The sequence below is a fragment of the Phaenicophaeus curvirostris genome, chromosome 5 (assembly GCF_032191515.1).
Source record: "Phaenicophaeus curvirostris isolate KB17595 chromosome 5, BPBGC_Pcur_1.0, whole genome shotgun sequence".
In the NCBI taxonomy this organism is placed as follows: Eukaryota; Metazoa; Chordata; class Aves; order Cuculiformes; family Cuculidae; genus Phaenicophaeus; species Phaenicophaeus curvirostris.
Genome location: NC_091396.1, coordinates 64,717,686 through 64,785,630, shown reverse-complemented (window position 1 = coordinate 64,785,630; position 67,945 = coordinate 64,717,686). Strand labels below are relative to the sequence as shown.

The following is a 67,945-nucleotide window of genomic DNA, read 5'->3' as shown; positions in this document are numbered from 1 at the left end:
GGCCCCGCACCGCCTCCTACCGGCACACACCCGCAACGGCACCGACAGCCCGCGCCGCACCGACCCCTGCTGGACACCGCGCTCCTGCCTGACAACCACGGAACCACTGAATCACCACGCTGGAACACACCCACCGGATCATCGACTCCAACCGTTCCCGTCAAACACTAAACCACGGCCCTCAGCACCTCGGCCACCCGTGCCTTAAACACCTCCAGGGAAGGGGACTCAACACCCTCCCTGGGCAGCCTCTGACAGGGACCAATGACCCTTTCCGTGAAACATTTTTTCCTAACGTTCAGCCTAAATCTCCCCTGGCAGAGCTTGAGGCCATTCCCTCTCGTCCTGTCCCCTGTCACTTGGGAGAAGAGCCCAGCTCCCTCCTCTCCACAACCTCCTTTCAGGTAGAGTCATGGTCAACGGCTCAAAGTCCAGATAGAGAACTGTGACAAGTGGTGTCACTCAGGGGTCCGTACTGGGACTGGTGCTGTTTAATATCATCATCAACGATATTGACAGCGGGATTGAGAGCACCCTCAGCAAGGTGGCAGATGACACCAAGCTGAGTGGTGTAGTTGCCACACCAGAAGGATGGGACGTCATCCAGAGGGACCTGGACAGGCTGGGGAAGTGGGGCTGTGAGAACCTCATGAGGTTTAACAAGGCCAAGTGCAAGGTCCTTCGCCTGGGTCGAGGCAATCCCCGATTTCAGTACACGATGGCAGATAATGTGATTGAGAGGTGCCCTGCAGAGAAGGACTTGGGGTGCTGGCTGATGAGAGCCAGCAATGTGCCCTCGCAGCACAGAAGGCCAACCATGTCCTGGGCTGCATCAAAAGAAGCGAGGCCAGCAGGTCGAGGGAAGTGATTCTGCCCCTCTATTCCTCTCTCGTGAGACCTCATCTGGAATGCTGTGTCCATTTCTGCATTCCTCAACGTAAGAAGGATATGGAACGGTTGGAACGGGTCCAGAGGAGGCTACAAAGATGGTCAGAGGGCTGGAGCACCTCCCATACGAGGACAGGCTGAGAGAGTTGGGGTTGTTCAGTCTGGAGCAGAGAAGGCTCCGAGGAGATCTTACTGTGACTTAAAGGGGCCTACAGGAAAGCCGGAGAGGGACTGTTCCTAAAGGCTTGTGGTGATAGGACAAAGGGGAACGGGTATGAACTGGAGAGGGGGTGATTTAGACTAGACATTAGGAAGAATTTCTTCACCGTGACGGTGGTGAGACACTAGAACGGGTTGCCAAGGGTAGTTGTGGCTGCCCCATCCCTGGAGGTGTTCAAGGCCAGGTTGGATGGGGCCTTGGGCAGCCTGATCTAGTGGGATGTCCCTGCCCAGGGCAGGGGAGTGGGAACTATGTCCCAGCCTGACGGGCCTGCGGTGGTCAGGAGATGCATCACAGCCGTCTTGAAGGTATAGATGGACGAGCTACTGCCTACCAGGATGAGTTGTCTCTGCATCCCAAGGAAGGCACTTCAGGATCCCCATGACACAGAGACAACGTGCACGGCTGGGGAGGGGGACGAACTATTCCCACCGGCTCAACGTGGGAGCGCAGAGAGCTGGGGGAAGCGGTGAAAGCAGAGGCCAGTGCCCCATTTCCTTCTGGAAATGCTCCTCGGCTCTGCGGCAGCTGAGCAGCCGGCACCCTATGCCCACGGCCCCTGGGAGAGTGATGCACAGACACGCAGAGACGCAGCCTTTGTTCAAACACACCATTTATTGGCAACTTTGTACAGTGCAAATATCCCGGAGGGAATGGGTTCTCTCCAAGAGACGGGGACGGTCGCCGTGTAGGGGAAACGGGAGTCTGTGGCACAAGCCTCCTCGCAAGGGGCTCTTCAGCTGCATCGGGACCTACTGCCCCGAGTGCGCTTTTGCTCTGGAGGAGAGGTGTGGCAGCAACTCCCCGAGTGCTCACGTGCAAACCCCAGTCAAGGGTCCTTCCCTCTTGTAAGGGTCATTACTTTATCTTTCTTTGTCCTCCTCACTTGTCCTTTGGCTCTCTTTGGCCACCTTCCCTTTTTGGAGAAGGACACTTGCAATAGGACAGTTTGTAACTTGGATGGGAAACACAGTTGAGAAAGCCCATCTTCTTCTGTATCTGCTTCTGCCTTTGACAACACCGTTCCTCGTGGTTCTTAGCACAGTCTTTCTCCTGTGGTGTGTCAAGTGCCAGTCAGGCGCTTGCTTAAACTCGCACCAATACAATACACCGTCTACCTCTCCAGATCAAGTGTGAGGATGTCGCCTGCTGTCAACTGTGAGACCAACACTCAGGCTCTGTGCATGGAGACCTCTTTCAATGTCCCCTCCCCACCAGCCTTACGAGTTGATATTGCAGCTGTTTGAAATCACGCAACGCCTCGGCATAGGCCGCTGGATCCTGTGTGAGGGGTTGGAAGAGATTGAGTGGCTCGGCCTTTCTGAAGGATGGCGGCAACCTTATCTCCTCGGGCACGTTCTCATTGCCAAGGAAGAAGTGTTTGAGGCACTTCTCCTTCAGGCAGCAGAGCATGTATTGCATGAGGTCTCGCAGCCGCAGTAGCAAATAGTTGCTGTGCCAATCTGAGAGGGGGATTGTGGTCAGGAGGTGCATGACAGCTGTCTTGAAGGCATAGATGGAAAAGCTTGTGCCCTTCAGGCCGTGGGCACAGTAGTGAAGGCATTTAAGGTGGACACGTCCGGCTGGGATCTGCCTGGCCACGTACTCGAAGAACTTCGCCTCGGCCGCAGCGTAGGTCACTGGCCACGTAGTGCTTGGGGTGGAGGTGTCGTCTGGAGCCTGGCTACTTAGGAAGATGTCCGAGTCTCCGTGCCGCACCCCAAAGATCAACTCAATGAAGAAGGCTTTTCCAGAGGCACTTGTCAGCTCCAGACTGCAGGACTGGCTGGAGGGCAGCGTCTTCATGCTGTAGCGACACAACTGAGGCACATCCCTCCAGGCTGACATCGTGAGGTTCTGGAACCAGTGGGCAGTTTTGTGCACATCTAGGTAGCAGCCTGTGCAGAGGGTGTGTAGGAGGCTGGGGTCCTGATTTTTTGTGATGTCCATCTGAGAATGGTGGAGGAAGCAGATCATCTTCTCCTCCATCTGCTGCCCTGTGCAGGTGCACTCCAGCTCCACGCGGATGCGGGGGTCTCCTGCTGGCATCTCCCTTGCGGTGCCAAGCTCCAGGTTGAAGGTGTGGCCGCGAGGTGCCTTCAGGGGCAGGAGCAGCTGGTGGACAGCATCACCATCACAGGGAAACCAGCCTTCGAAGGAAGTGCCCACACTGATGGCTTGTTGCAGCACAGGGTAGAAACTCTCCCACAACTGCTTTCTGATGACCGAGAGGAGTTCATCCACCAGATCCTCCACCATCAGGCGACTGTACGTCACATACTGCACTGGCCTGCAAGAGCGCCTTTCAAAAATCCCGACCCGATCCCTCTCTTCATCAGAACCTTCTTCTCCACTTCCTTCCTCCTCCACCTCCTCTTTCTCCTCCACCGGCTCCAAGTTCCAGACCAGATCCCTCTCATCATCAGGACCTTCCCCTTCACTTTCTTCCTTCTCCTTCACCTTCAACATGTTGCAGCCAGCCCTTTCCTCAGTGCTGCTGCTGTCTGCCGCACGGCTCCTTTTCCTCAAGCACCAGCAGAGGCCCAAGAGCAGGACCAGGCCTCCAGCAATCACCCAGAGGTGCCACTGCTGCAAGGCAGTAGAGTGCTGTGCTACCCTGGCAACGTCCCACTGCTTCTGTGTCTTCGGCTCCAGGGACCTCTGCTCTATCTCCTGCCATAGCCGAGCCATCTCCTTCTCCAGAAACTGGGCACGCTGTGCCATGTGCTCACGCGTGGCCTCATCCAGCTCATCCCCAGCCAGGGGCAGCTTCTGGATGAGGGTTAGGAACACACGGACGAGGAATGAAGTGGCAGCCATGGCCTGCAGGAGGAAGGAGAAGAGGGGTTCAGAGGGGCTGGGCTGGAGGGAGCTGGTGGCAGGGGAGAGAGACCTTTGGGGCAGGCAGGAGTGGGGACGAGGCAGCTGGGAGGCAGCGATGCCTTTGAACCGCGCCCTGCCCAAGGTGCTCCTGCAAGCGGCTGGGGCCTCGGTGCTGGGGCAGAACCGACCCTCCCTGGGAGCCACGTTTCCGCCCCAGCCCTCGTCCAGCCCAGCCTCCCGCCACGTGTGCACTCACCACCCTCCCACGCCGCACTGCCCAGGGCTGCCTGCCGGTGCCTCTATAACCTGCCCCGTGCTCTCTCGTCCTTTGTGATGTCACAGGCACCGGAGCGCACCACGGGCACCGGAGCACACCGCGGGCACCGGAGCACACCACGGGCTCACCCCCAGCCAGCCCCACCCCCAGCTCAGCGACTTTCAGCTGTCCCTTCCCTGCTCCTGCTGGCCACACCATTTCTGACCCACGCCAGGATGCTCTTGGCCGTCTTGGCCACTGGAACCCCTGCTGCCTCATGCTCAGCCACTGTTGACCTGCACCACCAGGTGCTTTTCCACCAGGCAGCTTTCCAGCGGCTTTCCCTGGAGCGATTCATGGGGCAGTTGGGACTGAAGTGCTGCCCCCGCTATTCTGCCTTTTTGAACCCCATAGAATCGACCTCGGACCATAATCCACCCTGTCCACATCCCACTGGAGAGGCTTCTTGCCCTCAAGCACGTCAACACTCCTACCCAATTTTGTGTCATCTGCGGAGTTACCTAGGGAGCACTGAATCCCCTCATCCAGATGAACAATAAAGATCTGAAACAAGACTGGCCCCAACACTGAGCCCTGGACAATACCGCTTGTGACCGGCCACCAAAGGATTTAATTCCCTTCCCAACCACACCCTGGGCTCCACCATCCAGTCAGTGTTTTACCCCCCAAAGTGCACACCTAAGCCATGAGCTGCCAGCTCCTCTAGGAGAAGGCAGTGGCAAACGGTGTCAAAGGCTTTACTGAAGTGCAGGTAGAAAACATCCACAGCTTCTTCCTCAAGCACTGAGCGGGTCAGCTGGTCATAGAAGGAGACCAGACAGGTGAAGCAGGACAGTCCTTTCATGAACCCGTGCTGGCTGAGCCCGATCCCCTGCTTGTCGTGCACGTGCTTGGTGAGCGCAGTCAAGGGGACTGCAGCAGGATGCAGGGTGGCAATCAAAACGTCTGCAGCAAATCAAGTCTCCTGCGCACCAGGGCTGACTCTGTCTCCTTCTGATGCCACACCCGGCTTCTCAAACCTTACCCTGTGTGATATTGTAATAATTGTAACAGGACTAATAATCCACAATCATGGCCTTGTAATGCCACTATTGTATAATAAACTGTACTGTGACGATACCGGGTCAGAACGCTTGGACAGCAGGTTCCATTAACTGTTTCACGAAACATGCGTGATTCCAGGAAGGACGTTGGTTGGAAATAACAACTTGTCCACCGTTCTCTGCCAGCATTTTGGGGACATGTCATTTTAATCCGCTCGTCAGACAGCGGCTGTAATTTGTGGCAGGGAGAGACTTTACCCATTCAATTGCTCAGCCACTTGTTCGATCTGCGCTTTCTGCTCTCTGAATTCAGCTTGCCAAACATCTCTTGCAGCCTGTAACTCCTCTTGGGGCAGTCAAAGCACGTGAAGAGGGGCTACAGGGATCACAACCTTTTCTGGAGTAAGTTCTAGCCCTGACAGAAGTAACCAGCCCTCCGCCCCCTGGCATGAGGCTTTCCCACTGTCTCTGACCCCCCTAAAGCCTCGTCTCCTGCCCCAAGGGTGAGGGCAGATTCCAGATTGAGGAAGGCACGTGGAAAAAGAACTGCAAAAGCTCTAGCAGGAGAGTGAAGTTTCTTCCAATGACTTTATGAAACGACTCTGCTTAACACTGCTTTTTTGGCAGCAGCCGGCAGCGGGACGGTGAGTTCTGGGCTGGGGGGACTTTGTGAGGCGGCGGGAGCTTCCCTGAGCCGAGAAAGTCCCAGAAAAACCCAGGCGGGGGCGGGGCTCCTGCCACCCCCACAGGCCGGTCCCGCGGGGCCTGACGGGAGGGGGCGGTCCCGGCGGCCACCGCGAGAGATTTAAACAGTCCCCTGGGAGCCCCGCGAGGAGCAGTGGGGTAGTTCGAGCAGGCAGGGTGCTGGGAGGACCTGGAGACTAGACAGAAGACACCGAGGATGACGGTGGCCACCCGGCAGAAGGTTAAAGCTGCTCCGTGTGCTGCAGCAGGCAGGGTGGATGCTGCCGCCCAGCCAGAGCCACAGGGGGTGCAGCAGCTCCCCAGCCCCTGGGCTGCAGGCAGGGCCCCCTCCCACAGCGGCTTGTGCCTCTGGTCCTGGCTCCACTTGGGAAAGCTGCACCCGAGTGGGGAACTCCTTCGCATGGTGGAGGAGTTAAGGGAGGAGGTAAGGAGGCTGAGGACCATCAGGGAGTGTGAGAGGGAGATAGACCAGTGGAGCAGGGCCCTCTCACTAACTCAGCAGCCTGCTGGGGCTGGTGTGTCCAAACACCATCCCCCTGCAAACTGCAAGGTTGGGGGAACAAGAGATGGGGAATGGCAGCAAGTTCCTGCCAGAGGAAGGAAAGCTGCTCCCCTCACCCAGACAGCAAAACCCCAGATCCCCCTGGTGAACAAGTACCAGGTGCTGCAGGTGGAATCCAACCCTGAGAATGAGGGTGATGGCTCCCACAGCCTAGAATCCTTCCCTAGGTCACACCATCCTCAGAAAAAGATAAAAACATCCTCCATTAAGAAGAAGAGGAGGGTGATTGTTGTAGGGGACTCCCTCCTAAAAGGAACGGAGGGACCCACTTGCAGACCGGACCCGCTCCACAGAGAGGTCTGCTGCTTACTGGGGGCATCAGTGAAGGAGGTAGCTCAAAAACTTCCTTCCCTGGTCCACGAGACAGACTACTATCCTCTGATACTAGTCCAAACTGGTAACGATGGTCTAGTAAACAAAAAGGCCAGAACCATCAAGAATGACTTCAGGGCCATTGGGAAAATGATGGAGGGCTCTGGGGCACAAATAGTATTCTGCTCCATCCAAAGGCTAAATAGAGAGGAGCAGGAAGACAGGAAGAAGAATTTGATTAATGCCTGGCTCCGAGCCTGGTGTGAGGAGAGGGGCTTTGGCTTCTTTGATTGTGGGGTGGCTCACACACCCCCAGGCTTTCTTGCTAAGGATGGGACACGTGGGTCTCCTAGGGGAACTAAAGCCCTTGCTAGAAACCTAGCTAAGCTCATAAATCAAGCTTTGAACTAGATATGAAGGGGGAGGGTGTTGAGCCCAGGCTAGACAGGAACGAGCCTGGAAGTGGGGCAATGGTGATTTGGAGAGGGTGTGCTGGTGAGGACCACCAGTACCTCACCACACAGAAAGTGGGGGAGAACACACCTCGGGGTGCTAAGGGAGATACGGGCACTCTGGAGCTAGCTACTCCAGTTACCGGGCAATTGGGAATGAAATCTGTTCCCTCTAAGAGGGCTGAAGGCTCGGCAGCTCAGCTGAAGTGCATTTACACCAATGCACACAGCATGGGGAATAAGAAGGAAGAGCTGGAAGCTGTCGTAGGGCAAGGAGCCTATGATGTCGTTGCCATCACAGAAGCGTGGTGGGACGACTCATATAACTGGAGTGCAGCTATGGTGGGTACAAACTCTTCAGGCGGGATAGGAAGGGTAGGAGAGGAGGCGGGGTAGCCCTCTTTGTAAGGGAGGACTTGGACACAGTTGAGATGGATTGTGGCCATCAGGAGGTTGAGTGCCTCTGGGTCAAAATCAGAGGAGCCCACCAGAAGGTAGATTTTGTGATGGGAGTCTGTTACAGACCACCCAGCCAAGGAGAAGCAGCTGATGAGCTCTTCTATAAACAACTGGGGTTAATCTCTAGATCGATGCCTCTTGTTCTTGTGGGAGACTTCAATCTGCCTGATATCTGCTGGAAGTACAATAGAGCAGAAAGGAAGCAGCCTAGGAGGTTCCTGGAGTGCGTGGAAGACAACTTCCTCGCACAGCTGGGGAATGAACCAACAAGGGAGGGTGCCCTCCTGGACCTGCTGTTTGTGAACAGAGAAGGCCTTGTGGGGGATGTGGCAGTAGGTGGATGCCTAGGACAAAGTGATCATGAGATGATAGGGTTTTCTGTTCTAGGTGAAAGGAAGAGGGTTGTTAGTAGGATGGTAGCATTAAATTTCCAGAGGGCAGACTTTGAACTCTTTAGAAGGCTGGTTGGCAAAGTCTCATGGGAGACACTACTTAAGGGCAAGGGAGCCCATGAGGTCTGGGAGCTCTTCCAAAAGGAAACCCTAGCAGCTCAGGAGAAAGCCATCCCCATGTTCCGGAAAAAAAGCCGGCAGGGGAGAATACCAGCTTGGTTGAACAGAGAGATCTTGAGTGATATCAAGAAGAAGAGAAATGTTTATGGGCTCTGGAAGAGGGGACAGGCCTCTTGGGGGGACTACAGGAGGGAAGTGAGATTGTGTAGAGAAAAAATCAGAAGGGCTAAGGCTCAACTAGAAATCAGATTGGTAAAGTCTGTGAAAGATAACAAAAAATCCTTCTATAAATATATAAATAATAAAAGGAGGACTAGAGAGACCATACAGTCCCTATTGGATGCAGAAGGAACAACAGTGACAGGGGATGAGGAAAAGGCTGAGGTACTTAATGCCTTCTTTGCCTCAGTCTTTAATTGTAAAGAAAGTCATTCCATCTGTGCACAAACCCAGGAGCTAGAGGAGCAAAATGAGGCTCCCATGATCCAAGAGGAGGTGGTCAGAGCCTTGCTAGCCCAACTAGACACCCACAAGTCTATGGGGCCGGACGGGATTCAGCCAAGGGTATTGAAGGAGCTGGGGGATGTGCTGGGCAAACCCCTTTCCATCATCTTCCAACAGTCCTGGCTGACTGGGGAAGTCCCACTGGACTGGAGGCTGGCTGATGTTGTGCCCATCTACAAGAAGGGTCACGGGGAGGATCCAGGGAACTACAGGCCTGTCAGTCTGACCTCAGTGCCAGGGAAAGTCATGGAGCAGGTGATCTTGAGTGCAATCATGAAGCACATGCAAGAGAACCAGGTGATCAGGCCCAGTCAACATGGGTTCACAAAAGGCAGGTCTTGCCAAACTAACCTGATCGCCTTCTATGACAAAGTGACTCGGCTACTGGATGAGGGAAAGGCTGTGGATGGATCTTCCTGGACTTCAGTAAAGCCTTTGACACAGTTTCTCACAGCATTCTGCTTGAGAAACTGTCACTTCTGGCCTGGACAGGCGCACACTCTCCTGGGTGGAAAAATGGTTGGCTGGAGGGCCCAGAGAGTGGTGGGAAATGGTGTGAAATCCAGCTGGAGGCCAGTGACAAGTGGGGTTCCCCAGGGCTCAGTGCTGGGTCCAGCCCTGTTCAATGTCTTTATCAATGACCTGGGTGAAGGCATCGAGTGCACCCTTAGCAAGTTTGCGGATGACACTAAGCTGGGTGGAAGTGTGGATCTGCTGGAGGGTAGGGAGGCTCTGCAAAGGGATCTGAACAGGCTGGACCACTGGGCAGAGTCCAGTGGCATGAGGTTTAACAAGGCCAAATGCCGGGTCCTGCACTTGGGGCACAACAACCCTGTGCAGTGCTACAGACTGGGAGAAGTCTGTCTAGAAAGCTGCCTGGAGGAGAGGGACCTGGGGGTGTTGGTTGACAGCGACTAAACATGAGCCAGCAGTGTGCCCAGGTGACCAAGAAGGCGAATGGCATCTTGGCTTGGATCAGAAACGGTGTGACCAGCAGGGCCAGGGAGGTTATCCTCCCTCTGTACTCGGCACTGGTGAGACCGCTCCTTGAATCCTGTGTTCAGTTCTGGGCCCCTCACCACAAGAAGGATGTTGAGGCTCTGGAACGAGTCCAGAGAAGAGCCATTTAACAGAGACGGGCACATTTAACAGACGGGCAGATGAAGTACTGAGGGATCTGGTTTAGTAGTGGACAGGTACAGTTGGATTCAATGATCGCAAAGGTCTTTTCCAACCAAGCAATTCTGTGAAGTCTTTTCTATTTTTTCCTCTCTCTCTCCTAGCACATATTGGATGCTTCATAATTTCCTTTATTTATTTTTAAGCTTAGAAGTACTTTTTACACTCCCATATTTTCAGAATAAATTGACTTCTGAGCTCAAGAGCTGCACATGGGATTCATGGACCTCTCTTGCCAAAACTATTTTCATTTCTATTTCAATGCCATCTCATTCATCTTCCACTGAAGATGCCCTTTCTCTTGGCTTATCGGTCCGAGCATCAGAAGATGTAATACCAGCAGTGCACCACGACAACCACAGAACTCCTGGATAATCCAGTTACCAAAAGCTGGCGCCAGTGCTTCATCAGTTGTGCTAGGAGTGACCTGGTTAGACCCATGAAGACAGTCTTAAAGAGTACAAAAGTTTCCACTCTGATCAAGCTTCTCAAATGTATTAGGTACCCGAGTAGAGCATGAGACAGATTTTAACCATTTCTAAGGGAAAACATTCCTTTTGCATGCTGCCATGTCCAGGTAGGAACATGGGATGCTAAGCAAGAGGCTCCCCAAAGCACAAGACCTCCACCCTGGTATGAGTTCAAGATGCACAGCTTCTTCTAGCAGTGCTGCAAGGCCAACAATGAGCTGGATCTTAGTCCTGCTGAAGTCCCGGACATCGTGGTCTGAGATGGCATTCTGAAATCTCAGCACAAACATAAACCAGAGAGCAGACTAGTTTAACAACAATCAAGTTTCTGCTTCAATAGCACACCCTGCATCCAAGAACACCCCCACCAGTAGGAGTTTCACTGTCTCTTCACTTCCATGAGCTCTTCTAACCTCCTCTACACTGCTGCTCATCCCATTTCTCCAGGGTACACCTCTCACCAACAGCTTCTACCCAGTACCACCTGCTCATAGAGACTACACTGATTGCCAATGAATTGGACAAGCAAGAACGGGAAAGGATGGGTATCTAGGAATAGAATATCTAGAAGAATAACCAGTCAACCAGGAAAAAATGTGCCCTTGGAACAAAGACATCTTCCTGCAAAGGGACAAGCAACTCGGTCAATGTAACTAATATTACCACATTGATCCTTGAATCATCCACTAAATGATGACATGAACAGAAGCAGGTCTGAGATCCTGGTAGAACATCAACAGCTCCCATTTAACTCACTGAAACATGGACATTCCTCACCACCTCACCTGCAATTACGAGCAAATCCAGGCTCATGAACCACCCTGTCGAGCAGACTGTCCCACCACAGGCCAGGAAATCCTAAAACACCCTAGTGCTCTGGACACATCAGTAGGACTCAGGACACAAAGGGAATCATAGAATCACTAGGTTGGTAAGGACCCACCGGATCATCAAGTCCAACCATTCTTATCAATCACTAAACCACGGCCCTCAGCACCTCGTCCACCTGTGCCTTAAACACCTCCAGGGAAGGTGACTCAACCCCCTCCCTGGGCAGCCTGTTCCAGTGCCCAGTGACCCTTTCTGTAAAGAATTTTTTCCTAATGTCCAGCCCAACCCTCCCATGGTGGAGCTTGAGGACATTCCCTCTTGTCCTGTCCCCTGTCACTTGGGAGAAGAGCCCAGCACCCTCCTCTCCACAACCTCCTTTCAGGTAGTTGTAGAGAGCAATGAGGTCTCCCCTCAGCCTCCTCTTCTCAAGGCTAAACACCCCCAGCTCTCTCAGCCACTCCTCATAAGACATGTTCTCCAGGCCCCTCACCAGCTTCGTTGACCCATCTCCTCTCCCTAAACACTTGCTCCCCATCTGGGCTGCTTTTTCTTCTCTTGCCTGCCTTGTTTCTTGGCAAGCAAAGAGTTAATGACTTTTGCACTCAGACAGACTCTCCTTTGTACTCAGCAGTAATACCATCCTTACACAGCCTGTATTCATACCAGACCAAAGGTCTTCGTCTGGGGACTGTGCGTGAAATGAAAGATCGTGCTCTTTGAATATGCTTTGTGACACAAACAAATAGAAGACAAAGCAAAGCAAATGCACAGCCCTGACTTCTGCAGCAGTGCTGGCTTAGGAAGGCATTGCTCCTGGTGATTTCCACCTCCTAGAAGGTGGAGACACCGCAGAAACACAGCCCTAGCATCCACTGTCTGGTCCCATCAGAAATCACTGGATTTGATGGTGAAAGGATTTGGAGCAAGTCTATAACTTTCCTTCTGCTTGGCAAGGACTACTTCTTGTCCTTACATTTTAGAAGCGAGTTTAATAGTCAGGTACTGTTAATCCTGGACACTCAAGCAAATTTGATTGTGACTAATTGGCTAACTGAGGACCTATAGATAATACCCTCATTCTTAAGCTGAAAGAGGGTAGACTGAGATAAGATTTTATGAAGAAACGTTTTGCTGTGAGGGTGGGGAGGCCCTGGCCCAGGTTGTCCAGAGCAGTGGTGGCTGCCCCATCCCTGGAGGTGTTGAAGGCCAGGTTGGATGGGGCTTGGAGCCCCTGATCCAGTGGGAGGTGTCCCTGCCTATGCAGGGGGTGGAACTGCATGGGCTTTGAGGTCCCTTCCAACCCAAACCATTCTGTGATTCTATGATTTGGAGACTTGTTGCTTGACACAGACGTTGTTCCCTGTACAACTGCACTGTTGGGATGTTTCACTTTGCCCAAGGAACCACCAGAGCTTTCCATCAAAGAAAAAAAAAATAAAACAAAAGTCAGACAACTTTGGGTCACCCTCCCTGCAATCTCATCCCTGGAGGGGTTTAAAAGCTGGGCAGGTGAGGTGCTCAGGGATCCGGTTTAGTAGTGAACAGATATAGTTGGACTCAACGATCTCAAAGGTCTTTCCCAATGCGGCAATTCTATGATTCTATCCCCACCCTTGGGTAAATGAACCCGTGCTGACAGCCACAAGGAGCCTCACATCCTTATGAAAAAGTTTGCACCCCAGTGGCTTTGGATGATGCCTGACCTGCTTTACACCTTCCTTACCCAGACGCAGCACTATTAATTACAGAAAAAGCACTGTTGCTTCCTAGGAGTGCCACACGATCGATTTTACTGATACTCATGGGATTTACTGGTATAGAAGAAAGACCAAGAATTGTTCTCTTTGTGCAGAAAACCATTTATTTGGCCATCCAAAGTATTTATGAGGTATCTGCAACATTATTTAGGATATCTGTATTTAACATTTCTCCTTCACATCATCACTTATGCTTTTTCTGATCCTGTGAGTGAGCTCTCCAGTACTGTTATTGCTGATCCTGAGCTTAAAATGCAATTTTTTTGTTTTCCTGTGTTTTCCATTCTCAAGATTAGGAACCAAGATCTCTGTTCTGCACATATAAACACAACACATGGATATGAAAACACCAAGCACAAGCAGAAGGCTGTGAATGTAATAAATGATAGCAAAGCCATGGGGATATTTCTGTCAGAGTAACTGATGTTAGGGAGCAAATACAGTTTTATGTTTCTTGCAGCTAATTAATTGAAGATACAAGAATACTCTGTGAAGGGTAGAAAGGACTTTGAGGAAAGACCTCTATTGGTGTGTCACTCTTGAATGTCATGTCTGGAACGTGGATGGGAAAAAGTGTTGCAAGGGTGACAGAAGAGCATGGAACCCCATGATAAAGGCTGTTCTCCCCCAATACCTTTCCTTGCAGCAGCCCTTGCTTTCCCCAGAGCAGAAGGGATGGACCCAAACAGTACAGTTGACACGACAGAAGGCCAGGATGTCATCCAGAGGGATTTGGACAAGAAGGAGAAGTGGGTCAACGAGAACCTCATGAGGTTCAACAAGGCCAACTGCAAGGTCCTGCACCTGTGTCAGAGCAGCCCCTGGCATCCATATAGGCTGGGGAATGACGTGATTGAGAGCAGCCCTGAGGAGAAGGACTTCGGGTGCTGGGAGAGGAGAAGCTCAACATGAGCCAGCAGCGTGCACTCCTCTGCTGTGAGGCCAGGCTGAGAAAAGTTGGGTTGTTCAGCCTGAAGAAGAGAAGGCTCCAGGGAGAACCCTAGAGCAGCTTCCAGCATTGAAAGGGGCTCCAGGAAAATTAGGGACAGATGGCTTAGGAAAGTCTGTTGTAACAGGAGAAGCAGCAATGGAGGCATTGAAGGCCAGGCTGGATGGGGCTTAGAAAAACCTGATCTAGAGGGAGGTGTCCCTGCCCATGGCAGGGGCTGGAGCTAGATGACCTGTACAGGTCCTTTCCAACCCAAAGCACCCTATGATTCTATGACCTCCACCAGCGTAGCATGGGCCTCCACAACACAGCCACCAGCAGTGAACGTGCCAATTGTGTGGGCACGATTGGCAACTGCAGTGGCTCTGATCCACTCCCACCACCACGGCTCTGCTCCAGCCTCACAAAAGCACCACAGTAGCTCAGAAAGCTGCAACACAAACAGCCCAAGAAAGCGGTGTTTTGTTCTGCCAGAAAGACAGAGAGCTGGGATTAGGATTGCTCATGGAAGCTAAATGCTCGTTCCCTCCTTGTACTCAGATGAGTGTAAGTTTCTCACTCCACATTGTGCAGGGAAGCAACATCTGCAGCTGAAGGGAAGTGCAGACAGGCATTTTCACAGCAAGTATTTCATAGAACATTGTGGTTGGAAATTACCTTTGAAATCACCGAGTCCAACTGTACATGTCCACTACTAAACCAGATCCCTCAGCAACTCATCTACCCGTCTGTAAAACACCTCCAGGGATGGGGACTCCACCATCTCCCTGAGAAGCCTCTGCCATGGCCTGAGAAACCTTTCTGTGCAGAATTTTTTTTCCTGATGTTCAATCTGAACATACCCCGGTGAATCCTGTCCCCTGTCACGTGGGCGAAGAGACCAGCACCCACCTCACCACAACTTTCTTTCAGGCAGTTGCAGATGGTGATGAGGTCGCCCCTCAGCCTCCTTTTCTCCAGGATGAACAGCCCCAGGTCCCTCAGCCACCTCTCAGAATGCTTGTTTCTCCAGCCCTTCCCCAGCTCCGTTCCCTTCTCTGAACGTGTTCCAGCCCCTCAATGTCCTTCTTGGAGTGAGGGGCCCAAAACTGAACCCAGGATTCAAGGTGCAGCCTCATCAGTGCCAAGTACAAAGCCAGAATTATTTCCATCTCTTCCCCACAGGCATCACTGCTGCACAGGGTCCGAATTGCTGCTTGGCCCCACAGCAGGGGAGGGAAGTTATTTGTCTGCTGAGATAGGGGAAAGCATCTTAATTAACAACAGCATTGCAAGTAGTGAAGTGGGAGAGCAGAGAAGCAGAAAGCCCAGCACACAGTCCATCTGGCTGCCAGGTTAACATAAACTGAAAAAAAAAAAAAAACCCAAGAAGCTTGGAAACTCCTTTCAAGCAGGAAACTGGAACCAGGAAATAACATACAAAAGCTTAAATGAGCCTTGTAATCAGCATTAGGAACTGCAGCAATTTAAACTGGCAGTGGTGTGCCCTGTCCTGAGAGAAGGTGCCTCTGGCTCCGTCTCTAGAAAGATCCAGACTGGAAAAGTATTCAGGTCCCAAGAACCTCAGCTCAGCCTGCCAAGTGCAGATTTTACCACAGTAATCCATCAAAAATAGAGCAAAAATGTCTAAACTAAAGATCTCAGCACTGTTTAGTAACAGCATCACTGTGTTTCAATGCCAGCAATTTGGTCAAATCATATTTCCTTCACGATCGCTATGGTGGTGGACAACACAGCCTCACATCTCTAAAAAACATCACCGAGGTGCCAGCAGTCAAAGAGAGCTGGATTTTACAGATTTAAGTGATCTAAAAATAGCAGCACCTTGGAGATTCGTGCAGCCTGGAAAACAGGTCCTCACCAGCATAACCCAACTGGTTTCAGAGCAACCCAGAGGAAGGAGGACCTACAGGTTAATCACAAAATGTTCCTCTGCTCCATGTTTAGGCAAGGTGGATTGTAGTGATAGGATGGAAGGTAATGCCTTTAATTTAGAAGAGAGAAAGTTTAAGTTAGACATTAGGAAGAAATTCTTCATGATAAGGGCAGGGGAGCCCCTGGCCCAGGTTGCCCAGAGCAGTGGTGGCTGCCCCATCCCTGAAGGTGAAATTGGAAGGGGGGAACATTTAGATTAGACATTGGGAAGAAATTCTTCACAATTAGGGTGGGGAGGCCCTAGCCCAGGGAAACTGTGACTGCCCCATCCCTGGAGGTGTTCAAGGCCAGGTGGGATGGGGCTTTGGGCAACCTGGTCCAGTGGGAGGTGTCCCTGCCTGCGGCAGGGGGTGGAACTGGTTGGCCTTGAGGTCCCTTTCATCTCAAAACATTCAATACTTATATAATTCTATGAAACTGAGGTTTTGGTGGTTGTTGGTGGTTGGACTTTCCAGTCATGTTACAGTTGGATCTTCAAAATCAGGGATGATAGCAGAGTGGAAGTAAAAGTTCAGCAGCTGCAAAGCATCACAGGTGAATCAATGCACCTGCAAAAGTGGAAAGAGATGGAGTGGCAGCTTGAGTGGACCACACAGACTTTTGAAGTCCCCCATGGTCAGGAGGGATGAGGATTGGTACAAGGGTGGGAAATCTACCTGGCAGCACTGCCATCCTGCAAGATACTGCTTTTGAAGCAGTTTACCATGCTGTCCCCACCAAGACCTTGCATCCTTCAGCTCAGTCTTTAGTGGTCCCTACTCCAAAACCACACATCTTAGTTTTTCAAATCTGACTTTAGAAGCAACAAAGGTTGATCACCACAGTTCTAATACCTGGAAGACTTCATTACTTTAGTCTCTTAAGACTTATAGAGCCAGAATCACATTTTGTGACATGTAAGTGCCCACACATGGAGATCTACTCAAGTTGACACCAGGAATATCATTGAAACATTTGGGTTGGTCCTTCTGGGGACTTCTCTGGTGCTGAACCTGATGGCTCATTTCCAAAGTCCTGTCTGGTGTGCCACACCAGGAGCAACACAGGGCAGAAAGTCCAACAAAGAACATTAAAATGTGACAAAATATATAGAATCATAGAATAGTTAGGGTTGGAAGGGACACCGTAAACATCATCTAGTTCCAACAACCCTGCCATGAGCAGGGACATCCCACTAGATCAGGTTACCCAAGGCCCCATCCAACCTGGCCTCGAGCACCTCCAGGGATGAGGCAGTCACAACATCCCTTGGCAACCTGTTCCAGTGTCTCACCACTCATGGTGAGGAAATTCTTCCTAATGTGTGGTCTATATCTACACTTCTTCAGTTTATACCCATTCCCCTTTGTCTTATCCCTACAAACCTCTCCAGCTTTCTCATAGGCTCCTTTCAGGACTCTATAAGATCTCCTCAGAGCCTTCTCTTCTCCAGGCTGAACAAGCTCAACTCTCTCAGCCTGTCCTCACAGGGAAGGTGCTCCAGCCCTCAGATCATCTTTGTGGCCTCCTCTGGACCCATTCTAAGAGTTCGTCTCCTTTTTGTGCTATACAGCCACAAATGGGTGTTTGGTTATTAAAGTTCTTTTACCAAGTATTAACCTTGGCATACACCTTCTTTAATACATAACTAGCGGCTTCTCTCATTTAATAATTGTATTAAAATAGAAACTGTGTCAACCACAGATTAACTTCGAAAGCCTCAATGGGCTAAAAATAATGAACTAATCTACATTTACCAAAAGAACAGATTTCAGATGATTATTACCCTTTCAGGATGCAAGGTGGGGGAAAGTTTGATCTTTAATTTTTAACTTTAAATGCAATGAATTTCCACTTAAACCAAGGCCTGCAAGCAACATGACTAAAGCATCCAAAACTCCATCTACCAGAACTGTGCGCAAGGTCTGGGGTTTGTAGAAACCCCAGCCCAGCAGTGATTTGACAAGCAAGGTCAAAGTTCACCGAGTCCAGGATACACACAGTCAAAGCGGGGATAAACACTGCCTGCACACACAAAAAAAGTCTTTATCTGTGTGCCTAGACCTTCAAGATAATCAGCTAAACAAAAAGTGGTCCTGAGAGAAGCTAAGTCCCCAGGCAAGGGCTGGCTGCTGGGTTTCACCTGGTGTTCTGAGCAAGGTAATACTTTTGCCCATCATTGCAGGGGAGTTAATGGAGAAGCAAAAAGTAATTAAGCCATCAGAAGGCACTGCAGACACTGTCGGCTCCCAGGTGTTTGGTTGGGAGGGGATTTCTACAGCATATGTGAAGTCCTAGTTAAAATTCTCATGTTTTCTGGATGGGATCCCAATCCTGCACAGTTACTGCAGGCTTAGGAGGAGGTTGGAGGAGAGCACGGTGAGGAGACCATGGTGAATAAGCAAACCCCCCGCTGCAAAGCGTGAAGCTTTAACTGGAGGTAGGAGTTCAGCGATGCTCTTTGTCAGATCACAGCCAAGAAATCATAGAATCACAGAACGATTTGGGTTGGAAGGGACCTTAAAGCCCATCCAGTTCCACACCCTGCCATCACCCACCTCCCCAGCTGCTCAAAAAAGCAAGGAGAAACATGGTCCATATCCCAAAACAGCCCCAGCAGATCCCAACAGGGGCTTCAGAGCCTGTCAAGAGCTTATCCGGAAAACCACAGGCGGGGACACACCGATACGCAGCCAGCACTGGGTGATGCTCTGCCTCCAGGCCATTTTCTGCCACCCTGGGATTAATGAACGGCACAACCTGGTTGCACATCGGCTACTGACCCCGGTGCTGCCTTTTCTGTGGGAAGCACATATGGAAAAAGCACAAGTTTCCCTTCAAGGCATATAAAATCATCTGCTTCACAAGCTGCAAAACCAACATAAGCCCTCGGGGCAGAAATACATTTTCCAAACTCACAATTCTCCACTAATCCTAGTAACAAGAATCCACTATCAATAAAGCATCAACCTGGAGTTTCCTCAGCACAATCCTAGAATCAGAGACTCATGGAGCGGCTTGGGTTGGAAGGGATCTCAGAGCCCATCCAGTTCCACCCCCTGCCGTGGGCAGGGACACCTCCCACTGGATCAGGGGCTCCAAGCCCCATCCAGCCTGGCCTTGAACATCTCCAGGGATGGGGCAGCCACAGCTTCCCTGGACAACGTGTTCAGTGTCTCACCACTCTCATTATGAAGAAATTCCTCCTAACGTCTAGTTTAAATCTGCCCCCCTCCAGTTTATACCCATTGCCCCTTATCCCATCACTACAAGCCTTTGTGAACAGTCCCTCCCCAGCTTGCTTGTAGACCCACTTCAGGTACTGGAAGGTCACTATAATGTCTCCTCAGAGTCTTCTCTTCTCCAGGCTGAATAACCCCAACTCTCTCATCCTGTCCTCATATGGGAGGTGCTCCAGCCCTCACATCGCCCTTGTAGCCTCCTCTGGACCCATTCCAACAGTTCCATCTCCTTCTTATGTTGAGGGTTCCAGAACTGGACACAGGACTCCAGGGGAAGTCACAAGAGAGGAATAGAGGGTCAGAATCCCCTCCCTTGCCCTGCTGGCCACGCTGCTTTGGATGCAGCCCAGGACATGGTTGGTTTCTGAGCTGCAAGAGCACGTTGCCGGCTCATTTCAAGCTTCTCACTCCCAGCACCCCCAACACCTTCTCCTCAGGGCTGCTCACAGTCACATCATCCCCAGCCTGTACTGAAACCACAGATCACCGTGACCCAGGCGCAGGACCTTGTACTTGGTCTTGTTGAACCTCATGAGGTTCTCACAACAAGTGTATCGCCCACCAATATTATTGAAGACGTAACGCTGAGCATTTGGAGCAAGAAAGTGTTGTTCTAAATGAACTGGCCTTGTACGAACAAGCTATTTGAGGAGAGCAGCAGCTCTGCAAGCCCTATCAGCACTGCGAGCATCAGTGCCGTTAGAGGGTGTAAATATACAGTGAACTCATAATAACATATTACACATTGCTCAGCAAGCTGCTGTCTGGAATACAGTGGAAATCTGCTCAGGGGGAAGACAGCAATTTGATTTTTAAGTTTGTTTAAAGCAGTTCTAACATTAAACAAGTAAACATTTGTAACTGAATAAGTAGTTTTCAGTTTAGTCAAGGAGCATTCAGTGGATGTTGGTATAAATATTCAGTTATGGAAATTATTTGATTGAAATAGGGTTTACACGCCATAAATAAACATTGCCGGCGATGAACACACGCTCCCAACAAGCGGGGCGAATTAGAGAGCCACTGATGCCTAATGCCAGCCTTTGAAAATGGTTTATTTAGAAGCACTTCTGCTCACCGCACAGCCAGCGAAATCCCATCTGCCTGGGGTTTTCTAGATGTTCATCTCCCTGCGGTATTAAATCCTCAGAGCAGATGCGCAGCTGCACGAGGGTCCTGCACCCCTGTGCCCGTGGGAGCTCCTCCAGGCACTGGGATGGAGCAGATTTCTCTGAAGACCATGCCGAAGGAGCAAATAAAACTGTAAACCAGGACCCTGGGATATGTGAGCATCGTTGTGGAGCAACAGAGTTGGCCTGTGGAAATTAGGGGTGAGAAATCTTAGAATTATAGAATCATGGAATGGGTTGGGTTGGAAGAGACCTCAAAGCCCATCCAGTTCCACCTCCTGCCATGAGCAGGGACACCTCCCACTGGATCAGGGTCTTCAAAGCCCCATCCAACCTGGCCTTGAACACCTCCAGGGATGGGGCAGCCACCACTGCTCTGGGCTGTGGGTTTTACCAAAATCCGCTGTGGTTTTGGTGCTTGTGGAGCAGGCTGGATGCAGGCATGAAAGAGATCATAGAATCATAGAATCACCAGATCGGAAGAGACCCACCGGATCATCCAGTCCAACCATTCCTATCAAACACTAAACCATGCCCCTCAGCACCTCGTCCACCCATGCCTTAAACACCTCCAGGGAAGGGGACTCAACCCCCTCCCTGCGCAGCCTCTGCCAGTGCCCAATGACGCTTTCCATGAAAAATTTTTTCCTACTGTCCAGCCTGAACCTTCCCTGGTGGAGCTTGAGGCCATTCCCTCTTGTCCTGTCCCCTGTCACTTGGGAGAAGAGCCCAGCTCCCTCCTCTCCACAACCTCCTTTCAGGTAGTTGTAGAGAGCAATGAGGTCACCCCTCAGCCTCCTCTTCTCCAGGCTAAACACCCCCAGCTCTCTCAGCCGTTCCTCAGAAGGCCTGTTCTCCAGCCCCCTCACCAGCTTCGTTGCTCTTCTCTGGACTCGCTCCAGAGCCTCAACATCCTTAATGTGGTGAGGGGCCCACAACTGAACACAGGATTCGAGGAGCGGTCTCCCCAGTGCCGAGTACAGAGGGAGAATAACCTCCCTGGACCTGCTGGTCACGCCGTTCCTGATCCAAGCCAAGATGCCATTGGCCTTCTTGGCCACCTGGACCCCTTCTCCCTCAAGCAGCGAGCATCCTCCCAGCACTCAGTTTAACCTGTAACCATCTGAAGCGACATACAGTTTGAGTCTTCAACCCTTCCTCCAATTCAAGGGGGGTTGTGGTGGCAGCCCAGGTGGGGACAGCTCTGCACAACCTTGGAGAGCAGCAGGTGAGCTCAACGTCACCTTGGAGCAAGTCAGGGGTGACTCGAGCAGGGACCAACAGCACTTTGCTGGTTTGGGCGTGTGCTTAGCCTTTCTCTCCAAAGGGACAGCGAGGGTCTGACCAGGGAGGGGAGAGGGGAAGACGGGGGGAAGGGGAAAGGAGGGGAGGGAAAAGGGGGGAAAAGGAAGGGAACTAGGAGAGGGAAAAGGAAGGGAAAAGGAGGGGGAAAAGGAGGGGGAGAAGGAGGGGGAGAAGGAGGGGGAGAAGGAGGGGGAGAAGGAGGGGGAAAGGGGAAAGAGAAGGAGGAAAAGAGAGGGGAAGAGGGGGAGAGGGAAGAAAGAGGGGGAAGGGGGAAAACAGGGAGAGAAAAGGAGAGGAGAAAACAGGGGGGAGAAAAAGGAGGGAAGAAACTGGGGAGGAAAAGGGGGGAGGAAAAGGGGGGAGGAAAAGCGGGGAGGCAAGAAGTGGGGGAGGGAAAAAGGGGGGGAAAAGAAATTTCGGTTCTGACATCACCCGTGACACAGTCGCACAGGATCCAGGGAGCACCAAGGAGGGGGGCAGAGCCATCCCGCCATCCTGCGCAAGGATTCAGATCCCAGAGGTTTCTCAAAAGCAAGCAAGGTCAGGATTCCTGCAGGACAAACTCCCTGGTGCCAGGGCTTACGGAGAAAAGTCCCTAATTTCTGGCCACAGAAGCCCAGCACCATTTCTCCCCAAGCTCCCTCAGCAGCGATGAATCCACGGGTGGACTGTGCCATCTAGCTTCTACGCTCCGACATGGCCGGCTGCGCTGGGCCTCCTTGCTCACCCTGCTCACACAAACCCTGTGTCCAGGGTGGCAGAAACCCCTAGACCTTGGAACTGGAAATGTGTGCCCTTCCTCCTCCAGCAGAGAGGGCAGGGTGGGTGGATGAAGAGTGCAGGTAAGACCCTGCCCAGAGTCACTCTTGGAGAAAGCCTGCCTGGCCTTTCCTCCTGAGCATCACCAAATGCCATCATCGGGATCATACAGCAGGTTGGAAGGGACCTCAAAGCCCATCCAGCCCCACCCCTGCCATGGGCAGGGACACCTCCCACGGGCAGGGACACCTCCCACTGGATCAGGGGCTCCAAGCCCCATCCAGCCTGGCCTTGAACACCTCCAGGGATGGGGCAGCCACCCCTGCTCTGGGCAACCTGGGCCAGTGCTTCACCACCCTCATTGTGAAGAATTTCCTCCTTATGTCCAGTCTAAATCTGCCCCCTCCAGTTTATCCCCATTGCCCTTCGCCCTATCACCACAAGCCTTTGTGAACAGTCCCTCCCCAGCTTGCTTGTAGCCACCTTCAGGTGCTGGAAAGTCGCTATAAGGTCTCCTTGGAGCTTTCTCTTCCCCAGGCTGAACAACCCCAACTCTCTCAGTCTGTCCTCATATGGGAGGTGCTCCAACCCCTCAGATCATCCTTGTAGCCTCCTCTGGACCCATCCCAACAGCTCCATCTCCTTCTTATGTTGAGGATTCCAGAACTGGACACAATACTCCAGATGGGGTCTCACAAGAGAGGAATAGAGGGTCAGAATCCTCTCCCTCGCCCTGCTGGCCACGCTGCTTTGGATGCAGCCCAGGACACGGTTGGTTTCTGGGCTGTGAGCACACATTGCCAGCTTGTATCTGCAGAGCTGGCGTGGGGTGAGCCACAGACACAGAACACACGCACAGCACTTTACGTGGGCAGCAAGCAGATCTGATCCCACACCTGGACCAGGCATCTCTTGCATCTCTCCTGGGAGACCCTTGTGCCACCTGACTCATGTTCAGCAGACACAAGAGCCCAGGGCACTCACAAAGCTGCTTTTGGAGCAGCAGCTCCCACCCTGTGTCTGCTCAAAGCAACCACGGCCAAACTCCCAGGTCCATTTCCCTCCTCTTGGTGAAGAGCTTTAAGCTCAGCACACTCCGCTCCAAGCAACACCTGCAGCTCACACACATTCGAGCAGCTCCAAGCTGCCACCTCCTTGCAGGACTTCCCCAGCGGCAATCCTGGGAATATCCACATCCCTGGACGAGCTGCTGGCCTTGTCGCAGCACGACTCACAGAGCAGAAAGTGTTTTCCCAGTTCCACAACTGGGAAACTGAACCCTGGAGCAGGAGGGCAAGGAGCCAGGTCCTGGTGCAGGTGATGGACCTTGCTGGGCCTGAAACTCACCTTGAGATGCTGCAGACAGAACAGCCTGAAGACCAGCCCCAGCCTGGTGCGGCTCATTTGCTGCAATAAACCACATCCCAGCAAGCTGAAGGTCACCTCTGCAGGCAGGAGAGCAGCCACAGCTGCTGGGAAACAGCACAGAGGTGTTGAAGGCCAGGTTGGAAGGGGCTTGGAGCAACCTGATCCAGTGGGAGGTGTCCCTGCCCATGGCAGGGGGTGGAACTGGACGGGCTTTGAGGTCCCTTCTAACCCAAACCATTCTGTAATTCTATGATTTTTCTAGCCTAAGGATGAGTTTAAGGGCAGTGGTTTACTCAAAGCCTTACGAATTCCCCCTAGAGCCTCTGACAGCCGTAGATTTTATCTGGTGCATAATCCAACACTATTTACTGGTTTTCCAACAGCCCAGATCCCCTACAAACTCTATTTCAGCAATTATGGGTTCATCTCTCTGAAAGCCAAGGCATCGCTGTCTTTTACTTGGCTCCGAGTAGGCAACGTTATTTCCCTGCAGAAAAAACACGTATTAGTTGTTCGCTGCTAATGCAAAGTCCTCAAAGGGTATTTTGATTTTACCTCTTCTTTAGGGGAATCAGCAGCTCTTTGTAAGTCATTTCGCTTCCAAATAAGTTTGAGTTTCACATCTGTGCCCCTTCAGAGTCTGTAACCATCAGCGTTAGGAAGAGACAAAATGCAATTTTCACAATGAGCTCAGGAAATTCAATGTTTTGGCACCTCATCTTCATTGTATATTGGGCAATAAATACCTAGTTAAAGAAGCAATAAGGTAAAAAGGCATTACAGTCCGCATTAACCACATTCCCGCTAGACTTAAAAGACGGGAGCAACAGAATAGGAAAAAAGAAAGAACATTTCAAGCACTTACAAAATTACAAGGTGACAATTCAGGTATTTTAATGTGTACAAGGCAATTCAAAAATATATTTTAGCTCTGTTTTCCAGCAGGAAGCTGTTGTTCAATTGCTCTCTCCAGCTACTGGGGACAGAGAGGGGTTTATTGTTATTGTTTTCCATCACACGGATAACAGGGATGCTCTGACTCCTCGCTCTCAGGACCAGATGCTCGGCTGCTTTGGTGCAGCAGAGCTCGGTGCCCACGGCAGCTCCTGCACAGGGCAGGGGGAGAAGGTTCTGCACCCAGGTCACGGCGATCGGCAGCTTCAGTACAGGCTGGGGGTGATGTGATTGGGAGCAGCTCTGAGAAGGAGTCGGGGTGCTGGGGGGTGAGAAGCTCCACGTGAGCCAGCAACATGCGCTCACAGCCCAGAAACCAACCGTGTCCTGGGCTGCGTGGCCAGCAGGGAGGGAGGGGATTCTGCCCCTCTGTTCCTCTCTTGTGAGACCCCACCTGGAGTCCTGTGTCCAGTTCTGGAATCCTCAGTATAAGAAGGAGATGGAGCTGTTGGAGCAGGTCCAGAGGAGGCTACCAGGATGATCCAAGGGCTGGAGCACCTCCCATATGAGAACAGGCTGAGAGAGTTGGGGTTGAACAGCCTGGAGAAGAAAAGGTTCCAAGGAGATTTTATAGCGACCTTCCAGTACCTGAAGGGGCTACAAGCAAGTTGGGGATGGGCCTTCTTCCAAAGGCTTGTAGCGATGGGATGAGGGGCAATAGGTATAAACTGGAGGGGGCAGATTTAGACTGGACATAAGGAGGAATTTCTTCACAATGAGGGTGGGGAGGCCCTGGCCCAGGTTGCTCAGGAAAGCGGTGGCTGCCCCATCCCTGGAGGTGTTCAAGGCCCGGTTGGATGGGGCTTGGAGCAACCTGATCCAGTGGGAGGTGTCCCTGCCTATGGCAGGGGTGGAACTGGATGGGCTTTAAGGTCCCTTCCAACCCAAACGATTCTATGATTCATAGTGTTAATTACTAAGTATTTCTTCAGGCTTCATGAAATCCATCTCAGATCATTCCACATCCCCCAACTGGCCGCAGCAGCGCTCACCTCAGCACACATTTATCTGGCCAGATGAGAAAAAATCAGCTCCCCAAGCTCCCTGCCAGCCCTTCAGCCCTTGCTGTCAGCACCAGCCAAGGACAGGGGCAAGAGGACAGTGTTCCCTGCCCCAAGGGGACGATTTACCCCCACCAAGCACCTCTCTGGGTTTGCTCCCACTTGCTTTGCCTCCCCGTCTCGTTCAGTTTAGCAGCACTGGGGAGGCCACATCTTGAATCCTGGGTTAGTTTAGGGCCCTCATTCCAAGAAGGACATTGAGGGTCTGGAGCATGTCCAGAGAAGGGAAGAGAGCTGGGGAAGGGGCTGGAGAACAAGGGTTGTGATATGAGGTTGAGGGACCTGGGGTTGTTTAGCCTGGAGAAGGGGAAGGCAGAGGGGAGACCTCATCGCTGTCTGCAACTGCCTGAAAGGAGGTTGTGGTGAGGTGGGTGCCAGTCTCTTCTGAGTGACAGGTGACAGTGCAAGAAGCAGCCTCAAGCTGTACCAGGGCAGGTTCAGATTGGACATCAGGGAAGATTTCTTCACGGAAAGGGTCCTCAGGCCCTGGCAGAGGCTGCCCAGGGAGGTGGTGGAGTCCCCATCCCTGGAGGGGTTTAAAAGACAGGGAAATGAGGTGCTTGAGGATTTGGTTTAGTGGCCAATAGGTATGGTTGGGCTCAAACTCGGGTATCTTTTCCAACTTGGTGATTCTGATTCCATCCCTTTAGACAGAACCAGAACGCCCATGGTGTTCTGGTTCTGTCTAAAGGGATGGAATCAGACCTGATGGGTGTTTCCTCAACCAACTTTCTCCCATCCTGTCACACCAGACACTCGAGGCAGCTGGATCCTTCATAAACACCATACTGAGTGGAAGGGGTGTTAACCATAACACTCTCCCCTCAGGGAAGGCAGGGACACAGTTCCAACTACGCAGCACACATGGGCTCCAGGAGACACTCCAACAAAGGCCACTGCTGCCTCAGGATGTCCTCACCCTGTCTTTGTTTGGGATCAGCTGTAGCTTCCCCCCAGTTTCCACAAGTCCTGACCAATAAGGAAGGCCTGGGCACAATCGGAGGGCCAGCTCACCACCCACACGTTTTAAGCAGAGTGTTTTACTGCTCTGCTCACAAACCTGAAGGCACCAGCACCCCCAAGACCGCCTGGTTTCCCTCGCCCAAGACCACCAGGACAGGCTCCCACCTCAGGGAAGCCCTTCCAAAGGGCTGGAAGCCCCAAAGAACCTTCACAAAAGGCAAACATACAGATCAGCCAGAAAGGAGACCATTTATTAAGCGGGGCTGTGCCAAGATGTTGTAGAGAAGCCCATGGAAGTCCCTGGAGCTTCTGGCGACAGCCTCATCCTCCTGGCGCTCAGTCCAGCTGTAAGAGAGGGAAGAGAAGTGAGAGGAGCCCACGGAAAGCAGTGAAGCCGGCACAACAGCTCCCAGGAAGCTTGCAGCACTCACCTTAACAAAGCCGATGTCCTTGGCGTACTGGCGGAAGCACTGCCGGCACATGTTCAGCCCGTACTTGCGAATGAGGCCGTGGCGGTTGGAGCAGACGCGGCTGGGAGAGGAGAGGGAAGGTGGTGAGAGCACGTAATAGCAGCACGGGGGAAATAGGGAATAGGAGAGAGAGAAGAGGGGAGGGAGACGGCAGGAAGGCATGAGAGAAGAGAGAAAGAGGTAGAGGGAAAGAGAGAAGGGCCCGGAGAGAAAAAGGTAGAGGGAAAGAGAGAAGGGCCCGGAGAGAAAGAGGTAGAGGGAAAGAGAGAAGGGCCCGGAGAGAAAGAGGTAGAAGGAAAGAGAGAAGGACCCGGAGAGAAAGGGGGGGGGGGCGGGGGAGAAGGGCCCGGAGAGAAAGGGGGGGGGGGCGGGGGAGAAGGGCCCGGAGAGAAAGGGGGGGGGGGGGGGCGGGGGAGAAGGGCCCGGAGAGAAAGGGGGGGGGGGGCGGGGGAGAAGGGCCCAGAGAGAAAGGGGGGGGGGGGGGGGGCGGGGGAGAAGGGCCCGGAGAGAAAGGGGGGGGGGGGGCGGGGGAGAAGGGCCCGGAGAGAAAGGGGGGGGGGGGGGCGGGGGAGAAGGGCCCGGAGAGAAAGTGGGGGGGGGGGGCGGGGGAGAAGGGCCCAGAGAGAAAGGGGGGGGGGGGGGGGGGAAGAAGGACGAGAGAAAGAGGGGGGGGGGGAAAGAAGGGCCCAGAGAGAAAAAGGGAGGTGGGGAGAAGGACCCAGAGAGAAAGAGGGAGGTGGAGAGAAGAGACGAGGAGCTAAAGAGAAAGGAGAAGAAGAGAGAAGCGGGGGAAAGAAAGAAGGGGCTGGAAAGAAAAAGGGGAGAAAACGAGAAGAGCCTAGAGAGAAGAAATCGAAATAGGGAGAGAAAGAAAGGACAGTAGAAACGGAAAGAGCCAAAGAAGACTCAGAGGAAGACGCAAAAAAGGAAGGACAGCATGAGAGCCGGAGCACTGACCAGGAGCGTGATCCCTGCCCGAATTTCCTGGGGTGGCTCCAGTAGAGCTGCTGGTGCCCCATGCTGCCGGCCACACAGAGAAAGATGGCGGCTGCCGCGCGCGCTAATGAGCGGCGGCCCCGCCTCCCGGCATGCACCACGGGCCACCGCCCCGCTTCCCCCCGCCCTGTCGCGCCACTCCTCCCGGCAAGCACCGCGGCCCCCAGCCCCGCCACTCCTCCCGTCGTGCACCGCGCCGCGGCGGGAACGCGGGGGGCGGTGAGCGCGGCTCCGCCTATGGGCCGTGCTGTGGGCGTGGTCTCCCCTCTAAACCCCGCCCCTTCTGCGTGACGTCACCCAGGCTCGGCTTCAAAAGGAGGCGCGGCGCGGGCTGGAATCGCCGGGCGCGGTGGCGCGCGCCTGTGGTCCCAGCTACTCGGGAGGCTGAACCCGCCGGATCGCTTGAGCCCAGGAGTTCTGGGCTGCAGTGCGCTATGCCGAGCGGGCGTCCGCGCTAAGGCCGGCATCAATATGGTGAGCCCCGGGGAGCCGGGGGACACCAGGTTGACTAAGGAGGGGTGAACCGGCCCAGGTCGGAGACGGAGCAGGTCAAAGCTCCCGTGCCGGTCAGTAGCGGGATCGCGCCTGTGAATAGCCACTGCAGCGTAGCCTGGGCAACACAGAGAGACGCGGGTTCTTTTTGCCGCCCCCGCAGCCCCGAGGCTTGCCCCGCACAGCCCCGCGCCGCGCGCCCGGGGACGGCCCCGCACCGCCTCCTACCGGCACACACCGGCAACGGCACCGACAGCCCGCGTCGCACCGACCCCTGCTGGACACCGCGCTCCTGCCTGGCAACCACGGAACCACTGAATCACCACGCTGGAACACACCCACCGGATCATCGACTCCAACCGTTCCCATCAAACACTGAACCATGGCCCTCAGCACCTCGGCCACCCGCCCCTTAAACACCTCCAGGGAAGGGGACTCAACACCCTCCCTGGGCAGCCTCTCACAGGGACAAATGACCCTTTCCGTGAAACATTTTTTCCTAACGTTCAGCCTAAACCTCCCCTGGCGGAGCTTGAGGCCATTCCCTCTCGTCCTGTCCCCTGGCACTTGGGAGAAGAGCCCAGCTCCCTCCTCTCCACAACCTCCTTTCAGGTAGAGTAGTGGTCAACAGCTCAAAGTCCAGATAGAGAACTGTGACAAGTGGTGTCACTCAGGGGTCCGCACTGGGACTGGTGCTGTTTAATATCATCATCAACGATATTGACAGCAGGATTGAGAGCACCCTCAGCAAGGTGGCAGATGACACTGAGCTGAGTGGTGTAGTTGCCACACCAGAAGGATGGGACGTCATCCAGACGGACCTGGACAGGCTGGGGAAGTGGGGCTGTGAGAACCTCATGAGGTTTAACAAGGCCAAGTGCAAGGTCCTTCACCTGGCTCGAGGCAATCCCCGATTTCAGTACACGATGGCGGATAATGTGATTGAGAGGTGCCCTGCAGAGAAGGACTTGGGGTGCTGGCTGATGAGAGCCAGCAATGTGCCCTCGCAGCACAGAAGGCCAACCATGTCCTGGGCTGCATCAAAAGAAGCGAGGCCAGCAGGTCGAGGGAAGTGATTCTGCCCCTCTATTCCTCTCTCGTGAGACCTCATCTGGAATGCTGTGTCCATTTCTGCATTCCTCAACGTAAGAAGGATATGGAACGGTTGGAACGGGTCCAGAGGAGGCTACAAAGATGGTCAGAGGGCTGGAGCACCTCCCATACGAGGACAGGCTGAGAGAGTTGGGGTTGTTCAGTCTGGAGCAGAGAAGGCTCCGAGGAGATCTTACTGTGACTTAAAGGGGCCTACGGGAAATCCGGAGAGGGACTGTTCCTAAAGGCTTGTGGTGATAGGACAAAGGGGAACGGGTATGAACTGGAGAGGGGGTGATTTAGACTAGACATTAGGAAGAATTTCTTCACCGTGACGGTGGTGAGACACTGGAACGGGTTGCCAAGGGTAGTTGGGGCTGCCCCATCCCTGGAGGTGTTCAAGGCCAGGTTGGATGGGGCCTTGGGCAGCCTGATCTAGTGGGATGTCCCTGCCCAGGGCAGGGGGGTGGGAACTATGTCCCAGCCTGACGGGCCTGCAGTGGTCAGGAGATGCATCACAGCTCTCTTGAAGGTATAGATGGACGAGCTACTGCCTACCAGGATGAGTTGCCTCTGGATCCCAAGGAAGGCACTTCAGGATCCCCATGACACAGAGACAACGTGCACGGCTGGGGAGGGGGACGAACTATTCCCACCGGCTCAACGTGGGAGCGCAGAGAGCTGGGGGAAGCGGTGAAAGCAGAGGCCAGTGCCCCATTTCCTTCTGGAAATGCTCCTCGGCTCTGCGGCAGCTGAGCAGCCGGCACCCTATGCCCACGGCCCCTGGGAGAGTGATGCACAGACACGCAGAGACGCAGCCTTTGTTCAAACACACCATTTATTGGCAACTTTGTACAGTGCAAATATCCCGGAGGGAATGGGTTCTCTCCAAGAGACGGGGACGGTCGCCGTGGGTCAGTGTCAAGTGTGAGGATGTCGCCTGCTGTCAACTGTGAGACCAACACTCAGGCTCTGTGCATGGAGACCTCTTTCAATGTCTCTTCACGAGCAGCCTTACGAGCTGATATTGCAGCTGTTGGAAATCACGCAACGCCTCGGCATAGGCCGCTGGATCCTGTGTGAGGGGTTGGAAGAGATTGAGTGGCTCGGCCTTTCTGAAGGATGGCGGCAACCTTATCTCCTTGGGCACGTTCTCGTTGCCAAGGAAGAAGTGTTTGAGGCACTTCTCCTCCAGGCAGCAGCGCACGTATCGCATGAGGTCTCGCAGCCGCAGTAGCCGGTACTTGCTGCACCAATCTGAGAGGGGGATTGTGGTCAGGAGGTGCATGACAGCTGTCTTGAAGGCATAGATGGAAAAGCTTGTGCCCGTCAGGCCGTGGGCGCAGTAGTGAAGGCATCTGAGGTGGACACGGCCGGCTGGGATGTGCCTGGCCACGTACTCAAAGAACTTCGCCTCGGCCGCAGCGTAGGTCACTGGCCACGTAGTGCTTGGGGTGGAGGTGTCGTCTGGAGCCTGGCTACTTAGGAAGATGTCCGAGTCTCCGTGCCGCACCCCAAAGATCAACTCAATGAAGAAGGTTCTTCCAGAGGCACTTGTCAGCTCCAGCCTGCAGGACCGGCTGGAGGGCAGAGTCTTCATGTTGTAGCGACGCAGCTGAGGCACATCCCTCCAGGCTGACGTCACGAGGTTCTGGAACCAGTGGGCAGTTTTGTGCACATCTAGGTAGCAGCCTGTGCAGAGGGTGTGTAGGAGGCTGGGGTCCTGATTTTTTGTGATGTCCATCTGAGAATGGTGGAGGAAGCAGGTCATGTTCTCCTCCATCTGCTGCCCTGTGCAGGTGCACTCCAGCTCCACGCGGATGCGGGGGTCTCCTGCTGGCATCTCCCTTGCGGTGCCAAGCTCCAGGTTGAAGGTGTGGCCGTGAGGTGCCTTCAGGGGCAGGAGCAGCTGGTGGACAGCATCACCATCACAGGGAAACCAGCCTTCGAAGGAAGTGCCCACACTGATGGCTTGTTGCAGCACAGGGTAGAAACTCTCCCACAACTGCTCTTGGATGACCGAGAGGAGTTCATCCACCAGATCCTCCACCACCAGGCGACTGTACGTCACATACTGCACTGGCCTGCAAGAGCGCCTTTCAAAAATCCTGACCCGATCCTTCTCTTCATCAGAACCTTCTTCTCCACTTCCTTCCTCCTCCACCTCCTCTTTCTCCTCCACCGGCTCCAAGTTCCAGACCAGATCCCTCTCATCATCAGGACCTTCCCCTTCACTTTCTTCCTTCTCCTTCACCTTCAACATGTTGCAGCCAGCCCTTTCCTCAGTGCTGCTGCTGTCTGCCGCACGGCTCCTTTTCCTCAAGCACCAGCAGAGGCCCAAGAGCAGGACCAGGCCTCCAGCAATCACCCAGAGGTGCCACTGCTGCAAGGCAGTAGAGTGCTGTGCTACCCTGGCAACGTCCCACTGCTTCTGTGTCTTCGGCTCCAGGGACCTCTGCGCTATCTCCTGCCATAGCCGAGCCATCTCCTTCTCCAGGAACTGGGCACGCTGTGCCATGCGCTCACGCGTGGCCTCATCCAGCTCATCCCCAGCCAGGGGCAGGTGCCGGATGAGGGTTAGGAACACACGGACGAGGAATGAAGTGGCAGCCATGGCCTGCAGGAGGAAGGAGAAGAGGGGTTCAGAGGGGCTGTGCTGGAGGGAGCTGGTGGCAGGGGAGAGAGACCTTTGGGGCAGGCAGGAGTGGGGACGAGGCAGCTGGGAGGCAGCGATGCCTTTGAACCGCGCCCTGCCCAAGGTGCTCCTGCGAGCGGCTGGGGCCTCGGTGCTGGGGCAGAACCGACCCTCCCTGGGAGCCACGTTTCCGCCCCAGCCCTCGTCCAGCCCAGCCTCCCGCCACGTGTGCACTCACCACCCTCCCACGCCGCACTGGCCAGGGCTGCCTGCCGGTGCCTCTATAACCTGCCCCGTGCTCTCTCGTCCTTTGTGATGTCACAGGCACCGGAGCGCACCACGGGCACCGGAGCACACCACGGGCTCACCCCCAGCCAGCCCCACCCCCAGCTCAGCGACTTTCAGCTGTCCCTTCCCTGCTCCTGCTGGCCACACCATTTCTGACCCACGCCAGGATGCTCTTGGCCGTCTTGGCCACTGGAACCCCTGCTGCCTCATGCTCAGCCACTGTTGACCTGCACCACCAGGTGCTTTTCCACCAGGCAGCTTTCCAGCGGCTCTTTCCCAGCCCTGGAGCGATTCATGGGGCAGTTGTGACTGAAGTGCTGCCCCCGCTATTCTGCCTTTTTGAACCCCATAGAATTGATCTCGGACCATAATCCACCCTGTCCACATCCCACTGGAGAGGCTTCTTGCCCTCAAGCACGTCAACACTCCTACCCAATTTTGTGTCATCTGCGGAGTTACCTAGGGAGCACTGAATCCCCTCATCCAGATGAGCAATAAAGATCTGAAACAAGACTGGCCCCAACACTGAGCCCTGGACAATACCGCTTGTGACCGGCCACCAAAGGATTTAATTCCCTTCCCAACCACACCCTGGGCTCCACCATCCAGTCAGTGTTTTACCCCCCAAAGTGCACACCTAAGCCATGAGCTGCCAGCTCCTCTAGGAGAAGGCGGTGGCAGAATTCCAAATATGTCCTTAAATGGTCTGGAGACTTTGATCCTCTTAGACCTCAGGAGTTACATCGCTGAGTGCAAGAGTCCTGTACTTTATGTATATCCTTACTCTGTCTGTGACCTTGAGAAAAGGCACTTTCCCAAGCACTGATCATCTCAAGACATCCATTTCTTGGAAAATGCAAAAGTTTTCTTTCTGGGAAAGACAAATAAAACAACTGAGTGATTATTGGCTACTAGACCCCCAAACACTTGACCTGTCTTGTGCACGTGTCACAGAACTATTCCATTTCCATGACAAAAGCTGGTGAAGAGGACTGCAATAGCTGATGTACCTTCACAACAGACCTCTGTGGCGAAGGCGCGGGTAAACAGGCAAAGTTACACTTTTTCCTGGGACAGCCTTTCTGCTTTCACTAGGGAAGCAAGTTTGATGGGGAGTGACTGATTTGTCTGGCTGTAATAAAAAAATACAATGGTAGAGGTGTTGGTGAGGAATGGATTGGCTGGTAGCAGGGTGCTGAAAACCAGGGAAACTTTACCAAGATGTGAGCAGAGAAGGCTCCGAGGAGATCTTACTGTGACTTAAAGGGGCCTACGGGAAATCCGGAGAGGGACTGTTCCTAAAGGCTTGTGGTGATAGGACAAAGGGGAACGGGTATGAACTGGAGAGGGGGTGATTTAGACTAGACATTAGGAAGAATTTCTTCACCGTGACGGTGGTGAGACACTGGAACGGGTTGCCAAGGGTAGTTGGGGCTGCCCCATCCCTGGAGGTGTTCAAGGCCAGGTTGGATGGGGCCTTGGGCAGCCTGATCTAGTGGGATGTCCCTGCCCAGGGCAGGGGGGTGGGAACTATGTCCCAGCCTGACGGGCCTGCAGTGGTCAGGAGATGCATCACAGCTCTCTTGAAGGTATAGATGGACGAGCTACTGCCTACCAGGATGAGTTGCCTCTGGATCCCAAGGAAGGCACTTCAGGATCCCCATGACACAGAGACAACGTGCACGGCTGGGGAGGGGGACGAACTATTCCCACCGGCTCAACGTGGGAGCGCAGAGAGCTGGGGGAAGCGGTGAAAGCAGAGGCCAGTGCCCCATTTCCTTCTGGAAATGCTCCTCGGCTCTGCGGCAGCTGAGCAGCCGGCACCCTATGCCCACGGCCCCTGGGAGAGTGATGCACAGACACGCAGAGACGCAGCCTTTGTTCAAACACACCATTTATTGGCAACTTTGTACAGTGCAAATATCCCGGAGGGAATGGGTTCTCTCCAAGAGACGGGGACGGTCGCCGTGGGTCAGTGTCAAGTGTGAGGATGTCGCCTGCTGTCAACTGTGAGACCAACACTCAGGCTCTGTGCATGGAGACCTCTTTCAATGTCTCTTCACGAGCAGCCTTACGAGCTGATATTGCAGCTGTTGGAAATCACGCAACGCCTCGGCATAGGCCGCTGGATCCTTTGTGAGGGGTTGGAAGAGATTGAGTGGCTCGGCCTTTCTGAAGGATGGCGGCAACCTTATCTCCTTGGGCACGTTCTCGTTGCCAAGGAAGAAGTGTTTGAGGCACTTCTCCTCCAGGCAGCAGCGCACGTATCGCATGAGGTCTCGCAGCCGCAGTAGCCGGTACTTGCTGCACCAATCTGAGAGGGGGATTGTGGTCAGGAGGTGCATGACAGCTGTCTTGAAGGCATAGATGGAAAAGCTTGTGCCCGTCAGGCCGTGGGCGCAGTAGTGAAGGCATCTGAGGTGGACACGGCCGGCTGGGATGTGCCTGGCCACGTACTCAAAGAACTTCGCCTCGGCCGCAGCGTAGGTCACTGGCCACGTAGTGCTTGGGGTGGAGGTGTCGTCTGGAGCCTGGCTACTTAGGAAGATGTCCGAGTCTCCGTGCCGCACCCCAAAGATCAACTCAATGAAGAAGGTTCTTCCAGAGGCACTTGTCAGCTCCAGCCTGCAGGACCGGCTGGAGGGCAGAGTCTTCATGTTGTAGCGACGCAGCTGAGGCACATCCCTCCAGGCTGACGTCACGAGGTTCTGGAACCAGTGGGCAGTTTTGTGCACATCTAGGTAGCAGCCTGTGCAGAGGGTGTGTAGGAGGCTGGGGTCCTGATTTTTTGTGATGTCCATCTGAGAATGGTGGAGGAAGCAGGTCATGTTCTCCTCCATCTGCTGCCCTGTGCAGGTGCACTCCAGCTCCACGCGGATGCGGGGGTCTCCTGCTGGCATCTCCCTTGCGGTGCCAAGCTCCAGGTTGAAGGTGTGGCCGTGAGGTGCCTTCAGGGGCAGGAGCAGCTGGTGGACAGCATCACCATCACAGGGAAACCAGCCTTCGAAGGAAGTGCCCACACTGATGGCTTGTTGCAGCACAGGGTAGAAACTCTCCCACAACTGCTCTTGGATGACCGAGAGGAGTTCATCCACCAGATCCTCCACCACCAGGCGACTGTACGTCACATACTGCACTGGCCTGCAAGAGCGCCTTTCAAAAATCCTGACCCGATCCTTCTCTTCATCAGAACCTTCTTCTCCACTTCCTTCCTCCTCCACCTCCTCTTTCTCCTCCACCGGCTCCAAGTTCCAGACCAGATCCCTCTCATCATCAGGACCTTCCCCTTCACTTTCTTCCTTCTCCTTCACCTTCAACATGTTGCAGCCAGCCCTTTCCTCAGTGCTGCTGCTGTCTGCCGCACGGCTCCTTTTCCTCAAGCACCAGCAGAGGCCCAAGAGCAGGACCAGGCCTCCAGCAATCACCCAGAGGTGCCACTGCTGCAAGGCAGTAGAGTGCTGTGCTACCCTGGCAACGTCCCACTGCTTCTGTGTCTTCGGCTCCAGGGACCTCTGCGCTATCTCCTGCCATAGCCGAGCCATCTCCTTCTCCAGGAACTGGGCACGCTGTGCCATGCGCTCACGCGTGGCCTCATCCAGCTCATCCCCAGCCAGGGGCAGGTGCCGGATGAGGGTTAGGAACACACGGACGAGGAATGAAGTGGCAGCCATGGCCTGCAGGAGGAAGGAGAAGAGGGGTTCAGAGGGGCTGTGCTGGAGGGAGCTGGTGGCAGGGGAGAGAGACCTTTGGGGCAGGCAGGAGTGGGGACGAGGCAGCTGGGAGGCAGCGATGCCTTTGAACCGCGCCCTGCCCAAGGTGCTCCTGCGAGCGGCTGGGGCCTCGGTGCTGGGGCAGAACCGACCCTCCCTGGGAGCCACGTTTCCGCCCCAGCCCTCGTCCAGCCCAGCCTCCCGCCACGTGTGCACTCACCACCCTCCCACGCCGCACTGGCCAGGGCTGCCTGCCGGTGCCTCTATAACCTGCCCCGTGCTCTCTCGTCCTTTGTGATGTCACAGGCACCGGAGCGCACCACGGGCACCGGAGCACACCACGGGCTCACCCCCAGCCAGCCCCACCCCCAGCTCAGCGACTTTCAGCTGTCCCTTCCCTGCTCCTGCTGGCCACACCATTTCTGACCCACGCCAGGATGCTCTTGGCCGTCTTGGCCACTGGAACCCCTGCTGCCTCATGCTCAGCCACTGTTGACCTGCACCACCAGGTGCTTTTCCACCAGGCAGCTTTCCAGCGGCTCTTTCCCAGCCCTGGAGCGATTCATGGGGCAGTTGTGACTGAAGTGCTGCCCCCGCTATTCTGCCTTTTTGAACCCCATAGAATTGATCTCGGACCATAATCCACCCTGTCCACATCCCACTGGAGAGGCTTCTTGCCCTCAAGCACGTCAACACTCCTACCCAATTTTGTGTCATCTGCGGAGTTACCTAGGGAGCACTGAATCCCCTCATCCAGATGAGCAATAAAGATCTGAAACAAGACTGGCCCCAACACTGAGCCCTGGACAATACCGCTTGTGACCGGCCACCAAAGGATTTAATTCCCTTCCCAACCACACCCTGGGCTCCACCATCCAGTCAGTGTTTTACCCCCCAAAGTGCACACCTAAGCCATGAGCTGCCAGCTCCTCTAGGAGAAGGCGGTGGCAGAATTCCAAATATGTCCTTAAATGGTCTGGAGACTTTGATCCTCTTAGACCTCAGGAGTTACATCGCTGAGTGCAAGAGTCCTGTACTTTATGTATATCCTTACTCTGTCTGTGACCTTGAGAAAAGGCACTTTCCCAAGCACTGATCATCTCAAGACATCCATTTCTTGGAAAATGCAAAAGTTTTCTTTCTGGGAAAGACAAATAAAACAACTGAGTGATTATTGGCTACTAGACCCCCAAACACTTGACCTGTCTTGTGCACGTGTCACAGAACTATTCCATTTCCATGACAAAAGCTGGTGAAGAGGACTGCAATAGCTGATGTACCTTCACAACAGACCTCTGTGGCGAAGGCGCGGGTAAACAGGCAAAGTTACACTTTTTCCTGGGACAGCCTTTCTGCTTTCACTAGGGAAGCAAGTTTGATGGGGAGTGACTGATTTGTCTGGCTGTAATAAAAAAATACAATGGTAGAGGTGTTGGTGAGGAATGGATTGGCTGGTAGCAGGGTGCTGAAAACCAGGGAAACTTTACCAAGATGTGAGCAGAGAAGGCTCCGAGGAGATCTTACTGTGACTTAAAGGGGCCTACGGGAAATCCGGAGAGGGACTGTTCCTAAAGGCTTGTGGTGATAGGACAAAGGGGAACGGGTATGAACTGGAGAGGGGGTGATTTAGACTAGACATTAGGAAGAATTTCTTCACCGTGACGGTGGTGAGACACTGGAACGGGTTGCCAAGGGTAGTTGGGGCTGCCCCATCCCTGGAGGTGTTCAAGGCCAGGTTGGATGGGGCCTTGGGCAGCCTGATCTAGTGGGATGTCCCTGCCCAGGGCAGGGGGGTGGGAACTATGTCCCAGCCTGACGGGCCTGCAGTGGTCAGGAGATGCATCACAGCTCTCTTGAAGGTATAGATGGACGAGCTACTGCCTACCAGGATGAGTTGCCTCTGGATCCCAAGGAAGGCACTTCAGGATCCCCATGACACAGAGACAACGTGCACGGCTGGGGAGGGGGACGAACTATTCCCACCGGCTCAACGTGGGAGCGCAGAGAGCTGGGGGAAGCGGTGAAAGCAGAGGCCAGTGCCCCATTTCCTTCTGGAAATGCTCCTCGGCTCTGCGGCAGCTGAGCAGCCGGCACCCTATGCCCACGGCCCCTGGGAGAGTGATGCACAGACACGCAGAGACGCAGCCTTTGTTCAAACACACCATTTATTGGCAACTTTGTACAGTGCAAATATCCCGGAGGGAATGGGTTCTCTCCAAGAGACGGGGACGGTCGCCGTGGGTCAGTGTCAAGTGTGAGGATGTCGCCTGCTGTCAACTGTGAGACCAACACTCAGGCTCTGTGCATGGAGACCTCTTTCAATGTCTCTTCACGAGCAGCCTTACGAGCTGATATTGCAGCTGTTGGAAATCACGCAACGCCTCGGCATAGGCCGCTGGATCCTTTGTGAGGGGTTGGAAGAGATTGAGTGGCTCGGCCTTTCTGAAGGATGGCGGCAACCTTATCTCCTTGGGCACGTTCTCGTTGCCAAGGAAGAAGTGTTTGAGGCACTTCTCCTCCAGGCAGCAGCGCACGTATCGCATGAGGTCTCGCAGCCGCAGTAGCCGGTACTTGCTGCACCAATCTGAGAGGGGGATTGTGGTCAGGAGGTGCATGACAGCTGTCTTGAAGGCATAGATGGAAAAGCTTGTGCCCGTCAGGCCGTGGGCGCAGTAGTGAAGGCATCTGAGGTGGACACGGCCGGCTGGGATGTGCCTGGCCACGTACTCAAAGAACTTCGCCTCGGCCGCAGCGTAGGTCACTGGCCACGTAGTGCTTGGGGTGGAGGTGTCGTCTGGAGCCTGGCTACTTAGGAAGATGTCCGAGTCTCCGTGCCGCACCCCAAAGATCAACTCAATGAAGAAGGTTCTTCCAGAGGCACTTGTCAGCTCCAGCCTGCAGGACCGGCTGGAGGGCAGAGTCTTCATGTTGTAGCGACGCAGCTGAGGCACATCCCTCCAGGCTGACGTCACGAGGTTCTGGAACCAGTGGGCAGTTTTGTGCACATCTAGGTAGCAGCCTGTGCAGAGGGTGTGTAGGAGGCTGGGGTCCTGATTTTTTGTGATGTCCATCTGAGAATGGTGGAGGAAGCAGGTCATGTTCTCCTCCATCTGCTGCCCTGTGCAGGTGCACTCCAGCTCCACGCGGATGCGGGGGTCTCCTGCTGGCATCTCCCTTGCGGTGCCAAGCTCCAGGTTGAAGGTGTGGCCGTGAGGTGCCTTCAGGGGCAGGAGCAGCTGGTGGACAGCATCACCATCACAGGGAAACCAGCCTTCGAAGGAAGTGCCCACACTGATGGCTTGTTGCAGCACAGGGTAGAAACTCTCCCACAACTGCTCTTGGATGACCGAGAGGAGTTCATCCACCAGATCCTCCACCACCAGGCGACTGTACGTCACATACTGCACTGGCCTGCAAGAGCGCCTTTCAAAAATCCTGACCCGATCCTTCTCTTCATCAGAACCTTCTTCTCCACTTCCTTCCTCCTCCACCTCCTCTTTCTCCTCCACCAGCTCCAAGTTCCAGACCAGATCCCTCTCATCATCAGGACCTTCCCCTTCACTTTCTTCCTTCTCCTTCACCTTCAACATGTTGCAGCCAGCCCTTTCCTCAGTGCTGCTGCTGTCTGCCGCACGGCTCCTTTTCCTCAAGCACCAGCAGAGGCCCAAGAGCAGGACCAGGCCTCCAGCAATCACCCAGAGGTGCCACTGCTGCAAGGCAGTACAAAGTAGTGCTCCCCAGGCAACGTCCCACTGCTCCTGTGTCTTCGGCTCCAGGGACCTCTGCGCTATCTTCTGCCATAGCCGAGCCATCTCCTTCTCCAGAAACTGGGCACGCTGTGCCATGTGCTCACGCGTGGCCTCATCCAGCTCATCCCCAGCCAGGGACAGGTTCTGGATGAGGGTTAGGGACACACGGACGAGGAATGAAGTGGCAGCCATGGCCTGCAGGAGGAAGGAGAAGAGGGGTTCAGAGGGGCTGTGCTGGAGGGAGCTGGTGGCAGGGGAGAGAGACCTTTGGGGCAGGCAGGAGTGGGGACGAGGCAGCTGGGAGGCAGCGATGCCTTTGAACCGTGCCCTGCCCAAGGTGCTCCTGCGAGCGGCTGGGGCCTCGGTGCTGGGGCAGAACCGACCCTCCCTGGGACCCACGTTTCCACCCCAGCCCTCGTCCAGCCCAGCCTCCCGCCACGTGTGCACTCACCACCCTCCCACGCCGCACTGGCCAGGGCTGCCTGCCGGTGCCTCTATAACCTGCCCCGTGCTCTCTCGTCCTTTGTGATGTCACAGGCACCGGAGCACACCACGGGCTCACCCCCAGCCAGCCCCACCCCCAGCTCAGCGACTTTCAGCTGTCCCTTCCCTGCTCCTGCTGGCCACACCATTTCTGACCCACGCCAGGATGCTCTTGGCCGTCTTGGCCACTGGAACCCCTGCTGCCTCATGCTCAGCCACTGTTGACCTGCACCACCAGGTGCTTTTCCAGCAGGTGCTTTTCCACCAGGCAGCTTTCCAGCGGCTCTTTCCCAGCCCTGGAGCGATTCATGGGGCAGTTGGGACTGAAGTGCTGCCCCCGCTATTCTGCCTTTTTGAACCCCATAGAATCGACCTCGGACCATAATCCACCCTGTCCACATCCCACTGGAGAGACTTCTTGCCCTCAAGCACGTCAACACTCCTACCCAATTTTGTGTCATCTGCGGAGTTACCTAGGGAGCACTGAATCCCCTAATCCAGATGAACAATAAAGATCTGAAACAAGACTGGCCCCAACACTGAGCCCTGGACAATATCGTTTGTGACCGGCCACCAAAGGATTTAATTCCCTTCCCAACCACACCCTGGGCTCCACCATCCAGTCAGTGTTTTACCCCCCAAAGTGCACACCTAAGCCATGAGCTGCCAGCTCCTCTAGGAGAAGGCGGCGGCAAACGCTGTCAAAGGCTTTACTGAAGTGCAGGTAGAAAACATCCACAGCTTCTTCCTCAGGCACTGAGCGGGTCAGCTGGTCATAGAAGGAGACCAGACAGGTGAAGCAGGACAGTCCTTTCATGAACCCGTGCTGGCTGAGCCCGATCCCCTGCTTGTCGTGCACGTGCTTGGTGAGCGCAGTCAAGGGGACTGCAGCAGGATGCAGGGTGGCAATCAAAATGTCTGCAGCAAATCAAGTCTCCTGCGCACCAGGGCTGACTCTGTCTCCTTCTGATGCCACGTCCGGCTTCTCCAGTCTTGGAAGAGACCCACCGGATCATTGAGTCCAACCATTCCTATCAAACACTAAACCATGTCCCTCAGCACCTCGTCCACCCGTGCCTTAAACACCTCCAGGGAAGGTGACTCAACACCCTCCCTGGACAGCCTCTGCCAGTGCCCAACAACCCTTTCCGTGAAAATTTTTTTTCCTGATATCCAGCCTGAACCTCCCCTGGCGGAGCTTGAGGCCATTCCCTCTTGTCCTGTCCCCTGTCACTTGGCAGAAGAGGCCAGCACCCTCCTCTCCACAACCTCTTTTCAGGTAGTTGTAGAGAGCAATGAGGTCTCCCCTCAGCCTCCTCTTCTCCAGGCTAAACACCCCCAGCTCTCTCAGCCGCTCCTCAGAAGGCCTGTTCTCCAGCCCCCTCACCAGCTTTGTTGCTCTTCTCTGGACTCGCTCCAGAGCCTCAACATCCTTCTTGTGGTGAGGGGCCCACAACTGAACACAGGATTCGAGGAGCGGTCTCACCAGTGCCGAGTACAGAGGGAGAATCATAGAATCATAGAATAACTAGGTTGGAAGAGACCCACCGGATCATCTGAGTCCAACCATTCCTATCAATCACTAAACCATTCCCCTTAGCACCTCGTCCACCCTTGAACACCTTAAACCCCTCCAGGGAAGGGGACTCAACCCCCTCCCTGGGCAGCCTCTGCCAGTGCCCAATGACCCTTTCTGTGAAAAATTTTTTCCTAACGTCCAGCCTAAATCTGCCCTGGCAGAGCTTGAGGCCATTCCCTCTCTTCCTGTCCCCTGTCACTTGGGAGAAGAGCCCAGCTCCCTCCTCTCTCAACCTCCTTTCAGGTAGTTGTAGAGAGCAATGAGGTCTCCCCTCAGCCTCCTCTTCAAGGAGAAGAACCTCCCTGGCCCTGCTGGTCACGCCGTTTCTGATCCAAGCCAAGATGCCATTGGCCTTCTTGGCCACCTGGGCCCCTTCTCCCTCAAGCAGCGAGCATCCTCCCAGCACTCAGTTTAACCTGTAACCATCTGAAGCGACATACAGTTTGAGTCTTCAACCCTTCCTCCAATTCAAGGGGGGTTGTGGTGGCAGCCCAGGCGGGGACAGCTCTGCACAACCTTGGAGAGCAGCAGGTGAGCTCAACGTCACCTTGGAGCAAGTCAGGGGTGACCCGAGCAGGGACCAACAGCACTTTGCTGGTTTGGGCGTGTGCTTAGCCTTTCTCTCCAAAGGGACAGCGAGGGTCCGACCAGAGAGGGGAGAGGGGAAGAAGGGGGGAAGGGGAAAGGAGGGGAGGGAAAAGGGGGGAAAAGGAAGGGAACTAGGAGAGGGAAAAGGAAGGGAAAAGGAGGAGGAAAAGGAAGGGAAAAGGAGGAGGAAAAGGAAGGGAAAAGGAGGAGGAAAAGGAAGGGAAATAGGAGGGGGAAAAGGAGGGGGGAAAAGGAGGGGGAAAAAGGAAGGGAAATAGGAGGGGAAAAGGAAGGGAAATAGGAGGGGGGAAAAGAAGGGAAATAGGAGGAGGAAAAGGAAGGGAAATAGGACGGGGAAAAGGAGGGGAAATAGGAGGGGGAAAAGAAGGGGGAAAGGAGGGGGAAAAGGAAGGAAAAAGGAGGGGGAAAAGGAAGGGAAATAGGAAGTTAAGTGGCATGTGGGGAGGTTCTCTGGGGTCTGGACGCTCTTAAGTGGTATCTAGGGGGAGTTCAGTGCAGCCTAAGTCCAGCTCAGTGTGGTCTGAGGGCTGTTCACAGGGTCTGGGGGGTCTCACTGGGGTCTGGGAGCTGTTAAGTGCCATCTGGGGAGGCTTATGGGTGTCTGGGAGCTGTTAAGTGGCGTCTCAGGGGGCTTATTGGGGTGTGGGAGCTGTTAAGTGGCATCTAGGGGGGGTTCTCTGGGGTCTGGGCACTCTTAAGTGGCATCTAGGGGAAGTTTAGTGAAGCCTAAGTCCAGCTCAGTGTGGTCTGAGGACTGTTCACAGGGTCTGGGGGTCTCACTGGGGTCTGGGAACTGTTAAGTGCCGTCTGGGGGGGCTTATGGGTGTCTGGGAGCTGTTAAGTGGCATCTCAGGGGGCTTATTGGGGTGTGGGAGCTGTTAAGTGGCATCTGAGGGTCTCAGTGGGGTCTGGGAGCGTTAAGTGGCATCTGGGAGAGTTCAGTGCAGTCTAAGTCCGGCTCAGTGTGGTCTGAGGACTGTTCACAGGGTCTGGGGGTCTCACTGGGGTCTGGGAGCTGGTAAGTGGCATCTCAGGGGGTCTCACTGGGGTGTGGGAGCTGATAAATGGCATCTGGGGGTCTCACTGGGTGTGGGAGCTGATAAGTGGCATTTCAGGGGGTCTCACTGGGGTCTGGGAGCTGATAAATGGCATCTGGGGGTCTCACTGGGGTGTGGGAGCTGATAAGTGGCATTTCAGGGGGTCTCACTGGGGTGTGGGAGCTGTTAAGTGCCATCTGGGGGGGCTTATTGGGGTGTGGGAGCTGATAAGTGGCATCTCAGGGGGTCTCACTGGGGTCTGGGAACTGTTAAGTGGCATCTGGGGGAGTTCAGTGCAGTCTAAGACCAGCTCAGTGGGGTCTGGGGGCTGTTCACCATGTCTGGGGGTCTCAGTGGGGTCTGGGAGCTGTTAAATGGCATCTAGGGGGGCTCAGTGAGGTCTTTGAGCTGTTAAGTGGGGTCTGGGGCGGCTCTAGGTGGTCTGCGAGCAGTTTGGTGGGGTCTGAGGGGGCTCAATGCAGTCTAAGCGTGGCTTAGTGGGATCTGGGGGAGTTCAATGGGATCTGGGAGCTGTTAAGCGGCATCTTGGGGTGCTCAATGGGGTCTGGGGCAGCTTGGTGGCATCTGGGGGCTGCTCACAGGGTCTGGAAGGAGCTCAGTGGGTCTAAGAGATATTCAGTGGGGTCTGGAAGTGACTCAGTGCAGTCTAGGAGCTATTAAGTGGGGTCTGGGGGACATCAGTGGGGACTGGGGGGGCTTAGTGGGGTCTGGGGGCTGTTCACAGGGTCTGAGGGGGCTCAATGTGATCTAGGAGCTGTTAAGTGGCGTCTGGGGGAGCTTAAGAAGGTCTTAAGAGCTGTTCAGTGGGGTCTGGGAGCTGTTAAGTATGGTCCAGGGAGGCTCAATGCAGTCTGAGAGCGGTTCAGTGTTGCCTGGGGGCAGCTCGATGGATCTAAAGGATGTTCCGTGGGGTCTGAGTGGGGAGGCCCTGGCCCAGGTTACCCAGAGAAGCAGTGGCTGCCCCATCCCTGGAGGTGTTCAAGGCCAGGCTGGATGGGGCTTGGAGCAACCTGATCCGGTGGGAGGTGTCTCTGCCCCTTGGCAGGGGGTCGCTTTAAAACCAAACCATTCCGGGATTCTTTGAAATTCTGGAAGCAGCTCGGCAGCCTCACAAGCCTGAGTTGTTTCCCTTTCTCGTTTCATTGCTCTGCTGAGTTGCATCACCCGACACACGTACAAAATAGTTCAGAAAGCATTAGTACAAACGAGCAGACGAATAATGAACTTTTACGTCCCCTTTGTGTTTTCTTGTAGGCAAATGCCAGCAGTTTGAAGGCTTTCCTTTCAGCTGTGAGACTGGCTCACCAAGGCACCAACATCGAAACTCTCCCACTCTCGGCTTTGGTACCGGCAAAGACCTCAGAAGTTGAAAAACCCAAGACAAAAATGATCATAACTTCCAGAAGGGACTATCCTCTCACCAAAAACTTCCCCTATTCCCTGGAACACCTCCAAGCCTCGTACTGCAAGCTCGCTCGGATCGACACGCGTGTGCTTTGTTTGAAGAAGCTCCGAAAACTAGACCTGAGTCATAACCACATAAAGCAGCTGCCGGCTACCATTGGCGACCTGACCTGTCTTCAGGAGCTGATTTTGCGTGACAATCACCTGGAGTCTTTCAGCGGGGCTTTGTGCAACTCCACCCTCCAGAAATCCCTTCAGTTCTTGGACAAAAGAAAAAAGAAAACAGCTGATCCAGCCCTCAAGCAGTTACCACTTCTCCACCTGGGGCTCAAGTCCAGGCCAGGCAAAGCTAGAGGAGGATGGGAACTGGTAACCTGCCATTTCCCTGGGATGGGGACTGCATTATTTACCCCGTCCTTAGCTGGCAAACCCACGTAGTGACATCAGGTGATAACAAAGGGCAGGAGGGAACATTTCCTGCCTCTTACACGACGTGTTGGGACAGAGTTCTCTTATGCTGAACTGTGCTCTCACTCCTTCTGGCTCTCATCATCTTTTTCTGTGTGTGGCATCAGCTATTTTTGCTGCATCTTTACACCTTCCATGTCCTTAGGCCTGAAAATACGTCCAGGTTAAGGGAAAATGTTGTCAGTTGCCATGAAAATGACTTACCACGTGACTGTGGTCGTACTACCTGCTGTGCTTAGGGCTAAAACCATTATTTTTAATGGGTTTTAACCATGAAAGGGTAAAAAGGTTAAAGGGTTTTTAACCCTCATTTTTACATTTCCACGCGGTTCTTCTATAAATGTCTGTTCCATATGACTGTGATCAGAACATTCAGTCTTCTGATGTGGGTCATTTTGTGTTTGATGTGGTGATCTCATGCCAGGCTTACACTAAAGCTTCCTCCAATGGAGATCCTCAAATCTCTCAGTTGTCCACAGGAATTTGTCTTTGCAGATCTTAAAAAAAACCTGTCAGCTGTCAAGGAAATGGGCTGATTTCCATGGGTGAAGAAAATGCTGAAGCTGGTCACTTGCCTTTGCTAGGTGGCTGAGACTAAGAACCCTAGCATGCAGAAGGGGCCCAGAACTGAACACAGGATTCGAGGAGCGGTCTCACCAGTGCCGAGTACAGAGGGAGAAGAACCTCCCTGGAGCTGCTGGTCACGCCGTTTCTGGTCCAAGCCAAGATGTCATTGGCCTTCTTGACCACCTGGGCCACTGCTGGCTAAAGCACATGGAGGACATGGGGGTGATTAATAGCAGCCAGCACAGCTTCACCAGGGGCAAATCCTGTATGACCAGCTTCGTGGCTTTCTATGACGGGGTAACCGCAGCAGGAGACATGGGTAGAGCAATGGATGTGATTTATCTAGACTTCCGTAAAGCCTTTGACATGGTCCCCCACAACGTGCTTCTCTCTGACTTGGAGAGATACGGATTTGACGGGTGGACGGTTCGGTGGATAAGAAACTGGTTGGATGGTCATATTAAAGGAGTGGTGGTCAACGGCTGAAAGTCCAGATAGAGAACTGTGACAAGTGGTGTCACTCAGGGGTCCGTACTGGGACTGGTGCTGTTTAATATCATCATCAACGATATTGACAGCGGGATTGAGAGCACCCTCAGCAAGGTGGCAGATGACACCAAGCTGAGTGGTGTAGTTGCCACACCAGAAGGATGGGACGTCATCCAGAGGGACCTGGACAGGCTGGGGAAGTGGGGCTGTGAGAACCTCATGAGGTTTAACAAGGCCAAGTGCAAGGTCCTTCACCTGGGTCGAGGCAATCCCCGATTTCAGTACACGATGGCGGATAATGTGATTGAGAGGTGCCCTGCAGAGAAGGACTTGGGGTGCTGGCTGATGAGAGCCAGCAATGTGCCCTCGCAGCACAGAAGGCCAACCATGTCCTGGGCTGCATCAAAAGAAGCGAGGCCAGCAGGTCGAGGGAAGTGATTCTGCCCCTCTATTCCTCTCTCGTGAGACCTCATCTGGAATGCTGTGTCCATTTCTGCATTCCTCAACGTAAGAAGGATATGGAACGGTTGGAACGGGTCCAGAGGAGGCTACAAAGATGGTCAGAGGGCTGGAGCACCTTCCATACGGGGACAGGCTGAGAGAGTTGGGGTTGTTCAGTCTGGAGCAGAGAAGGCTCCGAGGAGATCTTACTGTGACTTAAAGGGGCCTACGGGAAAGCCGGAGAGGGACTGTTCCTAAAGGCTTGTGGTGATAGGACAAAGGGGAACGGGTATGAACTGGAGAGGGGGTGATTTAGACTAGACATTAGGAAGAATTTCTTCACCGTGACGGTGGTGAGACACTGGAACGGGTTGCCAAGGGTAGTTGTGGCTGCCCCATCCCTGGAGGTGTTCAAGGCCAGGTTGGATGGGGCCTTGGGCAGCCTGATCTAGTGGGATGTCCCTGCCCAGGGCAGGGGGGTGGGAACTATGTCCCAGCCTGACAGGCCTGCGGTGGTCAGGAGATGCATCACAGCTGTCTTGAAGGTATAGATGGACGAGCTACTGCCTACCAGGATGAGTTGTCTCTGGTTCCCAAGGAAGGCACTTCAGGATCCCCATGACACAGAGACAACGTGCACGGCTGGGGAGGGGGACGAACTATTCCCACCGGCTCAACGTGGGAGCGCAGAGAGCTGGGGGAAGCGGTGAAAGCAGAGGCCAGTGCCCCATTTCCTTCTGGAAATGCTCCTCGGCTCTGCGGCAGCTGAGCAGCCGGCACCCTATGCCCACGGCCCCTGGGAGAGTGATGCACAGACACGCAGAGACGCAGCCTTTGTTCAAACACACCATTTATTGGCAACTTTGTACAGTGCAAATATCCCGGAGGGAATGGATTCTCTCCAAGAGACGGGGACGGTCGCCGTGTAGGGGAAACGGGAGTCTGTGGCACAAGCCTCCTCGCAAGGGGCTCTTCAGCTGCATCGGGACCTACTGCCCCGAGTGCGCTTTTGCTCTGGAGGAGAGGTGTGGCAGCAACTCCCCGAGTGCTCACGTGCAAACCCCAGTCAAGGGTCCTTCCCTCTTGTAAGGGTCATTACTTTGTCTTTCTTTGTCCTCCTCACTTGTCCTTTGGCTCTCTTTGGCCACCTTCCCTTTTTGGAGAAGGACACTTGCAATAGGACAGTTTGTAACTTGGATGGGAAACACAGTTGAGAAAGCCCATCTTCTTCTGTATCTGCTTCTGCCTTTGACAACACCATTCCTCGTGGTTCTTAGCACAGTCTTTCTCCTGTGGCGTGTCAAGTGCCAGTCAGGCGCTTGCTTAAACTCGCACCAATACAATACACCGTCTACCTCTCCAGATCAAGTGTGAGGATGTCACCTCCTGTCAACTATGAGACCAACACTCAGGCTCTTTGCACGGAGACCTCTTTCAATGTCCCCTCCCACCAGCCTTACGAGTTGATATTGCAGCTGTTGGAAATCACGCAACGCCTCGGCATAGGCCGCTGGATCCTGTGTGAGGGGTTGGAAGAGATTGAGTGGCTCGGCCTTTCTGAAGGATGGCGGCAACCTTATCTCCTCGGGCACGTTCTCATTGCCAAGGAAGAAGTGTTTGAGGCACTTCTCCTTCAGGCAGCAGAGCACATATTGCATGAGGTCTCGCAGCCGCAGTAGCAAACAGTTGATGTGCCAATCTGAGAGGGGGATTGTGGTCAGGAGGTGCATGACAGCTGTCTTGAAGGCATAGATGGAAAAGCTTGTGCCCTTCAGGCCGTGGGCACAGTAGTGAAGGCATTTGAGGTGGACACGGCCGGCTGGGATGTGCCTGGCCACGTACTCGAAGAACTTTGCCTCGGCCGCAGCGTAGGTCACTGGCCACGTAGTGCTTGGGGCGGAGGTGTCGTCTGGAGCCTGGCTACTTAGGAAGATGTCCGAGTCTCCGTGCCGCACCCCAAAGATCAATTCAATGAAGAAGATTCTTCCAGAGGCACTTGTCAGCTCCAGCCTGCAGGACCGGCTGGAGGGCAGCATCTTCATGTTGTAGGGACGCAACCGAGGCACATCCCTCCAGGCTGACGTCGTGAGGTTCTGGAACCAGTGGGCAGTTTTGTGCACATCTAGGTAGCAGCCTGTGCAGAGGGTGTGTAGGAGGCTGGGGTCCTGATTTTTTGTGATGTCCTTCTGAGAATGGTGGAGGAAGCAGGTCATCTTCTCCTCCATCTGCTGCCCTGTGCAGGTGCACTCCAGCTCCACGCGGATGCGGGGGTCTCCTGCTGGCATCTCCCTTGCGGTGCCAAGCTCCAGGTTGAAGGTGTGGCCGCGAGGTGCCTTCAGGGGCAGGAGCAGCTGGTGGACAGCATGATCATCACAGGGAAACCAGCCTTCGAAGGAAGTGCCCACACTGATGGCTTGTTGCAGCACAGGGTAGAAACTCTCGCACAACTGCTTTTTGATGACCGAGAGGAGTTCATCCACCAGATGCTCCACCATCAGGCGACTGTACGTCACATACTGCACTGGCCTGCAAGAGCGCCTTTCAAAAATCTCGACCCGATCCCTCTCTTCATCAGAACCTTCTTCTCCACTTCCTTCCTCCTCCACCTCCTCTTCCTCCTCCACCTCCTCTTTCTCCTCCACCGGCTCCAAGTTCCAGACCAGATCCCTCTCATCATCAGGACCTTCCCCTTCACTTTCTTCCTTCTCCTTCACCTTCAACATGTTGCAGCCAGCCCTTTCCTCAGTGCTGCTGCTGTCTGCCGCACGGCTCCTTTTCCTCAAGCACCAGCAGAGGCCCAAGAGCAGGACCAGGCCTCCAGCAATCACCCAGAGGTGCCACTGCTGCAAGGCAGTACAAAGTAGTGCTCCCCAGGCAACGTCCCACTGCTTCTGTGTCTTCGGCTCCAGGGACCTCTGCGCTATCTCCTGCCATAGCCGAGCCATCTCCTTCTCCAGAAACTGGGCACGCTGTGCCATGTGCTCACGCGTGGCCTCATCCAGCTCATCCCCAGCCAGGGGCAGCTTCTGGATGAGGGTTAGGAACACACGGACGAGGAATGAAGTGGCAGCCATGGCCTGCAGGAGGAAGGAGAAGAGGGGTTCAGAGGGGCTGTGCTGGAGGGAGCTGGTGGCAGGGGAGAGAGACCTTTGGGGCAGGCAGGAGTGGGGACGAGGCAGCTGGGAGGCAGCGATGCCTTTGAACCGCGCCCTGCCCAAGGTGCTCCTGCGAGCGGCTGGGGCCTCGGTGCTGGGGCAGAACCGACCCTCCCTGGGACCCACGTTTCCGCCCCAGCCCTCGTCCAGCCCAGCCTCCCGCCACGTGTGCACTCACCACCCTCCCACGCCGCACTGGCCAGGGCTGCCTGCCGGTGCCTCTATAACCTGCCCCGTGCTCTCTCGTCCTTTGTGATGTCACAGGCACCGGAGCGCACCGCGGGCACCGGAGCACACCACGGGCTCACCCCCAGCCAGCCCCACCCCCAGCTCAGCAACTTTCACCTGTCCCTTCCCTGCTCCTGCTGGCCACACCATTTCTGACCCACGCCAGGATGCTCTTGGCCGTCTTGGCCACTGGAACCCCTGCTGCCTCATGCTCAGCCACTGTTGACCTGCACCACCAGGTGCTTTTCCACCAGGCAGCTTTCCAGCGGCTCTTTCCCAGCCCTGGAGCGATTCATGGGGCAGTTGGGACTGAAGTGCTGCCCCCGCTATTCTGCCTTTTTGAACCCCATAGAATCGACCTCGGACCATAATCCACCCTGTCCACATCCCACTGGAGAGGCTTCTTGCCCTCAAGCACGTCAACACTCCTACCCAATTTTGTGTCATCTGCGGAGTTACCTAGGGAGCACTGAATCCGCTCATCCAGATGAGCAATAAAGATCTGAAACAAGACTGGCCCCAACACTGAGCCCTGGACAATACCGATTGTGACCGGCCACCAAAGGATTTAATTCCCTTCCCAACCACACCCTGGGCTCCACCATCCAGTCAGTGTTTTACCCCCCAAAGTGCACACCTAAGCCATGAGCTGCCAGCTCCTCTAGGAGAAGGCGGTGGCAGAATTCCAAATATGTCCTTAAATGGACTGGAGACTTTGATCCTCTTAGACCTCAGGAGTTACATCGCTGAGTGCAAGAGTCCTGTACTTTATGTATATCCTTACTCTGTCTGTGACCTTGAGAAAAGGCACTTTCCCAAGCACTGATCATCTCAAGACATCCATTTCTTGGAAAATGCAAAAGTTTTCTTTCTGGGAAAGACAAATAAAACAACTGAGTGATTATTGGCTACTAGACCCCCAAACACTTGACCTGTCTTGTGCACGTGTCACAGAACTATTCCATTTCCATGACAAAAGCTGGTGAAGAGGACTGCAATAGCTGATGTACCTTCACAACAGACCTCTGTGGCGAAGGCGCGGGTAAACAGGCAAAGTTACACTTTTTCCTGGGACAGCCTTTCTGCTTTCACTAGGGAAGCAAGTTTGATGGGGAGTGACTGATTTGTCTGGCTGTAATAAAAAAATACAATGGTAGAGGTGTTGGTGAGGAATGGATTGGCTGGTAGCAGGGTGCTGAAAACCAGGGAAACTTTACCAAGATGTGAGCAGAGAAGGCTCCGAGGAGATCTTACTGTGACTTAAAGGGGCCTACGGGAAAGCCGGAGAGGGACTGTTCCTAAAGGCTTGTGGTGATAGGACAAAGGGGAACGGGTATGAACTGGAGAGGGGGTGATTTAGACTAGACATTAGGAAGAATTTCTTCACCGTGACGGTGGTGAGACACTGGAACGGGTTGCCAAGGGTAGTTGGGGCTGCCCCATCCCTGGAGGTGTTCAAGGCCAGGTTGGATGGGGCCTTGGGCAGCCTGATCTAGTGGGATGTCCCTGCCCAGGGCAGGGGGGTGGGAACTATGTCCCAGCCTGACAGGCCTGCGGTGGTCAGGAGATGCATCACAGCTGTCTTGAAGGTATAGATGGACGAGCTACTGCCTACCAGGATGAGTTGTCTCTGCATCCCAAGGAAGGCACTTCAGGATCCCCATGACACAGAGACAACGTGCACGGCTGGGGAGGGGGACGAACTATTCCCACCGGCTCAACGTGGGAGCGCAGAGAGCTGGGGGAAGCGGTGAAAGCAGAGGCCAGTGCCCCATTTCCTTCTGGAAATGCTCCTCGGCTCTGCGGCAGCTGAGCAGCCGGCACCCTATGCCCACGGCCCCTGGGAGAGTGATGCACAGACACGCAGAGACGCAGCCTTTGTTCAAACACACCATTTATTGGCAACTTTGTACAGTGCAAATATCCCGGAGGGAATGGGTTCTCTCCAAGAGACGGGGACGGTCGCCGTGGGTCAGTGTCAAGTGTGAGGATGTCGCCTGCTGTCAACTGTGAGACCAACACTCAGGCTCTGTGCATGGAGACCTCTTTCAATGTCTCTTCACGAGCAGCCTTACGAGTCGATATTGCAGCTGTTGGAAATCACGCAACGCCTCGGCATAGGCCGCTGGATCCTGTGTGAGGGGTCGGAAGAGATTGAGTGGCTCGGCCTTTCTGAAGGATGGCGGCAACCTTATCTCCTTGGGCACGTTCTCGTTGCCAAGGAAGAAGTGTTTGAGGCACTTCTCCTCCAGGCAGCAGCGCACGTATTGCATGAGGTCTCGCAGCCGCAGTAGCCGGTACTTGCTGCACCAATCTGAGAGGGGGATTGTGGTCAGGAGGTGCATGACAGCTGTCTTGAAGGCATAGATGGAAAAGCTTGTGCCCGTCAGGCCGTGGGCGCAGTAGTGAAGGCATCTGAGGTGGACACGGCCGGCTGGGATGTGCCTGGCCACGTACTCAAAGAACTTCGCCTCGGCCGCAGCGTAGGTCACTGGCCACGTAGTGCTTGGGGTGGAGGTGTCGTCTGGAGCCTGGCTACTTAGGAAGATGTCTGAGTCTCCGTGCCGCACCCCGAAGATCAACTCAATGAAGAAGGTTCTTCCAGAGGCACTTGTCAGCTCCAGCCTGCAGGACCGGCTGGAGGGCAGTGTCTTCATGTTGTAGGGACGCAACCGAGGCACATCCCTCCAGGCTGACGTCGTGAGGTTCTGGAACCAGTGGGCAGTTTTGTGCACATCTAGGTAGCAGCCTGTGCAGAGGGTGTGTAGGAGGCTGGGGTCCTGATTTTTTGTGATGTCCTTCTGAGAATGGTGGAGGAAGCAGGTCATCTTCTCCTCCATCTGCTGCCCTGTGCAGGTGCACTCCAGCTCCACGCGGATGCGGGGGTCTCCTGCTGGCATCTCCCTTGCGGTGCCAAGCTCCAGGTTGAAGGTGTGGCCGCGAGGTGCCTTCAGGGGCAGGAGCAGCTGGTGGACAGCATCACCATCACAGGGAAACCAGCCTTCGAAGGAAGTGCCCACACTGATGGCTTGTTGCAGCACAGGGTAGAAACTCTCCCACAAGTGCTCTTGGATGACCGAGAGGAGTTCATCCACCAGATCCTCCACCACCAGGCGACCGTACGTCACATACTGCACTGGCCTGCAAGAGCGCCTTTCAAAAATCCCGACCCGATCCCTCTCTTCATCAGAACCTTCTTCTCCACTTCCTTCCTCCTCCACCTCCTCTTCCTCCTCCACCGGCTCCAAGTTCCAGACCAGATCCCTCTCATCATCAGGACCTTCCCCTTCACTTTCTTCCTTCTCCTTCACCTTCAACATGTTGCAGCCAGCCCTTTCCTCAGTGCTGCTGCTGTCTGCCGCACGGCTCCTTTTCCTCAAGCACCAGCAGAGGCCCAAGAGCAGGACCAGGCCTCCAGCAATCACCCAGAGGTGCCACTGCTGCAAGGCAGTACAAAGTAGTGCTCCCCAGGCAACGTCCCACTGCTCCTGTGTCTTTGGCACCAGGGACCTCTGCGCTATCTCCTGCCATAGCCGAGCCATCTCCTTCTCCAGAAACTGGGCACGCTGTGCCATGTGCTCACGCGTGGCCTCATCCAGCTCATCCCCAGCCAGGGACAGGTTCTGGATGAGGGTTAGGGACACACGGATGAGGAATGAAGTGGCAGCCATGGCCTGCAGGAGGAAGGAGAAGAGGGGTTCAGAGGGGCTGTGCTGGAGGGAGCTGGTGGCAGGGGAGAGAGACCTTTGGGGCAGGCAGGAGTGGGGACGAGGCAGCTGGGAGGCAGCGATGCCTTTGAACCGCGCCCTGCCCAAGGTGCTCCTGCGAGCGGCTGGGGCCTCGGTGCTGGGGCAGAACCGACCGTCCCTGGGAGCCACGTTTCCACCCCAGCCCTCGTCCAGCCCAGCCTCCCGCCACGTGTGCACTCACCACCCTCCCACGCCGCACTGCCCAGGGCTGCCTGCCGGTGCCTCTATAACCTGCCCCGTGCTCTCTCGTCCTTTGTGATGTCACAGGCACTGGAGCGCACCGCGGGCACCGGAGCACACCGCGGGCACCGGAGCACACCACGGGCTCACCCCCAGCCAGCCCCACCCCCAAGCTCAGCGACTTTCAGCTGTCCCTTCCCTGCTCCTGCTGGCCACACCATTTCTGACCCACGCCAGGATGCTCTTGGCCGTCTTGGCCACTGGAACCCCTGCTGCCTCATGCTCAGCCACTGTTGACCTGCACCACCTGGTGCTTTTCCACCAGGTGCTTTTCCACCAGGCAGCTTTCCAGCGGCTCTTTCCCAGCCCTGGAGCGATTCATGGGGCAGTTGGGACTGAAGTGCTGCCCCCGCTATTCTGCCTTTTTGAACCCCATAGAATCGACCTCGGACCATAATCCACCCTGTCCACATCCCACTGGAGAGACTTCTTGCCCTCAAGCACGTCAACACTCCTACCCAATTTTGTGTCATCTGCGGAGTTACCTAGGGAGCACTGAATCCCCTAATCCAGATGAACAATAAAGATCTGAAACAAGACTGGCCCCAACACTGAGCCCTGGACAATACCGCTTGTGACCGGCCACCAAAGGATTTAATTCCCTTCCCAACCACACCCTGGGCTCCACCATCCAGTCAGTGTTTTACCCCCCAAAGTGCACACCTAAGCCATGAGCTGCCAGCTCCTCTAGGAGAAGGCGGCGGCAAACGCTGTCAAAGGCTTTACTGAAGTGCAGGTAGAAAACATCCACAGCTTCTTCCTCAGGCACTGAGCGGGTCAGCTGGTCATAGAAGGAGACCAGACAGGTGAAGCAGGACAGTCCTTTCATGAACCCGTGCTGGCTGAGCCCGATCCCCTGCTTGTCGTGCACGTGCTTGGTGAGCGCAGTCAAGGGGACTGCAGCAGGATGCAGGGTGGCAATCAAAATGTCTGCAGCAAATCAAGTCTCCTGCGCACCAGGGCTGACTCTGTCTCCTTCTGATGCCATGCCCGGCTTCTCCAGTCTTGGAAGAGACCCACCGGATCATTGAGTCCAACCATTCCTATCAAACACTAAACCATGTCCCTCAGCACCTCGTCCACCCGTGCCTTAAGCACCTCCAGGGAAGGGGACTCAACCACCTCCCTGGGCAGCCTCTGACAGTGCCCAATGACCCTTTCCGTGAAAATTTTTTTTCCTGATATCCAGCCTGAACCTCCCCTGGCGGAGCTTGAGGCCATTCCCTCTTGTCCTGTCCCCTGTCACTTGGCAGAAGAGGCCAGCACCCTCCTCTCCACAACCTCTTTTCAGGTAGTTGTAGAGAGCAATGAGGTCTCCCCTCAGCCTCCTCTTCTCCAGGCTAAACACCCCCAGCTCTCTCAGCCGCTCCTCAGAAGGCCTGTTCTCCAGCCCCTTCACCAGCTTTGTTGCTCTTCTCTGGACTCGCTCCAGAGCCTCAACATCCTTCTTGTGGTGAGGGGCCAGAACTGAACACAGGATTCGAGGAGCGGTCTCACCAGTGCTGAGTACAGAGGGAGAATCATAGAATCATAGAATAACTAGGTCGGAAGAGACCCACCGGATCATCGAGTCCAACCATTCCTATCAATCACTAAACCATTCCCCTTAGCACCTCGTCCACCCTTGAACACCTTAAACCCCTCCAGGGAAGGGGACTCAACCCCCTCCCTGGGCAGTCTCTGCCAGTGCCCAATGACCCTTTCTGTGAAAAATTTTTTCCTAACGTCCAGCCTAAATCTGCCCTGGCAGAGCTTGAGGCCATTCCCTCTCTTCCTGTCCCCTGTCACTTGGGAGAAGAGCCCAGCTCCCTCCTCTCTCAACCTCCTTTCAGGTAGTTGTAGAGAGCAATGAGGTCTCCCCTCAGCCTCCTCTTCAAGGAGAAGAACCTCCCTGGCCCTGCTGGTCACGCCGTTTCTGATCCAAGCCAAGATGCCATTGGCCTTCTTGGCCACCTGGGCCCCTTCTCCCTCAAGCAGCGAGCATCCTCCCAGCACTCAGTTTAACCTGTAACCATCTGAAGCGACATACAGTTTGAGTCTTCAACCCTTCCTCCAATTCAAGGGGGGTTGTGGTGGCAGCCCAGGCGGGGACAGCTCTGCACAACCTTGGAGAGCAGCAGGTGAGCTCAACGTCACCTTGGAGCAAGTCAGGGGTGACCCGAGCAGGGACCAACAGCACTTTGCTGGTTTGGGCGTGTGCTTAGCCTTTCTCTCCAAAGGGACAGCGAGGGCCCGACCAGAGAGGGGAGAGGGGAAGACGGGGGGGAAGGGAAAAGGAGGGGAGGGAAAAGGGGGGAAAAGGAAGGGAACTAGGAGAGGGAAAAGGAAGGGAAAAGGAGGAGGAAAAGGAAGGGAAAAGGAGGAGGAAAAGGAAGGGAAATAGGAGGGGGAAAAGGAGGGGGGAAAAGGAGGGGGAAAAAGGAAGGGAAATAGGAGGGGAAAAGGAAGGGAAATAGGAGGGGGGAAAAGAAGGGAAATAGGAGGAGGAAAAGGAAGGGAAATAGGACGGGGAAAAGGAGGGGAAATAGGAGGGGGAAAAGAAGGGGGAAAGGAGGGGGAAAAGGAAGGAAAAAGGAGGGGGAAAAGGAAGGGAAATAGGAAGTTAAGTGGCATGTGGGGGGGTTCTCTGGGGTCTGGACGCTCTTAAGTGGCATCTAGGGGGAGTTCAGTGCAGCCTAAGTCCAGCTCAGTGTGGTCTGAGGGCTGTTCACAGGGTCTGGGGGTCTCACTGGGGTCTGGGAGCTGTTAAGTGCCATCTGGGGAGGCTTATGGGTGTCTGGGAGCTGTTAAGTGGCGTCTCAGGGGGCTTATTGGGGTGTGGGAGCTGTTAAGTGGCATCTAGGGGGGGTTCTCTGGTGTCTGGGCACTCTTAAGTGGCATCTAGGGGAAGTTTAGTGAAGCCTAAGTCCAGCTCAGTGTGGTCTGAGGACTGTTCACAGGGTCTGGGGGTCTCACTGGGGTCTGGGAACTGTTAAGTGCCGTCTGGGGGGGCTTATGGGTGTCTGGGAGCTGTTAAGTGCCATCTGGGGGGGCTTATTGGGGTGTGGGAGCTGTTAAGTGGCATCTGAGGGTCTCAGTGTGGTCTGGGAGCGTTAAGTGGCATCTGGGAGAGTTCAGTGCAGTCTAAGTCCGGCTCAGTGTGGTCTGAGGACTGTTCACAGGGTCTGGGGGTCTCACTGGGGTCTGGGAGCTGATAAGTGGCATCTCAGGGGGTCTCACTGGGGTGTGGGAGCTGATAAATGGCATCTGGGGGTCTCACTGGGTGTGGGAGCTGATAAGTGGCATTTCAGGGGGTCTCACTGGGGTCTGGGAGCTGATAAATGGCATCTGGGGGTCTCACTGGGGTGTGGGAGCTGATAAGTGGCATCTCAGGGGGTCTCACTGGGGTGTGGGAGCTGTTAAGTGCCATCTGGGGGGGCTTATTGGGGTGTGGGAGCTGATAAGTGGCATCTCAGGGGGTCTCACTGGGGTCTGGGAACTGTTAAGTGGCATCTGGGGGAGTTCAGTGCAGTCTAAGACCAGCTCAGTGGGGTCTGGGGGCTGTTCACCACGTCTGGGGGTCTCAGTGGGGTCTGGGAGCTGTTAAATGGCATCTAGGGGGGCTCAGTGAGGTCTTTGAGCTGTTAAGTGGGGTCTGGGGCGGCTCTAGGTGGTCTGGGAGCAGTTTGGTGGGGTCTGAGGGGGCTCAATGCAGTCTAAGCGTGGCTTAGTGGGATCTGGGGGAGTTCAATGGGATCTGGGAGCTGTTAAGCGGCATCTTGGGGTGCTCAATGGGGTCTGGGGCAGCTTGGTGGCATCTGGGGGCTGCTCACAGGGTCTGGAAGGAGCTCAGTGGGTCTAAGAGATATTCAGTGGGGTCTGGAAGTGACTCAGTGCAGTCTAGGAGCTATTAAGTGGGGTCTGGGGGACATCAGTGGGGACTGGGGGGGCTTAGTGGGGTCTGGGGGCTGTTCACAGGGTCTGAGGGGGCTCAATGTGATCTAGGAGCTGTTAAGTGGCGTCTGGGGGAGCTTAAGAAGGTCTTAAGAGCTGTTCAGTGGGGTCTGGGAGCTGTTAAGTATGGTCCAGGGAGGCTCAATGCAGTCTGAGAGCGGTTCAGTGTTGCCTGGGGGCAGCTCGATGGATCTAAAGGATGTTCCGTGGGGTCTGAGTGGGGAGGCCCTGGCCCAGGTTACCCAGAGAAGCAGTGGCTGCCCCATCCCTGGAGGTGTTCAAGGCCAGGCTGGATGGGGCTTGGAGCAACCTGATCCGGTGGGAGGTGTCTCTGCCCCTTGGCAGGGGGTCGCTTTAAAACCAAACCATTCCGGGATTCTTTGAAATTCTGGAAGCAGCTCGGCAGCCTCACAAGCCTGAGTTGTTTCCCTTTCTCGTTTCATTGCTCTGCTGAGTTGCATCACCCGACACACGTACAAAATAGTTCAGAAAGCATTAGTACAAACGAGCAGACGAATAATGAACTTTTACGTCCCCTTTGTGTTTTCTTGTAGGCAAATGCCAGCAGTTTGAAGGCTTTCCTTTCAGCTGTGAGACTGGCTCACCAAGGCACCAACATCGAAACTCTCCCACTCTCGGCTTTGGTACCGGCAAAGACCTCAGAAGTTGAAAAACCCAAGACAAAAATGATCATAACTTCCAGAAGGGACTATCCTCTCACCAAAAACTTCCCCTATTCCCTGGAACACCTCCAAGCCTCGTACTGCAAGCTCGCTCGGATCGACACGCGTGTGCTTTGTTTGAAGAAGCTCCGAAAACTAGACCTGAGTCATAACCACATAAAGCAGCTGCCGGCTACCATTGGCGACCTGACCTGTCTTCAGGAGCTGATTTTGCGTGACAATCACCTGGAGTCTTTCAGCGGGGCTTTGTGCAACTCCACCCTCCAGAAATCCCTTCAGTTCTTGGACAAAAGAAAAAAGAAAACAGCTGATCCAGCCCTCAAGCAGTTACCACTTCTCCACCTGGGGCTCAAGTCCAGGCCAGGCAAAGCTAGAGGAGGATGGGAACTGGTAACCTGCCATTTCCCTGGGATGGGGACTGCATTATTTACCCCGTCCTTAGCTGGCAAACCCACGTAGTGACATCAGGTGATAACAAAGGGCAGGAGGGAACATTTCCTGCCTCTTACACGACGTGTTGGGACAGAGTTCTCTTATGCTGAACTGTGCTCTCACTCCTTCTGGCTCTCATCATCTTTTTCTGTGTGTGGCATCAGCTATTTTTGCTGCATCTTTACACCTTCCATGTCCTTAGGCCTGAAAATACGTCCAGGTTAAGGGAAAATGTTGTCAGTTGCCATGAAAATGACTTACCACGTGACTGTGGTCGTACTACCTGCTGTGCTTAGGGCTAAAACCATTATTTTTAATGGGTTTTAACCATGAAAGGGTAAAAAGGTTAAAGGGTTTTTAACCCTCATTTTTACATTTCCACGCGGTTCTTCTATAAATGTCTGTTCCATATGACTGTGATCAGAACATTCAGTCTTCTGATGTGGGTCATTTTGTGTTTGATGTGGTGATCTCATGCCAGGCTTACACTAAAGCTTCCTCCAATGGAGATCCTCAAATCTCTCAGTTGTCCACAGGAATTTGTCTTTGCAGATCTTAAAAAAAACCTGTCAGCTGTCAAGGAAATGGGCTGATTTCCATGGGTGAAGAAAATGCTGAAGCTGGTCACTTGCCTTTGCTAGGTGGCTGAGACTAAGAACCCTAGCATGCAGAAGGGGCCCAGAACTGAACACAGGATTCGAGGAGCGGTCTCACCAGTGCCGAGTACAGAGGGAGAAGAACCTCCCTGGAGCTGCTGGTCACGCCGTTTCTGGTCCAAGCCAAGATGTCATTGGCCTTCTTGACCACCTGGGCCACTGCTGGCTAAAGCACATGGAGGACATGGGGGTGATTAATGGCAGCCAGCACAGCTTCACCAGGGGCAAATCCTGTATGACCAGCTTCGTGGCTTTCTATGACGGGGTAACCGCAGCAGGAGACATGGGTAGAGCAGTGGATGTGATTTATCTAGACTTCCGTAAAGCCTTCGACATGGTCCCCTGTGGAGAAGTGGTTACGTGACAAAGGACACGTTAACATGCATGAGATGTGCTGTGCTGAGAAGGCCAAAATGACCTTGACGAGAGCATTATACCATAAAAGTAAGACGACCTTGACGAGAGCATTATACCGTAAAAGGATGTTGTGGTCAGCAGTGAGAAGGAGTTAGTTGGCAAAAAATAAGGAACTTATGTAAATGTAACCAATAAGCAATAACCAATGGTTAATCGTGTATGCTAATGTTAGAGACATAATTAACCAATTAGACTTTGCCAAATGTGCTTATTAATGAACCTGAGCAATATAATGCGTGCCTTCTGATGAATAAACGAAGCTTGCTTATCAATCATATTGGTTGTGCGAGTCTTCCCTCCGGCAAGAAAATAGCGACAAATGGTGACCCCGACGTGATACTGCCCCGACACGATAAAGCCATCTTCACTGGGAACCGCTATGCTTGCTCGGAGCCGAGGAAAGCGACTGGTCTGCAGCCGCCAGTAGATGAAAAAGGACGACTTTGCTGGTCAAAGGTTGACTCCTCGCATCTGGATCGACCCTAAAGAGGGGATCTCGCTGCTCGGAACTGCTGCCCGCCACTAAAGATAAAGGCTCGAAGGACGTTCCGGTAAGGCTGCCAGAGGCTCGAGCCCATAATATAGAGTAAGGTCATGAAGTAAAATAATAAAGTAGTATAACGTCAGGTCATGAAGTAAAACAATAAAGTAGTATAACGTCAGGTCATGAAGAAAAATAATAAAGTAGTATAACGTCAGGTCATGAAGTGAAATAATAGAGTAGTATAACGTCAGGTCATGAAGTAAAGTAGTGGAGTAGTATAACGTCAGGTCATGAAGTAAAATAGTAGAGTAGTATAACGTCAGGTCATGAAGTAAAATAGTAGAGTAGTATAACGTCAGGTCATGAAGTAAAATAGTAGCGTAGTATAACGTCAGGTCATGAAGTTGAACAATAGAGTAGTATAGAGTAAGGTCATGAAGTAGCATAATAAAGTAAAATAATGGAACGGCAGGCAGCATATGATTTATTGATGTGCTTTTTAGAAAAGCGAAAGATTCAAGATATAGATTTAAAAAAGGAGGTGGCCAAACTGGTCACATATGGAACAGCTAAGGGGCATTTTCAGGACCCCAACACAGTCTTCTGTGTTGAAGAATGGAGAGCATTCGGGGATACTTTATGGGCAGCTGTTATAGACGATGATAAGACAGTCAAAAAATTGTCCCAACCGTGGCGCACCGTAATCAATTGCTTAAAACAGCATCAAGCTGAACAGTCTCCCTGGCAGAAAGTTTTTGAAACGTCAAAGGCGCATGTCGGCTCTAAAAAGCAGAGCGATAATTCCGAGCTGAGTGCAGGATCGTCAACAACTGTACTAACCCCTTACCTCCCTAAACTGGCTGCGCTTGCCTCCGCACCCCCTGACGGGAGGGCCGACAATCCCTTTGATCCGGGTCCGATAGACACCAACAAGGAGCCCGATCTACCCCCTCACTGTCCCTCGGACCAACGGGTGCGACTCAGGAGGGAGGCAGAGCAGCAGGGAGAAGTTGAACTATTGCAAGCTTTGATCTGTGTGCAGCACGGCGGTCTGCGCAGGGAACTAATTAGTGGCGAACTAATAAGGGAGATTCCAAAAACTGTAAGAAGAGAACCAAACCGCCCAAGGTGTCCTAAAACTCCTCCAACATATCCTCTCTAAGAGAGGGAAAGAGCCCTAAAACTCCTCCAACATATCCTCTCTAAGAGAGGGAAAAAATATGATGCCTCCGTTATTACAGCATTTTTGAACTGGGTCTGGCGCCATAAATTAACCCCAGGAGCACAAGTCATATTCGAAATTCCCACCTGGGAAGCAATAGGTCATGTATTATGGGATGCAGTGGCCAAAGGAGGCAAGGAGGCAAAATTCGGACCGGTGTGGAGGGAAATAGTGGAGGTGCTGCGGACAATGAAAGGAGAGAGATCAGCAGCTGCAGCGGCTACAGCGGTACTCGGAGCGTCCGGGGCTCCCGTATCGCTTGGCACAGCTCCACAGGCTTTCCCAGCAACCTCACTCTTCTCCCACATGCTAAACATCCCACAACGGGCCCCACTAGAATCTAGCCCATTTAATGTATCTGGTGCTGTCGGCAGAGCGCTCGCCGCCCCTGCAGCTGCATCTGACAAAATTTTTGTAAGAGAGATGCCAAAAGCGTTATATCACCAGACGGAGACAGACGAAAAGCCGTCTGATAAACCCCAAGAAACTGTGTTAGTGAGGAAAGATGCAGAGCAAGGAGGGGCTGCCTGTCATCCTTCTGCGTCTCCAAAAGAATTAACTCCTGGTAACCTAGATGTGACAACAACAGGAGATGATACCGCTGGAGCGGCTGCAATGCCCTCGCTTGAAGGGGAGTTGAAAGAGTTAGTGAACGCATTGCAACAATTGGCTATTCAACAGAAGCCAGAGCTGCCATCGGCTCCGGAACCCCCTGCATGTAAAAATTATACCTTTACGGATGGATCTGGTCCAACTCTCACAATTGCCACAAAAACGATTATCAGTGCAATCCTCAGCCAGACCCTGAGATAGAAGAAGCCCATAGCCGAAAATGGAAAGGCATAATCACAAATGCAGTTTCGGAAGGAGATTTCATAACTGTACCAGAAGTATTCCCAGTAATGCATGGTGCAGGTGGTCGATACTGGGAACCGATTGACTGGAAATTGTTGGGGAAACTTAAAGCTGCCGTGATCCAGCACGGCCTTAAATCACAAGTCACGACATCGCTAATACAGCACATCTTTCAATCGCATACCCTCGTTCCGGTGGACATAGGTACCCTAGAAAAATTGATTCTCGCAGCAGCCATCTCGGCACTGCACACACCATCAGCACCTGCCAATCATCCCTTTGATCCAGGGTCAGCAGCCTCCGAGAGAACTTTGATCTATTTTCATCAACGGAGGAGCTGTGACCCTAAACAGCTACAAACTTTTCCTGGGAATTGTTTGCAGGAGGCACATACCAACACAGATGCCTCCGCAGCAACCAGCAGCTCTCACCTCAGAGCAAGAACCAGAGGCAGCGCCGAGATAGACGTGATCACCATCATCACAGTTGTGCTGCAATCATCCGCACTTCACACAATACCATGAAACGTAAAAGGACCATTGGAGGGTAGCTTTACTGCCTTGTAATTAGAATGATTATCAATAATTTGGTTGGGAATCTTTGTTTTACCTGGGGTCATTGATGCCGGCTGTGCTGGAATGATTCAAGCAAGAGTATGGATGCTGTCTCTACTAGTGTTATGAACACCATTTCCACTAGTATTAATACCAACAAACAGCCGGATAGTGTATTTAATTTTGTTCAAAGCAGCTGTGTTCCAAGCTGACTCTGTAGAGCATGGCTCACAAAGATTTGAGTCCATAAGAATCCCTGAAATACATTTGTTTTAGTCCCTATAAACTCAGCCTCTTATGTTGAAGGTGTAACCCTTAGTTGTGCACGTTCCACTAATCTTGTGGGGGAGAGATGCGTTAAATGCAATGGGAATAGACATTGGAATTATGAACAAGTGAAAAAAATTGGGTACATTGCAAAATTTAGTGGAAGAGCAAATAGATCATGGGCATACAGTCCCATGTAATAGTCCTTGGAACGCACCTGTATTTGTGATAATTTACATGACTTTTCTAGAAAAACTACAAGAGGCCTTAAATAAGCAGGCAGACAATATCGCCACTAGATAAGTGTTGTTTAAACAATTAGCCTTAACTTAGTGCACTGTTAATTGGATGATTACCCGTTACAAAGATTGTTTATTTTACCAGAATTGACTGATGCTGGCGTTATGAGAGCGATGCAAGTAATAGTTTGGATGCCTATACCTCCTGACTCTATATCAAAGTGCACTAGAATCACTCATCTGATTTATTTTTCAGCAGTTGTACTCCATGAAGAGATAGAGGCTGTGGTTCAATTGACCAGACTGTGATTCTATCAATACAGAAACTACAAAAGACTACCATAAGTGAAATATTTGTTAGACAATCGATATAAGCCTCATTAGATAATGCATGTACATAATATAAGTGTTGTATGTTCCCAATACCACGTGTAGTTTAAATATCCGTAGTGTGGAAAAAATTGTGGATCCAATAGTGAATTGTATGAATGTATTCAGTTATCTTCGAAATGAGTGGTCGTATGCATGTGTGTTTGAAGCGCTTCAAACGTTTGTAAGACTTAGAAATTGGTTTTGATTAATCTTGAAAATACATCTCTGGGACCTTTCAATCTCAAATGTCCACTAAGCCGGCAAACAGGTAAATTTACCTGGGGATCTTTGGAATGAAAGGCTCTAGAAGGAAAAGTTTTAAAATACCTAGCAAAACATGCAGCTGTATGTGTATGAGTGCACCACTACCCCCCGCCCCCGCACCCCCCCCCCCACCCTTCTCCTTCCTTTCTAAGTTTTTTCTTTCAGCCTTGAAGAAGTCCACAGGACTTAATGGTGTTATCTCTTTAGGGGAATGCCGATTTGTGAGAACACTGTGCATTCCAGTCTCGCTGGAACTAGTCAGCGGTTGCTGGGTCCTAGTGCAGGCAACCTTTAGGGATAATTGAAGCAATGATAGAGGAAAATCTAAGTGATTCATTACGAAGTGTTCAGTTATTAGGCCAAGGCTCGACAATCATTTATATCCCAATCACAAAAGCATATGCTAAGTGCTGCATGGCAAGTATTTTGAATTTGCACGTGTATCTAATAGATTATCCAGAAAATACTGCTATCCATTTACCAAGTCATGCCATTATTGAATGTACCCATCAAGTACTAAAAACATTGTTAAAAAGGGGGGGAATCAGGAGAGACACTGCAAAACAGATTGGTAAAGGTGCAATATGTAATGAATTTTTTGCGATTAGCAAGAGATGATCAAATTGTGCCGAAGTTGAGGCATATACAAACCATGTCATCAAAATTAGAGCAAGTATAAGACAATGTGAAAGTGCTATTGAAAAAGTTATTATGGGCAATGGACACTCTTGGTCAAAGGAGGAATGTTATTTTTAATGGTGTTAATTGCTTTGACAATTATCCTGTGTGTTACAGTTTATACAACGTCAAGTCAATCATATGTTTCACCTGAACACTTTAGTCGAAAAACAAAAAGGCGATGGCCATTCACAGAATTGACTCTTGGCAAAATATGTGGGTCACTTGGGCCAACCAGACAGGCCAAAGGAGCTTTTGTTTATCTATAAACACACCCAGTGATCCCTTTAGAACATGTTTAATTGGAGTACCTCTTAACAACAGCCATAATGCAACCGAGTTTTTGGGGTGGACAAATCAGTGGAAAACCCCACGGGACGCCAACAACTCGTTATGTAAATTTTCCTCCAACTCCCCTGGTTGGTCGATTAACCATGTTTGCACCATCAATCCAAATGCACTGTTGCAAAATCGAGCCACAATAGATTTTTGTTATTAGCTCATGAGCATGGTTGTGAAGATTTTGAGGGCATGTGTTGTATGAATTTATCTGATCACTCAGTATCCATCCATGCACACCTAAAAGAACTTGAAAGCAATATGAAAAAACTCACAGTGGTCACCAGCCCCCTTTGACAATTGGTTACAGTTTTTGGGGATATCCGGATGGATCAAAGAGATCGTTCGTCTAGGAGTTGTCATATTGGTAGTGATTTTTTCGATATTGTTGGTATTGCCTTGTATGTTGAATTGTGTGTAGTGAATGTTGAATAAAGTTTCGCAGTCAGTATGGTTTGTTCAAAAAGAAGACGGGGGAATTGTGGAGAAGTGGTTACGTGACAAAGGACACGTTAACATGCACGAGATGTGCTGTGCTGAGAAGGCCAAAATGACCTTGACGAGAGCATTATACCATAAAAGTAAGACGACCGTGACGAGAGCATTATACCGTAAAAGGATGTTGTGGTCAGCAGTGAGAAGGAGTTAGTTGGCAAAAAATAAGGAACTTATGTAAATGTAACCAATAAGCAATAACCAATGGTTAATCGTGTATGCTAATGTTAGAGACATAATTAACCAATTAGACTTTGCCAAATGTGCTTATTAATGAACCTGAGCAATATAATGCGTGCCTTCTGATGAATAAACGAAGCTTGCTTATCAATCATATTGGTTGTGCGAGTCTTCCCTCCGGCAAGAAAATAGCGACAGTCCCCCACAACGTGCTTCTCTCTGACTTGGAGAGATACGGATTTGACGGGTGGACGGTTCGGTGGATAAGAAACTGGTTGGATGGTCATATTAAAGGAGTGGTGGTCAACGGCTGAAAGTCCAGATAGAGAACTGTGACAAGTGGTGTCACTCAGGGGTCCGTACTGGGACTGGTGCTGTTTGATATCATCATCAACGATATTGACAGCGGGATTGAGAGCACCCTCAGCAAGGTGGCAGATGACACCGAGCTGAGTGGTGTAGTTGCCACACCAGAAGGATGGGACGTCATCCAGAGGGACCTGGACAGGCTGGGGAAGTGGGGCTGTGAGAACCTCATGAGGTTTAACAAGGCCAAGTGCAAGGTCCTTCACCTGGGTCGAGGCAATCCCCGATTTCAGTACACGATGGCGGATAATGTGATTGAGAGGTGCCCTGCAGAGAAGGACTTGGGGTGCTGGCTGATGAGAGCCAGCAATGTGCCCTCGCAGCACAGAAGGCCAACCATGTCCTGGGCTGCATCAAAAGAAGCGAGGCCAGCAGGTCGAGGGAAGTGATTCTGCCCCTCTATTCCTCTCTCGTGAGACCTCATCTGGAATGCTGTGTCCATTTCTGCATTCCTCAACGTAAGAAGGATATGGAACGGTTGGAACGGGTCCAGAGGAGGCTACAAAGATGGTCAGAGGGCTGGAGCACCTCCCATACGAGGACAGGCTGAGAGAGTTGGGGTTGTTCAGTCTGGAGCAGAGAAGGCTCCGAGGAGATCTTACTGTGACTTAAAGGGGCCTACAGGAAAGCCGGAGAGGGACTGTTCCTAAAGGCTTGTGGTGATAGGACAAAGGGGAACGGGTATGAACTGGAGAGGGGGTGATTTAGACTAGACATTAGGAAGAATTTCTTCACCGTGACGGTGGTGAGACACTGGAACGGGTTGCCAAGGGTAGTTGGGGCTGCCCCATCCCTGGAGGTGTTCAAGGCCAGGTTGGATGGGGCCTTGGGCAGCCTGATCTAGTGGGATGTCCCTGCCCAGGGCAGGGGGGTGGGAACTATGTCCCAGCCTGACAGGCCTGCGGTGGTCAGGAGATGCATCACAGCTCTCTTGAAGGTATAGATGGACGAGCTACTGCCTACCAGGA

The 67,945-nt window shown here is 53.4% G+C and overlaps 7 protein-coding genes and 2 long non-coding RNA genes across 9 annotated transcripts; 2 read left to right on the top strand and 7 right to left on the bottom strand.

Moving 5' to 3' along the window:
* Positions 1 to 1,723: 1,723 nt before the first annotated feature.
* Positions 1,724 to 4,177, bottom strand: LOC138720765 (inositol 1,4,5-trisphosphate receptor-interacting protein-like 1). Its single transcript, XM_069857111.1, has one exon. It carries the CDS (start codon positions 3,926 to 3,928, stop codon positions 2,306 to 2,308), a length of 1,623 nt encoding a protein of 540 aa, XP_069713212.1. The 5' UTR covers positions 3,929 to 4,177; the 3' UTR covers positions 1,724 to 2,305.
* Positions 4,178 to 26,863: 22,686 nt separating this feature from the next.
* RPS29 (ribosomal protein S29) lies at positions 26,864 to 28,215 on the bottom strand. Its single transcript, XM_069857109.1, has 3 exons — positions 28,067 to 28,215; positions 27,071 to 27,170; positions 26,864 to 26,984 (listed from the first exon to the last, which is right to left on the bottom strand). Exons 1-3 carry the CDS (start codon positions 28,126 to 28,128, stop codon positions 26,976 to 26,978), a joined length of 171 nt encoding a protein of 56 aa, XP_069713210.1. The 5' UTR covers positions 28,129 to 28,215; the 3' UTR covers positions 26,864 to 26,975.
* Positions 28,216 to 30,509: 2,294 nt separating this feature from the next.
* Positions 30,510 to 32,303, bottom strand: LOC138721383 (inositol 1,4,5-trisphosphate receptor-interacting protein-like 1). The gene has a single exon (XM_069858417.1). It carries the CDS (start codon positions 32,301 to 32,303, stop codon positions 30,681 to 30,683), a length of 1,623 nt encoding a protein of 540 aa, XP_069714518.1. The 3' UTR covers positions 30,510 to 30,680.
* A 2,186-nt stretch (positions 32,304 to 34,489) lies between these two features.
* LOC138721382 (inositol 1,4,5-trisphosphate receptor-interacting protein-like 1) lies at positions 34,490 to 36,662 on the bottom strand. The gene has a single exon (XM_069858415.1). It carries the CDS (start codon positions 36,281 to 36,283, stop codon positions 34,661 to 34,663), a length of 1,623 nt encoding a protein of 540 aa, XP_069714516.1. The 5' UTR covers positions 36,284 to 36,662; the 3' UTR covers positions 34,490 to 34,660.
* A 1,807-nt stretch (positions 36,663 to 38,469) lies between these two features.
* LOC138721381 (inositol 1,4,5-trisphosphate receptor-interacting protein-like 1) lies at positions 38,470 to 40,167 on the bottom strand. Its single transcript, XM_069858414.1, has one exon. The coding sequence runs from the start codon at positions 40,165 to 40,167 to the stop codon at positions 38,641 to 38,643; it is 1,527 nt and encodes a 508-aa protein (XP_069714515.1). The 3' UTR covers positions 38,470 to 38,640.
* Positions 40,168 to 42,263: 2,096 nt separating this feature from the next.
* Positions 42,264 to 46,133, top strand: LOC138720763 (uncharacterized). The gene is made up of 2 exons (XR_011337470.1): positions 42,264 to 42,664; positions 45,055 to 46,133. It is a non-coding gene; the product is annotated as an uncharacterized lncRNA (long non-coding RNA).
* Positions 46,134 to 48,523: 2,390 nt separating this feature from the next.
* On the bottom strand, positions 48,524 to 50,551 carry LOC138721644 (inositol 1,4,5-trisphosphate receptor-interacting protein-like 1). Its single transcript, XM_069858996.1, has 2 exons — positions 49,853 to 50,551; positions 48,524 to 49,798 (listed from the first exon to the last, which is right to left on the bottom strand). The coding sequence occupies exons 1-2, from the start codon at positions 50,241 to 50,243 to the stop codon at positions 48,549 to 48,551; spliced, it is 1,641 nt and encodes a 546-aa protein (XP_069715097.1). The 5' UTR covers positions 50,244 to 50,551; the 3' UTR covers positions 48,524 to 48,548.
* Positions 50,552 to 52,447: 1,896 nt separating this feature from the next.
* Positions 52,448 to 53,872, bottom strand: LOC138721380 (inositol 1,4,5-trisphosphate receptor-interacting protein-like 1). The gene has a single exon (XM_069858413.1). It carries the CDS (start codon positions 53,870 to 53,872, stop codon positions 52,601 to 52,603), a length of 1,272 nt encoding a protein of 423 aa, XP_069714514.1. The 3' UTR covers positions 52,448 to 52,600.
* A 2,306-nt stretch (positions 53,873 to 56,178) lies between these two features.
* Positions 56,179 to 60,107, top strand: LOC138720762 (uncharacterized). The gene is made up of 2 exons (XR_011337469.1): positions 56,179 to 56,661; positions 59,029 to 60,107. It is a non-coding gene; the product is annotated as an uncharacterized lncRNA (long non-coding RNA).
* The last annotated feature ends 7,838 nt before the right edge of the window (positions 60,108 to 67,945 follow it).

What these genes read in the sequence shown, in the direction of transcription:
- LOC138721381 (XM_069858414.1), bottom strand. Translation starts at nt 40,167, where the DNA reads ATGGCACAGCGTGCCCAGTTTCTGGAGAAGGAGATGGCTCGGCTATGG.
- RPS29 (XM_069857109.1), bottom strand. Translation starts at nt 28,128, where the DNA reads ATGGGGCACCAGCAGCTCTACTGGAGCCACCCCAGGAAATTCGGGCAG. An exon ending in GGGCAGGGATCACGCTCCTG is followed by an intron (nt 27,171 to 28,066) that starts GTCAGTGCTCCG and finishes CTCCTCTCCCAG; the next exon opens with CCGCGTCTGCTCCAACCGCC.
- LOC138721382 (XM_069858415.1), bottom strand. Translation starts at nt 36,283, where the DNA reads ATGGCTGCCACTTCATTCCTCGTCCGTGTGTTCCTAACCCTCATCCGG.
- LOC138721383 (XM_069858417.1), bottom strand. Translation starts at nt 32,303, where the DNA reads ATGGCTGCCACTTCATTCCTCGTCCGTGTGTTCCTAACCCTCATCCGG.
- LOC138720765 (XM_069857111.1), bottom strand. Translation starts at nt 3,928, where the DNA reads ATGGCTGCCACTTCATTCCTCGTCCGTGTGTTCCTAACCCTCATCCAG.
- LOC138721644 (XM_069858996.1), bottom strand. Translation starts at nt 50,243, where the DNA reads ATGGCTGCCACTTCATTCCTCGTCCGTGTGTTCCTAACCCTCATCCAG. An exon ending in GGAAGAAAGTGAAGGGGAAG is followed by an intron (nt 49,799 to 49,852) that starts GTCCTGATGATG and finishes TGGAGGAGAAAG; the next exon opens with AGGAGGTGGAGGAGGAAGAG.
- LOC138721380 (XM_069858413.1), bottom strand. Translation starts at nt 53,872, where the DNA reads ATGTTGAAGGTGAAGGAGAAGGAAGAAAGTGAAGGGGAAGGTCCTGAT.